This window comes from Lactuca sativa, chromosome 7, assembly GCF_002870075.4.
Source record: "Lactuca sativa cultivar Salinas chromosome 7, Lsat_Salinas_v11, whole genome shotgun sequence".
NCBI lineage: Eukaryota > Viridiplantae > Streptophyta > Magnoliopsida > Asterales > Asteraceae > Lactuca > Lactuca sativa.
The window spans coordinates 54684819-54756907 of NC_056629.2; the positions used below are offsets into that span (position 1 = coordinate 54684819).

The 72089-nt window shown below is 37.7% G+C and overlaps 4 protein-coding genes, 1 non-coding gene and 1 pseudogene across 6 annotated transcripts; 4 read left to right on the forward strand and 2 right to left on the reverse strand.

The window, feature by feature from the left end:
- The first annotated feature begins 5349 nt into the window (after positions 1–5349).
- On the forward strand, positions 5350–11678 carry LOC111883930 (uncharacterized). Its single transcript, XM_023880263.3, has 7 exons — positions 5350–5813; positions 9266–9781; positions 9865–9975; positions 10082–10159; positions 10264–10311; positions 10414–10844; positions 10948–11678. Exons 1-7 carry the CDS (start codon positions 5492–5494, stop codon positions 11560–11562), a joined length of 2121 nt encoding a protein of 706 aa, XP_023736031.2. The 5' UTR covers positions 5350–5491; the 3' UTR covers positions 11563–11678.
- Positions 11679–16656: 4978 nt separating this feature from the next.
- LOC111883796 (uncharacterized) lies at positions 16657–20155 on the forward strand. The gene is made up of 7 exons (XM_023880116.3): positions 16657–17184; positions 17715–18221; positions 18302–18412; positions 18518–18643; positions 18736–18783; positions 18886–19319; positions 19407–20155. Exons 1-7 carry the CDS (start codon positions 16698–16700, stop codon positions 20028–20030), a joined length of 2337 nt encoding a protein of 778 aa, XP_023735884.1. The 5' UTR covers positions 16657–16697; the 3' UTR covers positions 20031–20155.
- A 10693-nt stretch (positions 20156–30848) lies between these two features.
- LOC111883909 (uncharacterized) lies at positions 30849–33965 on the forward strand. The gene is made up of 6 exons (XM_023880239.3): positions 30849–31333; positions 31637–32140; positions 32220–32417; positions 32519–32566; positions 32666–33096; positions 33199–33965. Exons 1-6 carry the CDS (start codon positions 30880–30882, stop codon positions 33829–33831), a joined length of 2268 nt encoding a protein of 755 aa, XP_023736007.1. The 5' UTR covers positions 30849–30879; the 3' UTR covers positions 33832–33965.
- A 1151-nt stretch (positions 33966–35116) lies between these two features.
- On the reverse strand, positions 35117–36566 carry LOC111883935 (F-box/LRR-repeat protein At4g29420-like; annotated as a pseudogene).
- A 10868-nt stretch (positions 36567–47434) lies between these two features.
- Positions 47435–47541, reverse strand: LOC111883938 (small nucleolar RNA R71). The gene has a single exon (XR_002847550.1). It is a non-coding gene; the product is annotated as a small nucleolar RNA R71 (small nucleolar RNA).
- Positions 47542–65541: 18000 nt separating this feature from the next.
- Positions 65542–68927, forward strand: LOC111883915 (ankyrin repeat-containing protein NPR4). 2 transcript variants are annotated; one of them, XM_023880244.2, is made up of 7 exons: positions 65542–66015; positions 66511–67026; positions 67108–67218; positions 67326–67403; positions 67508–67555; positions 67657–68087; positions 68194–68927. In XM_023880244.2, the coding sequence occupies exons 1-7, from the start codon at positions 65553–65555 to the stop codon at positions 68824–68826; spliced, it is 2280 nt and encodes a 759-aa protein (XP_023736012.1). In that variant the 5' UTR covers positions 65542–65552; the 3' UTR covers positions 68827–68927. The 2 variants fall into 2 exon arrangements, with proteins under 2 accessions (XP_023736012.1, XP_042752260.1); XM_042896326.1 differs by lacking the exon at positions 67326–67403.
- The last annotated feature ends 3162 nt before the right edge of the window (positions 68928–72089 follow it).

Here is a 72089-nt window from a genome sequence, read left to right on the forward strand (position 1 = left end):
CAAGGCCTTAATTAAAGGAGTCCATGGGTTGCTTAGGGCTTAAGCATCCAAATTAGGGTTTCCTTGTTAGATAACCCTAATACCCTCACTATAAATAGACCCCTTATGACTCAAAAATGGTGGGAAGCTTTGTTCTAGGGTTTCACACGTTTTTGGGCAGCCTCCATCCTCTCTCCTCTTCATCCTCTTGCTTATGGTGTTTGTGAACCATTAGAGGAGTGACATTTGTGACTCTAGGCTTTCTAAAGTCAATACAAGGAGATTTGGGATTGTTATTACTATATAATAGTCAAGGTAACATCTTAAACCTATTCTTATGTTAATATGATTACTTGTATGCTAGAATTAGGGTTTATAGTCTTGGATAACTTGCATGTACAATAGAGAAACCTAGATCCAAGCATTAGGGTTTGTATGAGCACATAGGATGTTCTTATGGCTAAAACCCATCAATTTTTGTCCAAAGAAAATACATAAAATTAATGGATTAAATATTACTGTTTAAAGTATGTTGCTCTTTCTTCCAAAAGGTGTCGAGAAGATGATCATAAAAATTATTTTAAAATATATCCAAAAATTGTCTAAGACAACATTGCTATTTCTTGCTTAAGGTTTAAAAGTACTTTGTTATTTCTTCCAAATGGTGTGTTGTGTGCATGTGCTCATAAACATATGTTGTACCCTAGAATTTAGAACAAATAGAAATGGTTTGAATCGTATGAATGATTGGAAATCAAAAGATTGACTCTCTAATTTAAGACGTTCCAAGATAATGATCGATTCAACCTAAATCGCTCATGATTTCCGTTCTGATCGCTACGTGCTGAAATGAACTACAAAGTGTGCCAAATTGCTATCGGTAAGAGAATTGAATCACTTTCCAAACACGCCAACCAGATGTCCAATTAGGGCCAATCGGTAATCAATCAGTATTTGGGATCGCTAATTTTGTGTTCGGATAGCTATTTGATACACGATTTGAAAGCCGAACTTGTAATTGGAGGGAATACATCGAACCTTGGAAGAAGGAAATGTGTCGACCTCGATTTCTATTCTATCTGAGACAGAGCCATAATATGTACATATATACACCGCAAATATACATGCCGAATTTCATCAATCATCATCCAATTTCTACTCATCTGTCCTACTCTTTTTCAATTTGTAATCTGTTTTTTTTATTTATTTTTATTTTATATTTCTCGTTCAAACTTTCAATAACTAAGTGGTGTTTCGGTTTCGTTTTGGTCATCAAAAACTTTTCTGGTTGGGAGTTTTGATAATTTATGTCATTTGTAATTTTCTTTCTGTTTTGTAATCAACCGAAAGTTCCTGTAATATTGTTTTTAAATCAAGCAATCAACTCCAAGGTTACTGTTTGTGTTGGATTAATCGGTTAATATAGGAAACTTTCCTTATTATAAGATTTGTTTATATCTTGTTTAAATAAGGTATTTTAGGAAACTTGGCATAGATGTTGTTTTAGTTTTATTGTTTGTTTAGGATTCAATTATGTTTAGCATAAATAGGGTACAAGTTTCAGACGTTTAAAAAAAAGTTTTGTATTCTGGTTTAATTAGAAAAAGCTTAGTACTCGAGCAATTTTCTATTGTTATGTTCTTTCTTCTTTTAGCTGCATACTTGTTTCCTTTTTTTTATAAGTGAAGCTAGTTCCAAACCTAAGTAATCTTACACGTGGTATCATATCAGTTTCGATGAAGCGGATGTGATTCGAGGTTGATCACAAGCAACCCCGGTTTCTCTTAATCGGGCTTGTAAGAGACTAACCAAAAGCGCAGAATAAACGTACAGGAAAACGTCAAAGCGGGTGGCTTTAATTCAGTTCGTTTTGCAGGTGATGAAATACGGTAAAGGTTGTCGTGACCTTGTCTTGTTGTCCGGTGGAAGAGTGCTCTCGGAAAAACATTGATTAAAGAGGTTGAGGTTAAGGAGAAAAGGATGTCGTTGGTTAAAGATGGAGGTTCGATGACATATCAACTTCCGGTTTTGACTCCAACGAATTATCTGGTGTGGGCGGTCAAAGTCAAGTCAATTATGGATGCACACGCATATTGAAGATGGTCGAACCAAAGGCATTAGGTGAAACATCGGATCAAAAGAAGTCAAAACAAGCTCTTGCTTTTTTGTTTCAAGCGATGCCCGAAGACATGGTGTTGCAAATGGCGAGTTACACCAACCCAAAGCAAGTAATGGGTGGGCTAAAAACACCGTATTCGGGTGTGGATCGGGTGAGAATGACTCGGCTTGCAACGTTAAAAAGAGAGCTTGAAAGTTTGCGCATGATGGAGGGTGAAACAGTCGATGATTTTGTGACAAAATTATTCGGTTTCGCTTCAAAAGCAAGGAGTCTTGGTTATGAGCATGAAGAAGTCGATTTGGTGAAAAGGTTACTTGATTCGATACCTAAGTCGTTTCTTCAAATCGTGGCTTCAATAGATCATTGTTTCGAGTTGGATTCAATGTTATTCAATGAAGGGGTTGGTAGATTGAAAGCATACGAGGAGCCTATAAAGAAGAACCGAGAAAGTGGAGGACACTCAAGGTGGGTTATTGTTGGCTAGTGAGGAAAAATCACATGTTTGTAAGCATTGTGGCAATGGACGTTCAAATCGGGATGACTTTGGACGTGACCGGGGAAGAGGTCGGGGGTCCGGAAGAAGTGGATGGTAGTGAACGTGTTTGGGATAAAAGTCACGTTAGATGTTACAAATGTGGTGAGATTGGTCACTATAAAAACGAGTGTCATAAATGAGAAAAGGAAGAAGCGGTTCTAATCGAAGAGGAACTGGGAGTGTTTTGAATGAGTGGCATGATCAAACCGATTAAGGAGGTGATTGTTGGATTAATCGGTTAATAGGAAACTTTCCTTATTATAAGATTTTTTATATCTAGTTTAAATAAGGTATTTTAGGAAACTTGATATAGACGTTGTTTTAGTTTTTGTGTTTGTTTAGGATTTAATTATGTCTAGTATAAATAGGGTACAAGTTTCATATGTTTCAAAAAAAGTTTTGTATTCTCGTTTAATTAGAAAAAGCTTAGTACTCAAACAATTTTCTATTGTTCTGTTCTTTCTTCTTTTAGCTGCATACTTGTTTCCTTTTTGTTTATAAGTGATGCAAGTTCCAAACCTAAGTAATCTTACAGTTTGGTTGGCAACATCTTTATTCCATTCCATTCCATGATGGGATGAGTGATTGCATTACATGATCTTATTACCTAAGTCCTAACTAAAAGTTCCTGATTAATCTTTGCTTTTTAAAATGCATAGGAGCCCAAGTGTGATGGAAATAAAGTTCTTATTTCTCAGCAGGTACATTTTGAACAGAAATTTTAAACCAACTTTTAAACATTAAGCAAGAAAAACCGGCTACTTAGATGTTTAAAACTGTGTACCTATTTCTTGCTTATTGTTTTAAGAATACATTGTTATTTCTTAATTATTGTTTAAAGTTTGTCTAAAATTCAAAAAGCAGCTGTTGGGGCTTGTTACCGGAAATTTGGATAGATAAAATAGGAAAAATTATGTGTCTTTTTCTAGGACAGAAAATAATTCAGGGGTTTTTACGAATATAACAGAGTTAAATATTTTTCATTGATGCAGGTCTTAATCTTCTTGAAGCATATTCCTACTGCATATATGATTAAATATGCATTCACAACTCCACAATAAATTAAAATTTCAGTCAACCAAATTAAGATTTAATTCTTTTTGACCTGTGTCAACAAACCAATATTGGATTTTATTTGAAATTTCTAAGTGGTGAGAGCTTGATCTACATATAGATAACACATATACAAAGATGGGTTCACTCGTTCTTTTATTTTATGTGGTAATAATGAAATGAGGCTCCGGGTACTTATATGTAATCTAATAAATACATTTCTGCATTTCATAGTAAAATCATTTGGTAAGTAACTTTTGTAATTAAATATTCTTTGCTTGAAACTTTTATTATGTGTGGTGATTACTTCTTTTAGAACAATCTTTAAGTGGATGCAATCTTTAAGTGGATTACACATCTTGTGGGGTTAACTTGGGCAGGATGCAATCTTTAAGTGGATTTTGTGGGTACCACAAATCAGCTACATCTTTCTTTTTAAGATGTGTAAGAAGATGGTAGGATAGGAATATTCACCGAAACAAAAAAAGGTTAAGAGTTAGTATTTATACCAGCAGGCAAGTACTGATGCTGTATCAACACCAGGCTAGTTATTTGCAATGATGACACTATTGGAACACCAGATAATGAAAAAAAAAAAAGATATGAAGTTGGTATAAACCAAACTCTAATGGTACTGCATGTACAATTAAAGACTATTTTTAAATATAAAACAAATAAGAACTAGTGTCCATGAAGGGAGGGTGATAAGTCTAATTACAAAAAATTAATGCTTCTCTCCTATTTTAAAACTTAAAATCACTAACCCAAAAGTTATATTGGCACTACCGTTTCATCCCAAAAGTTTGTTGCTGAAACTGTTCTTATGTATAGGTTGGTTTATCAATTTTTTTTTTCTTTAAAAGGGGATTGATTCCTATCAATGTATAGCCATAGATTAATACTGAAAAAGTTCTTATATATAGTTTGGTGTATGAGTATGTGTTGTGATGATTGTCCAGCCTTGTGTGTAACATGGTGAAAGGGAAATGCCTTAAAAAAATGCACATACAGTTACTTACAAAGATGCCAATAAATGATATTTGAAAAATATAACTAATAAGTGGCCTATATTAGTAATTTCTTTTAAGTAGATGAAAGGATGTATCTAAATTTTATCATATATAAAATGAACTAGTTATGTTGGGTTGATCTTGTCTAATATTTTCCATTTAAATAATCAACAATAACCAAAGGGCTTTTCCCTTATGGTTGTCTATTTAAAAAATATGTGAAATTAAGAATAGGTTGGGACTGGTCTTATTTGCACTTTATATATCTGTAAGAACTCAAGTCAACCAAAACATAAAATATGTTCCTCACAATATAAAGAGTTCTTGTTATGATTCTCTTTGCCTATGAATGTAAGGACTAAGAAAATAGACTAGTGATTGAAGGGAAACATATGCAAAGACAGGTTTCACTTGTTTTTTAATTTCTTTTGTATGTATTAAATTTTGATAAATAAGTTAGATAATAAAATTGTTTAGTAAATAACTTTTCCAATTATAATATTCTTTGCTTGAAATTTTACTTTCTGAGGGAATTACTTGGGGAGGATTCAATCCTCAAGTGGCTTTTGTGGGCACCACAAATCCACTCCATGTTTCTATTCAAATAACTAAGAGATGGAAGCAAGAGGACTTAAAAAAACAAAGATGGCAAACTCAAGGTCTAGCTCTAATCCACATGTCACATTGGAAGTTAGAGAAGAAAACCCATACCCATACCCATCATATGTTTGTGCTCCCAATTTTGTTACATTTAAACTAAGTGATAGGGATGAGTATGGTATTTGGAAAACACAGATGCTATGCCTGTTAGAGAGTCATAGTGTGTCAGGTTTCATAGATGGAACACTCGTAAGCCCTGATGAAGCCAGTAGTAGTAGTAGTGTTTCCGGGAAAGAGAAAGTGGTTGATCATCAGACTCATCAGAAGATGTGGAGAAGATCAGATGCCCTAGTGAAAGGTTGGGTTCTTGGTTCCCTCTCTAAAGAAACACTTGGGCAGGTTGTGAATCGTCTAAGAGGAAAACTCCATCAAGATGATTTCAGTGCAAAAGATGTTTGGGATGAACTGCAGACTATTTACGCTCCTGCTGTTATTCCAAAACTGCATGTTGTTCAAGGTACAATCCATGTCTTGTTTATTTGGGTTGGTGATTTAGATAATGTAAATCATACCACTACTTATACTGTAAAATATGTCTATAGCTTTTACTGTATAGTCGCTATAAAGTTGAGTCGACCAAACACTTGTTTAAACAAGATACAAAGTACACAAAATGTATAAAAGTGTACATACAAACTAACAAGGTTTTTTTTTCATCATCCTTTAAAATTCCTAATGTTTAGATTAGATTGTGTTGAACACGACTCTTTTATATGGGAAACAACAAGACTTTTATTAAGACACTTAAGGAGAACTTACACTTTGTGAGACTACTACACACTTTGCTTTCTTTGAGGCTTTCTTGGATACTTGGATGTTGGGATGGTTTGGAGCAAATGAGCTCCACACCTATTTATAGGTGTTTCCACCTCCTTATAGGAAGTTTCTAGATCTACATACATTCATGGCTATTCTAGAACTATCTACCATATTCTATATCTATTACAAGCTTTTATATGTTTCTAGAATGTTCTATATTGTCCTAGATAAGTATAGACATTCTTGTGTCTTCCATAGTGTTCTAAAATGTTCCATAGCCTTCCAGGGTCTTCCATCTCGTTCTAGAGTATTCTAGAATCTTCCGACATCTTCAACACTCCTCCATAGTATTCCATAATGTTCTAGAATCTTCCAGATCATTCTAGAACATTCTAACTTCTTCTAGACAATAACATGATTCTATTGGGCTAGTGATGACCTTCAACACTCCCCCTCAGCACTAGCCCCCATTCTCCGTATCATGTTGAGCTGACATCTAAAACCTTCACTTTTTCCTTTACTCAGCCCTTTGGTGAATAATTCCGCTATTTGTTTATCATTCTTGATCTGTCGCATATTGACTTTTTCCTTGAGAACTTTTTCTCTTCCACATGCTTGGTTTTTTCTTAGTTGTTGTAGTCATTGTTTCGTATATTGTTTTCGTAGTTGACAACGACATTCGTGGTTGCATTTTCTTGCAGCATAATATTGTTCCTGACTTGGTTGAACTGTCTTGTGTAGTTTCTTATGCCTCCCTTTGAGAAACTTGTAAGCATGTGAGTTGTCCCTTTTATAAGCCTTGGAAAATTCCCACAATATTAACATGTTATGACGTGATCCCTTATTGATCTGCTCATCTCGTTTAGATGTTGCTCTGTTGAGAAATTCTACTTTGCTCTTACGAATTAATGTGTTTTTCTTCTTTTTCGCCTTATCCAATTTCTCCATCACATGTTCCATTTTTCGTCTAAGATGAGACTTTTTATGCAACTCTAGTGATGTCATGTTATTATTCTCCTTCGGAACATCCATCTTCCAATGAACGTCTTCCTCCTCCAAGGTTGTCATAAACTTTGTCTCGCTCTTCTTGAGACCTTTGTTGAGTTTCATAGTTGATAGCATTCGGGATCCAATCATATTTCTCTTCAAGGGTAAAATGTGAATTATTGAACCCTTAGTGATACGCATGGTATCATCTCTCTTAAATGACCAGGGTCGTACGTTGTCTAGGAAATCCATTCCTAATACCATACGATAGTCATCCATATGCACCACTGTCAAGTCTATGGTGGCTTCCCATTCTGCTATCTTAAGAGGTACTCCATATGCAACACCAATGATAGGCTTGGATAAAGAGTTGACGAATTTCAACCGGCCTGGATTTTTGGTGTATTTGATGCCCAACTTCTTAGCTTCATCTTTAGCAAGGAAATTATGAGATGCACCTGTATCTACCAATGCCTTGGTGTATCCTCCATTTACCCTGGTCTCCAGGAACATTAACCGTCCTCTTTTAGTCTTATTCTCTTCTATAGCAAATAGTGCCTCAGCATCCCATTCATCCTCTACTTCCTTTTTGGAAGTTACTACATTGCTTTCCACAGACTTTTTCTTTGACCAACAATCCTTGAACATGTGGCCCCACTTTCCATAATTGTTGCAGTTGCCTTCGAACCTCTTCCCCTAAGAACTCTTATTGTTGGTCTTTTGAGATCTCCATGGTTGTGAGGTTCCTTGCTGACTCTTCCCTTTGTCAACATTTTTGTATCCTTCTTTAGAAGGTGGCTTGAAATTCCTCCGACTTTTGCTTGTGTAGAGTGCTTCCTCTTCACTCTTTAGCGTGATGCCTCCTATTTGCTTAGCCATAGCTTCTTGGCTGGCCAACAAATTCTCAAACTCTACAAGTGATGGTTGAACGGGCCATCCTTGTACAACAGTAATGAAGCTTCTATATTCTGGCCTCAGTCCATGGATGATGATCCTTTTCATTCGAGCTTCTGCAATGACGGATTGCGGATCTAGTTCAGTAATCTCCCGACATATCGACTTGACCTTGTGGAAATATTGAGCAATCGTCATGTCACGTTGTGAGATTGATAATAGCTCGTTCTCCAAAAGTTGTAGTCTCGTATCATTCTTCTTTGAGAAAAGCGTCACAAACGTGTCCCAAGCTTCTTTCAGGGTGTTCTCATCCCGAATATGCTCCAACATCTCTTCTTCGATTGTCGTCTTCAAGGCAAACATTGTTTTGTCTGCTTTGATTTTCCATTTGTGCAAAGCACCATTAACGTCTTCCTCTGGTGGTGTAGTTTCGCTTCCACCAACGACCTCCCATAGATCTTGTCCTTGTAAGTAGGACTTCATACATGTTTCCCACGTTTTGTAGTTGTTGTTGAGTTTCTTGATTCCTCCGACGACTTGGAGATCGCCCATCGTGTTGGCAGTACCTCGGTAATACCAAACAAGCTAGTTTCGACACTAAACTTGCAGAGTCACAAACTACTCACGATACAACGAGAATCACTCGTTCTCACTATCAAGAAACCTTTCTATGATACCAGATTGTTGAACACGACTCTTTTATATGGGAAACAACAAGACTTTTATTAAGACACTTAAGGAGAACTTACACTTTGTGAGACTACTACACACTTTGCTTTCTTTGAGGCTTTCTTGGATACTTGGATGTTGGGATGGTTTGGAGCAAATGAGCTCCACACCTATTTATAGGTGTTTCCACCTCCTTATAGGAAGTTTCTAGATCTACATACATTCATGGCTATTCTAGAACTATCTACCATATTCTATATCTATTACAAGCTTTTATATGTTTCTAGAATGCTCTATAATGTCCTAGATAAGTATAGACATTCTTGTGTCTTCCATAGTGTTCTAGAATGTTCCATAGCCTTCCAGGATCTTCCATCTCGTTCTAGAGTATTCTAGAATCTTCCGGCATCTTCAACACTCCTCCATAGTATTCCATAATGTTCTAGAATCTTCCAGATCATTCTAGAACATGCTAACTTCTTCTAGACAATAACATGATTCTATTGGGCTAGTGATGACCTTCAACGGATTGGATCACATCAGAGCACATATTTTGTATCTCGTAGTTTTTCTCTTGATAACAAAATTATGCAAATATAGATACACTAGAAGATAAAGACAGAGCATTGGATCTCCGGAGATTGTGCCATTCTACACAACAAGGAGTTTTGCAGTGGGTCGAAGAAATATTGAGGGAGGGAAGGGTTACAGTGATAGACAAAATCACGAATAATGGCAACACTGTGCTTCATGTAGCATTCGGTAGTTCCACGAAGCTGGAATTCCTAGAGAAATTGCTGGAAAAGATACCGGAGAACACACAACTCATGGATCTAAGAAATTCAGATGGAAGCACGTTGCTTCATGTTGCTGCTATTATTGGCAACACAAAAGCTGTTGGCATATTGGTGGCAAGAAACCCAGAGTTGTTGTTCGCCAAAGACAACAAGGATCTGACACCACTAGCCTTGGCTCTTTCTAATATGCACACAGAAACAGCCCGACATCTGCTGCAACACATCAATAATACTAATGATGATATACAGAAGGATGGTCTGTTTTCTGGCACAACTGGTGATGGCCTTCTAGTTACTGCTATTTCCTCCAAAGAATTCCGTAAGTGTCAACTGGACTCAAATTCCATCAGTAAAAAACCTTCCAAGTTAATTGTTACGGCTGACTTTTGAATATATGTATAGACCTTGCAAGAGATATGTTGGAGCATTACAAATCATTGCATAGTTATGCTGTGCTGATGTCTATAGCTCAAAATTTCCCACGCAAAGTCAAAGTATTTGAAAGATATGCAGGTTTGTTGCTTTTCTATCTTAACTGATTTGTATGTTCCTTTACAATTTCAAATTATTTATAATGCTTCTCTACCAAACTTCCTGCAAACCACTTTTTATATTGAAGGGACTGATAAATTACTTGAGAGAGCAGACAGTTTTCCTCCATGGGTTTTGATGTTGATAATCCTCCCATTCGTTTGTGGTAGGTCATGTGTTTTTCTTTTCTTAAACTTTAAAGTTTCTGGTGGCACATTCTATTATAAATTAACCCCATCATTCTAACAAACATTGTATCGCATAATGCAGTGGCTGACTACGTCATTATGCTTTTCCTGAAAATGCTTATGAAGTTAGGTAAGATGATCAACAAGTACCTCACTGAATTACTAGAAACAAAAAAAGAGAAAAAAAGGGCTATTTCTTTATTTGAGATGCTCATTTGGATCTATGTTGCAGTGTTTCCATTCATTAAAGAGAGACTTCGAATTCATTTACATGCTATGTACCTGTTGAGAGAAGTATGTGACTTGATAAAGCAAACAAATCACTCCAGCTCTTACCATCACTATTATACGAATCCGATTCTTGAAGCCACGAGACAAAATGCATACGAGGTTGTAGAAGAAATTGTGAATTTGTTCCCAAATGCAATTTGGAGTACTAACGAAGATGGGCACAACTTTATTCTGTATTCTGCAATAAATCGTTCAGAAAAGGTTTACAACCTACTTTATCAGATGAGCGAACATAAGAATATATATCGGACACTCGAAGACTCTTCGGGGAATAACCTGTTGCATCTAGCTGCAAGATTGGCACCATCCAACAAATTAAATCTTATATCGGGGGCAGCTTTACAGATACAACGAGAACTACAATGGTTTATGGTATGAACCTCGATGATTCAAAATTGACATAGCTGATATTAAAAGACGTGCCATAAGTATTCATCAACCATGTGTAACATACTAACATATTGTAATCTTGTAGGAAGTGGAAAGATTCATTTGTCCTCTAAGCATCATGCAAAAGAACTCTTTCAATGAAACACCACAAACGGTATTTACTAGAGAACACAAGGAGTTGGTGATTGAAGGAGAAAAATGGATGAAGTCCACTGCGGAGTCCTACACGATCACAGCTGCATTAATCATTACCATTGTGTTTGCAGCAGCAATTACAGTGCCTGGAGGAAGCAATCAAGACACCGGGATACCAGTTTTTACCAATAGCACTGCCTTCACAGTATTTGCAATATCAGATGCCATATCATTGTTCGCAGCTGTTACTTCATTGTTAATGTTTTTGTCGATTCTCACTGCACGTTTCGCTGAACAAGACTTTCTCTTAAAGTTGCCTACAAAGTTAATAATTGGTTTGGCTACATTGTTCATCTCAACCACAACAATGATAATAACTTTTGCTGCAACATTGTACCTCGTGTTTGGCAATAGGAACTCAAGATTTCTTATTCCTATAGCTGTGTTGACATGCCTACCCATTACTTCTTTTGTGACCCTGCAGCTCCCTCTCGTCCTAGACTTGATGAGTGCCACATATGGTCGTAGTATTTTTGGTAAGCAAAGTGATGGTTCTTTTTATTAACTCTTTTTGCCCAATTGAAGAATGATAGAAAAATAGAGGTGGAAAGTGGTACAAATAATGTAGTCATTTGACTTGTAATATGACAGTTATTTGATGAATCATGATGGAGAAATATTGATCGGGTGATTAAATATCAGAATAACTATGAGAATTGCTAAATTGCATGTACCATTTACACTTCCCATCACCATACCACTACCACCACATGAATGTACATAAACAAAAAGTATTCACAAGTAGGATCATCTCATAGCTGAAATACTTATTCTATAATTTTCTTAATCTCAATAACAATACTTCCCTAAGGACCAATGATTAGAGGCATGGAGGATTTAAATAACTTCAATTGCGCTGGACGAGCCAGAAAAAAAAAAGATCTACTATAAGTGTTTTATTTTTAAATAATTATATATACATATATAACATAATAACAAAAAATTAGCCACAAAAAGTTTAGGCCCTGTATAGCTGCCACTTTGCCCCTCCCTCCGCACCCCCATGATTAGAGGATGAAATGTGACACACATGTTTGGTTATATGTGGTTTTGCATCCTTCATCTCAATTAATTTGTAGGTTACAACCCGTGGGAACCACGGGTAATATATTTTAAATTTTTTATTAAATTAATAAGATTTATGATTTTTTAAAATTTTGGATAATTTGTCTCTAACTTTATAATTGTTAATTTAAATTAATTATGCAAATTTTTTTGAACAATGTTCGTAAAAAAACTTATTCGTTATTGCATACCTACACACAAAGTTTAATAAAAAAAATATATTAATTGTAATTATGTCATTTGATTCTATCATATAAATATGACCGAATAGAAAATTTGAGAATCAAATAAAAAATTTGTCTATAATATCGTAAATCTTATCATTCCTAATTTAAATTCAAATTTCTTACCCTACTTCTTATATGGTTCATGTATTAATATTCAGAGAAAACGGTCTGGGTATAGGAAATGGAATAAAAAGATGTTTCTACAAGAAGCATAAACAGAAAGAGGGTGCAATGGAATTCATCAATTAAAGAATATGATCATTCCATTTAGCTATGTGATTAGCACAATTAACCAAGTTGGATAAAATATGGCATGGAATCAAAGAAGGAAATAGACTATACACCTGATTATTTTAATTGAGAGGTATTACTTTTTTCTATACCATGTATATATTTATCAGGTGGATTGCTAATTTATACACATATGAAGCACTAAAGATTTATTCACACAAGCAAATAATCAAACACATGGCATGCAAAAAGATACTCATCCTACCAAACATCAAAATAGAAACACTAACTGATACTAAATTTGCACAAATATCTATATTCATAGATTCTGAAACCACAACCACATATATACTATCAAGTTTCACTTAAAAATGCTATCTTGATTCATATAGTACCCCACACCACAAAAAAAGACATAAAATAGACAAATGAAGTTGATATCACTCTACACACTAAAAAAACATAAGAACAAAGAAAAGATAAAAAAATATATATATACCTTTAAATAAATAACTTATAGCTATGTGATCGGATTATTGATTTTGCCACAAACTCACCCACACATACATAATTAGGTCAAACAGAAAATACCAAATGAAGACTGATGACTCATGAATCGAAAATGGGAGTAATGAATTGGCAACAGAATAGTCTTGAAATCGATGGTGTTGGAGTTGTATTTACAATCCCATAAAAGATCCCATAACAATACAACACCAGATGGGGAAAAGAGGGAATCTTTCACAAAGACTGAAGCTCACCTGGATTTGCTCAACTTAATTTCTGTGGATGTGGTGACTATGTGCTTCTAAAAAGACATAGCAAAGAAGAGAAAGAATGAGAGGCGAGTTGTGTTTATTGATACTTTCAAATGCAAAATTGAGAATTGGCAATAGAAATGATTACCTTTATCAACTGCTAGAATTTTGCTAATCAACCCAAAAATCTTGATATTGAGCCGTGGATTTCTCGATTTGAAATTACCGGAAGGATTATGCATTGAATAAGGGTGGAGGGTATAAAAGTAATTTAACTTTTACTAAGATTGCATCTAAGAATTGCCACATGGCAAAAGGACTTTTTTTTTTTTTTATTATAATAGGGATTTGTATGACAACCCATTTTTTAAAAGTATGATTCTATTTTTTGTCGAAAGAAAATACATAAAATTATTGTATTAAATATTAATGTTTAAAACAACATTGCTATTTCTTGGTTAAGATTTAAAAATACTTTGCTATTTCTTGCAAATGATGTGCATGTGCTCATAAAAATATGGTGTACCCTAGAATTTAGAACATACACAAAAAGGTTTTGAATAGGATTTATTGGAAATCAATAGATTACAAAGACCTTTTTTGCTTTTGTGAGACCCAAATGCTCTCCAAGAGATTGACTCTCTAATTGAATAAGTTCCAAGATAATGACAGACTCACCCTAAATCGCTCCAGAGGCCACGAGTTCCGTTCTGATCACTACAAAAGCGTGCCAAATTGCTATCGGTACGAGAATCGGATCGGTACCTAATAAACGTCCAATTAGGGGCCGATTGGTACAATCTGTATATGGGGTCGTTAATTTTGTGTTCGGATTGCAATTTGATACACGATAACACTGAACTTGTAATTGAAGGCAGTGGCGAATCTAGAACCAAAATTAAAGTGGTTCCTTATATTAATAAAACGGAAAAAAGTATGAAAATATAAGTCTTTTGGCAAAAATAAGGTAGTTCCTTTTATTTTTTTTGTATATAATTGTTGTATTAAAAAAGAAAAAAGGTAGGTCCTAGGACCTACCTTAGCAATGGGTAGCTACGCCCCTGATTGGAGGGAATATATCGACCCTTGGAAAGAGGCCATTTCGACCTCGATTTCTATTCCGTCTTAGACATATCAATAACATGTACCTATATACCACACATATACATGCCGAATTTCATCAATCATCATCCAATTTCTGTTCATCTGTTCTACTCTTTTTCAATTTGTGTTCTGTTTTTCTTTTATTTTATGTTTCTGTTTTGAACTTTCGATTACTAAGTGGTGTTCCTGTTTCTGTTTTGGTCATCAAGAACTTTTCTGGTTGGGAGTTTTGATAATTTATGTTGTTTATAATTTTGTTTCTGTTTTGTAATCAACTGAAAGTTCCTGTAATCCTATTTTTAAATCAAGCAATCAACTCCAAGGTTACTGTTTGGCTGGCAATATCTTTATTCCATTCCATCCATGATGGAATGAGTGATTGCATTACATGATTTTGTTTCCTATGTCGTAACTAAAAGTTCCTGATTAATTTTTTCTTTTTTAAATGCATAGGAGTCGTGAGTGTGATGGAAATAAAGTTCTTGTTTCCCAACAGGTACATTTTGAACAGAAATTTTAAACCAACTTTTAAACACTAAGCAAGAAAAGCCGGCAACTTGGATGTTTAAAACTGTGTTCCTATTTCATGCTTATTGTTTTAAGGGTACATTGCTATTTCTTAATTATTGTTTTAAAGTTGGTTTAAAATTCAAAAAATAGCTGTTGGGGCTAGAATAGATAGGAAAAATTACATGTGTCTTTTTACAGGACAGAAAATAATTCAGGGGTTTTTACGAATATAACAGAGTCAAATTTTTTTCATCGATGCAGGTCCTAATCTTCTTGAAGTATATTACTACTACATATATGATCAAATATGTACTCACTACTCCACAATAAATTAAATTTGAGTCAACCAAATTAAGATTTTATTCTTTGCTTGAAACTTTTATTATATGTGGGGATTACTTCTTTTAGAACAATGCCGGAATCACTTGGGGAGGATGCAAATCAGCTACATCTTTCTTTTAAGATATGTAAGATGGTAGGAATATTGACAGAAAAAAAAAAGTTAATAGTTAGTATTTATACCAGCAGGCAAGTACTGATGCTGTATCTACACCAGGCTAGTAGTTTGCAATGATGACTCTATTGGAATACCAGATAATGAAATAAAAGGATATCAAGTTGGTATAAATTAAATTTAATGGTACTCCATATACAATTAAAGTTTATTCTTAAATAAAAAACACATCAGAACTACTATCCATGGAGGGAGAGTGATAAGTCTAATTGCAAGAAATTAGTGCTTCTCTCCTAAATATTATAAAACTTAAAATCACTAACACAAAACTTATATTGGCACTACAGATTCATCCAAAAAGTTTTGTTGCTGAAACTCTTTGTATGTATAGTTTGGTTATCAATTTTTTTTTTCTCTAAGAGAGGACTTATTCCTATCAGTCTTTAGCCACAGGTTAATACTGAAATGGTTCTTATATATAGTTTGGTGTATGAGAGTTAATGACTGGCCAACATTACATTAAAAATATAATTTCTCTTATACCCTGTTCCCGAGTTCAACTTAACAAGGGAAAAGCAAGGAAATGGGTGGAAATGAGGAGATAGTAAAAGAAATTAGTGTTCCTGAGTTTCAATAAATGAAAGAAGTGGAGGGAAATGGAAATATCACTTTCCCTCCAAACTTTCCTTCCGATTTTGAAGGATTTTGAAAGAAATTGGTGTTCCACTGCTCTCCAACTAGAGAACACAAAAGAAAACTTTCTGTTCTTTTCTTTTCTCTTCTTTTCTCTCCTTACTTTCTTTTGTCTTTTTTTTTTCTTTGCTTAAACTCAGGAACTAGGCATTAAGTAGACGAAAATGTATCTAAATTTTATTATATCTAAAATGAACTAGTTCTTTTCGGTTGATCTATATGTTCCTTATTCTATAAAGAGTTGTTGTTATGATTCCCTTTGCCTATGAATGTATGAAGGACTAAGAAGACAAACCGGTGATGAAAATGGAACGGAAGCATATGCAAAGACGGGTTTCACTTGTTCTTTATTTTTCTTTTGTAATAAATAAGTAACCTTCATGGTACTTGTATTATATTTTAATAAATAATTTTAATAGTAAAATCGTTTAGTAAATAACTTTTGCAATTATAATATTCTTTGCTTGAAAGTTTATTATATGTGGGAATTACTTGATGATGATTCAAAGCACCATAATCCACTCCATGTTTCTATATAAATATCTAAGTGATGGAAGCAGGAGAACCGAAGAAAGGAAAACAAAAAAAAAATACAAAGATGGAAAACTCGAGCTATAGTTCTAATCCACATGTCACCCTAGAAGTTGGAGAAGAATGCCCATACCCATACCCATACCCATGGCATGTTTACACCCCCAGTTTTGTTAGCTTGAAGCTGAGTGGTAAAGATGAGTATATTATGTGGAAAAAACAGATGCTATGTCTATTAGAGAGTCATGATATGTTTGGTTTCATTGATGGGACACTCATAAGCCCTGATGAAGCCCGTAGTAGTAGTAGTGTTTCAGGGAAGGGGAAAGTGGGTGATCGTCAGACATATCACAAGCTGTGGAAAAGATCTGATGCCCTTGTGAAGGGTTGGATTCTTGGTTCTCTCTCTAAAGAAACACTCAGGTACGTTGTCAATTGTCTTGCAGGAAAACGCCATCAAGATGATTTCAGTGCAAAAGATGTTTGGGATGAACTGCAGACTATGTATGCTCCTCATGTACTTCCAGAAGTGCGACATGTTAACGTTGTTGAAGGTACAATCTATCTCTTGCTAATCTATCATTTATTTACCAAAGGGCCTTTGGCCTAGCGGCATCAGGAGTTAACGAATAGGTGCCCCTCAGCAAAAGGTTGAGGGTTCAAGTCTCGTTGTGGACGAAATTTGTAGATTTAGGAGTAGAGTAGTGTTTCCGTGTGTAACCTGTTTTAAAAAAATCTATCATTTATTTGGGTTGGTGATCATTTAGATAAACGAAAGCATACAACTACTTATACAGTAAACTTGGTATATATAGATTTAATTGTATATAATCACTAAAAAGTTGAGTGGCCCACGTGCTTGATTACACAAATTGACAAGGTAAAACGGATACAATGTATACTAATGGATAAAAATGTACAAAAAAACAAGGTTAAGGTTTTTTTTATTTTATTTTATTTTATTTTATTTTATTTTTTTCCATCCTCCTTTAAAATCCCTAGTTTTTAGATCAGATCACATCAGAGCAGATATTTTGTATGTTGTAGTTTATTTTACCTTCATAACGAAATTGGGCAAATATAGATACACTACAAGATCAAGACAGAGCAGACGATATCAAGAGATTGTACGAATATACTGAAGTAGGATATTGGTATGGGGTCGAAGATATATTGAGTGAGGGAAGGGTTACAGTGGTAGACAAAATCACCAATAAAGGCAACACCACGCTCCATGTAGCAGTAGGTACTTCCCAGAAGCTGGAATTCCTAGAGAAATTGTTGGCATGGATACCTGAGAACACAAAACTCATGGATCTAATGAATTCAGATGGAAGCACGCTGCTTCATGTTGCTGCTATTATTGGCAACACTGAAGCTGCTGACATCTTGGTGACAAGAAACCATGAGTTGTTGTTAGCCAAAGACAACAAGGGTCAGACTCCACTAGACTTGGCTTTTTCTCATATGCATACAGAGACAGCCCGACAACTGCTGCAACACATCAAGACTGATATACAGAAGGATGCTCTGTTTTCTGGCACAACAGGGGATGAGCTTCTCGGGACTGTTATTTCTTCTAAAGATTTTTGTAAGTGTCTATTGGATTCAAATTCTACTAGTAAAAAAATAACCACATTATTCATACCGAAAACTTTTGATTATACGTAGGCTTGGCAGCTGATCTAATACGGCATTATAGAAACTTGCATGGTAATACGGCGCTTATGGCAATAGCTGAAAATTTCCCATGTGAACTCAGCGTATTGGCAAAATATATAGGTTAGTTGATTTTGATCTTGATTCTGCACGTTTCCTTACCTTGTCAATAAATTATAATACCTCTTTAATCAACTTCCTGCCTATCACGATACAACTTTTATGTAGTTGGGGCTGATGAGATACGTGATAGACTAAGGCTCTTCGTTGTAAGAACCACTATGGATTGGATTGCCAGATGTCTTCCATCATTGGTTCCATGGGTGAATCCAATGTTCAAGGCATTCTTCTATGGTAGGTTGTGAGTTGATATTATGTTCAGCTTCTAACGTATTGTTTGCACATTCCATAATCCCAGTATTCTAACAATGTATCTAGTAATGCAGTAATTTGCTGGAGTGATATGCTATTCCGGACAATCCTTTACATGTTAGGTAAGATGAATCACTAATTACCATCATTGTATAATATAAATTACACATGAAAAAGAGGTATTATTACTTTATTTGAGATAATCGGTTGGGTCTATGTTGCAGTTTCGCCATTCATTAACAAGAGTGTTAAAAATAATGAGGATGCTATAAAACTGTTGAACTATGTATGCGATTTGATAGTGGATTCAAATCACAGCTCCTCTTACCATCACTACTACACAAAGCCAATTCTTGAAGCCACAAGACTAAATGCACACCAAGTTGTACATATAATTTGGTTTCATTTCCCAAATGCAACTCTGAGTGCCAATGAAGATGGTCACAACATTTTTCAATATGCTGTGATACATCGCTCAGAAAAGGTTTACAATTTCCTATACCAAATGACGGGTCATAGGAAGAATATATATCGGACAATCAAAGACTTTTGTGGTAATAACCTCTTGCATTTGGCTGCAAGATTGGCACCCACAGACAAATTGAATCGTATATCTGGTGCAGCCTTACAAATACAACGTGAACTACAATGGTTTAAGGTAGAAATTTCCATAAAATCGGCACAGCGTACAGATTTTTTAAAAACTACATTTATTAAGCATGGTTGACATATCTTAATCTTGTAGGAAGTTGAAGGATTTGTATATCAGTTAAGCATCACTCAAAAGAACTCTAGTGGTGAAACGCCACAAATGGTATTTACTAGAGAACACAAGGACTTGGTTATTGACGGAGAAAAATGGATGAAGTCCACTGCGGGGTCCTACACAATTACGGCTGCATTAATCATCACCGTTGTGTTTGCGGGAGCTATTACAGTGCCGGGAGGAAGCGATCAAAATGCGGGCATACCAATTTTTACCAATAGCACCGCCTTCAAAATATTTGCAATATCAGATGCCATATCGTTATTTGCAGCTGTTACCTCATTGTTAATGTTTTTGTCGATTCTCACTGCACGTTTCGCTGAACAAGACATTCTCTACAAGTTGCCTACAAAGTTGATAATTGGTTTGGCCACATTGTTCATCTCAACCACAGCCATGATAGTAGCTTTTTCTGCAACGTTATACCTTGTATTTGGGCAAAGCAACTCACGAATTCTTATTCCAATAGCTGTGTTGACATGCCTACCAATCACTTCTTTTGTGACCTTGCAGTTCCCTCTCGTCTTAGACTTGATAAGTGCCACATATGGTAGTAGTATTTTTGGTAAGAAAAGATATTATCGCTTTATTTTACTCGAATGATGGACCAAATAGAAGTGCAAACTGAGAAAATATGTAATTCAGTTTGAACTAGATATGGGTTGGTCCTTAGGTTGTAATTATTGGGACATTTACTATTTATGAAAACTAGCAAGTTAGTATATTAATATGGTGGTTAGATTAGTGGAGCAGGTTGATTTACCTAAGTCTGTTACGTGTATGTTAGCGTAATATGTACAGGTAGTATAAATACTCTTCTAATAGATTAGTTTGGTAATGAGAAAGTATCTTGCATTCCTATTCAATTTTTTTCATTTTTTCAATATGGTATCAGAGTGAATATTCTGCGTTTGTAATTCGTTCTTTTGATTTTGATTTGTTCATATCAAAATTACTTCTATTCTCACTCTATTTTGTCACATCTGGCATTCTAGCTAGGAAATTATGTTCTCATCAACTCTGGTAATACTTGTAATACTTGTAATCTAAGTGAATATCATGTTCAATGCTTAATCAAAACCATTCACTTGAATCAAAACTCAATCATGAAGCCCTAAACATAATTCAATGCACTATATTCACTCTACCTTGGGTTGTAACCCTAAATATCCCAGTTCAAATTCATTATGGACTAGGATCCTCTTATTGAGCCTTTTGAGCCAATAAACTTTCAATTTGTCTATTTTGGACCCAAGGAACCCTAATTTGGGTTCTAATTGGACTAAATTCATGAAACTATAATATTTTGGACCATTTGGGCCTAGAATGATTCATTCTATCTCCATTGGGCCATGATGGGCCGTAAACTACATCCTTGGGCTTCTTTGGGCCGTGAATCCTCATAAAGGGCCCAATGGGCCGAAAAATCTTTATTTGGGCCTCATGAATTAGAAATAAGTCAAAGAGGGCCCAAAATTCTTCCCATTCCTTTTCTCCTAGCCCATTCTCGGCCCACACTCATATATGTATACATATGAATTATAAAAAAAAAACAAGGAAGAAATCTAGCAAAACTTGTATTGTTTGGAGGTAACCTAGGAAAGAACTCTTAAACCACCATGTAATAACCACAAATCAACTCACCCTCTCTCTTTCTTCTTGCCTTCGGCCGAAGAACACACATACACATTCTCACTTTCAAACTCTCCAAAAACTCTCTCAAGCAATCCCCTCATCTCCTAAAATTTTTTCATGATTTGGTGGGTGTTTTCAAGAGTTTTCATTAAGATCTTCACACTCTTGGTAAGTTATCATCTCATACAAGTTGCTACCTTCCATTTTAATGCTAAACACTCTTCCTTACATAACTTCATCTCATGTTCTAACTCCCTAGAACCACCTAAGTTCGAAATCTTCTTCCAAGGAAGCACTCAAGGCCGAAAACCACCTCATCTCCTCTCAAATCTTCATCAAAACCGAATCCAAAACTCAAGGTGAGTTCATACCCCTATTTTTGATTTTTACTTGGTTTTGCGGGAGAATATGCATGACTATGTGTGTTTTCATGAATTATTTGGTGATTATGTGTTGTTTACTTCATAAATCTAAAAATATGTTAAGAACATGATGTTTATTTTATCACTTGGATCTTCATAAAAATCTTGAGAATAGTATGTTTTATCACATATAATACATGTAAACTTGTAGATCTGGGATTTGTACACTTATAATAACAAAAACAAGTGTTGTGTACAAACATAGATAACTTAAACTCAAAAATCAGCTTTTGACAGAAAAGTTTTAGTGTAATCTTAGACTGTTTTGATCACCTTAATGATAATATTTTTGAAAACAGTTTTACATGAAAAAATTTTAGGTTTATACCTTTAAAATGACTGCTCTCACGTTTTCATACGATTTTTCTACAATTTTTGGCAAATTTTACAAAACTGTCTATCATATATGAAATAATCTCGGACCAGTGATGGTGAGCAATTTCACACTTGTTTGAGGCCATTAAAAATTTTGAGAAAAATTGTGAACAAAGTAGACAAATTTTACAAACTTCCAGATTTTACGGATCCAAATTTCACTTACGATGATTTTCTACGAATTTTCCAACAACCGGGTCAGAAAAGTCAAAAACCAGAAAAATGTGTATTTTCACAAAAATCTAGCCAAAAAATGATATTTTTGAAAACAATGGGTTAAAAATGCCATTTTTACCAAAAGCTAGCCATAAATACAAGTTTTGAACAAAATGGGGACTAAAATGTTATTTTTACTAAAACTGGGCCTTAAGTGTAAATTTTTGGCTTAATGGGCCAAGAGTGTCATTTTTACCAAGAGTGGGCCTTTTACATCATTGTAGTAAATAATTGAGCTAAAACTAGCAATACAATAATAAACGGGCTAGGTTTGCCATTTTCATGTTATTGGGCCTTAGTGACCCATTTATATGTTTGATAGGTCCTGGATACTATTTATATGTTTATTGGGCTTGATTGTCCCATTAACATGCGCGACGGACCTTGGATACATTTTGCATGCTATTTGGGCCTGTAAATACCTTACATGTGAAATGGGGCTAAATTGTCCTTTTACATATATTTCGGTCCCATGTTATATAATCTCATTCCTATTGGGCCTTGAAATGACTTACATGTTTAACGATGCCTTAGTGGCTCACTTACATGGTTCATTGGGCCTGAAATGAGTTTTATATGTTTTTCTTCGCATAAATTCGATTAAGGATCTAGTGAGTTTTGTCGGTTGACATCTATTGTGTGTACAATCGTAGCCTGTAGTTATAACCAGAGTCTCTTGGAGGGAGGTGTGAGTTTGTGTATACATCTATACGGGGGTGACGCCCCACACCTGAGCTATTCGCTACAGTTAGACTAGTCCAGTCTAGGGTGACAAACCGTACCTTAAACAAGTCGGCGTTTTTCAGACGTCAAGAGAGGCGAAATTGTCATTATCAAGTATGGTTGTAACGACTCACTTAGAGGAATTACATTAAAATTTACGGGAGACCATTCTCTTTTCTCTTGGGATTAATCAGGAACATACTCGTACTCAACCTCAGGGGTTGGTATGACAGCATTCTCATTTTTAGACAACATCGGGTTGTATGGGGACATTCTCTTTACATTTTCTACATTGTCTTTATACATTCTAATAAACATTAACACACATGCATTAATACAAGATCAGACACAACAAAGTTATACAAATCATTTTCAAAAACATGCTTATGAACTCACCAACATTTTTATGTTGACATTTTTAAATTAACTTGTATTCTCAGGAAACCGTTGAAGCAGGTTGAGCGGAACAAACTAATGGATATTTTGTTTCATCATACTTTGACTATTTTGGCATGTAATATTCAAATACAACACTCGATGTAAAAATGGATGTTGTTATATTGCAAGTGCGATGATGATGATGATGTTATGTTTCAATTATATACTCTGTAATGATACTACAACAATAGAGTCACACTCAAGCCACCGAACGTTTCCGCCATCTGGTTCGGGGTGTGATAGTTTGTATCAGAGCATTCTTTATAGTGAACTAGCATATCTAATCATACAAGATATGCACCTATAAATACAATGGGACTAAACTACTCTGAACATAATAATTAAAATACATACTTATGTGTGCATTTTAGAGTAATAACACAACAAGAGCATTAAAAGTCTTTGGAGGATTTGAACATCGCGATTAAACCCAGACAGTTATGTAGTCGTATTGGGGGTGAATGTAGCCTGATCAACTACATTCATTCAAAATACGACCAACATGTGTTCGAGAGTAATCGTGATGCATAATGAATCAAAAACTTACCATCTAATTATCCCCAAAAGCTTATAGAACCAAACCTAAACAAAATTAAAATACTATAGGAGTATTTGGTGTAATATTTGTTTCTAGTATTTATACACTTTCGTGCAGACACTATGGTCGGGCATCATTAGACAGGAGACCCCTATCTCCCTAGTCAGGGGAATGCAGGGTGGCTTGACCCAGAGGAAGACCTAGAAGAATACTCAAAGAAAGAACCAGATGAGGAACATGAAGTAGAACTTGCAGATGAACCTGTCGAGCCAGTAGTGAACCTTGAAGAGGAAGAGCTCAAGAGCAATGGCGATGATGACTCGGATGTAGAGTCTGAGGTCATCAATCTTCCATACATGGCTAGAGTGCAGGCTTATCGTAAGGGCCCCGATGGCCCCACGCCCTCCATGGGCACACGATGTTAGGGGATAGAGTCGCCAGCAGGGGATATGACCGCTTTACGGTATGAACTGAGGTCTTTTCGATCTTAGTCATGGAGGACCTCTCAGACATGGTACGGCGCACCCGAAACATTGACAACCAAGCTCAGGACACCCCAAATCAAACAGACCAAATGTGGGCTATCGTTGAAAGAGATGAGAGAAAAACACAGGAAGTGATCGGGGACTTCCAAGCAAGACAGTCAGTTTGGGAGACACGATTACGAGACACCGAGCGACAAGTAGCTCATCTCCAAGGTGCATCCACTTCATCAGCACCACCACCAGACACTTTCCTCCACGATTATGATCAGCTTTTCCCCCCACTGCTATCCGTTATGACTCTCTTTCGTGTACTAAGATGGTACACACTAATGAAACAACTATTTGTTCGTCTTATTGCATGAGTTCACTTATATGCACAACCGAACCCCTGAAACCGCTAGATACTCAAGGATCTCAAAACCAAAACAACCTATACACTCTATGGATAGACTTAATATTCATGCCAAATCTACGATTACCTACTACCATAAATACATCATAGGGATGTAGATTGAAACATTGCGAATCATACGACAAAACGCGAAATTTAGAGAGTACGACCAAATATGACCATCGTTACTTATGATCTTGCTTGTCATCATGCAGCAGAAAATGTCATCCCACATAAATAACAAGCACACCCATGAAAAACCAATCTTGTAGATGGACTCTGCTACGTTCCAAGCTGCTGTAACCGCTGTTATGGCACAACTCAACGCAAACAACACCAACATAGGTGGAAACAACGTCGACAACTCCAGCCAAAGAAACGAGCACGGAAACCAACAAATGACAGCTTGTCAAGGAACTCCAAACCCCAAGCTTAAGAGCAGGAAGCAAAAGTCTAGGAGTAAGAGACAAGGACAGCCAACTCAAGGGTCCTCGAAGAAGCAACATGTTGTTGTTGTCCCTACAACCATGACACCTACTACATCAACTCTAGCGAGACCATATGTTGGAATCCTTCCAAAGTGTAAAAAGTGCAATTTCCATCATAAGGAAGCCTGCCAGAAGTCGTATTGTAATAGATGCAACAAGAAAGGACACACCACTCGATACTGCAGATCTCAACCACAACAGAACCAACAGCCAAACTACAACAACAACCACAACAACAATAACATCAACAATAACGCTGGGGTTAATTACACTTGCTACGGATGTGGAGGAACCGGTCATTTCAGACGCAACTGCCCCAAAGCCAACAACCAGGGGGCAAGAGGATCAGGAAGAATCTTGACTTTAGGTCAGAGCGAGACAATTCAAGACCCGACGGTTGTTACTGGTACGTTCCCACTTAACAACACTTTCACTTGCATCTTATTTGATAGTGGATCTAAGCAAAGCTTCATTAGTAACAAATTCTAACACTAACTAAAACAACAACCTCAGAAGCGAAGCGAAGCCTTCACGGTGGAGATGGCTAATGGGAAAAACCCAACCAAAGAGGTTTACGTAGGGTGCACATTAACACTAAACAACCATTTATTTCAAATAGATTTGATGTCATTAAATATTAGGAGTTTTAATGGGATAATCGGCATGGATTGGTTAAGCCCCCACCGTGCTGATATTATATCTTGCAAGAAGGTCGTTTGCCTTCACCTCCCCAATCATGAAAGCCTAATAATCTATGGTGATAAACCTGACGCCAATCTTTGTCTCATTTCGTGCATCAAAGCACATAAGTGCTTGCACTAGAAGAACTATGTGTTCCTCGCTTATGTTGTAGATAAAGCCAAAGAAGAAAATCAACATTAAAGACATCCCAGTGGCATGCGACTTTCCAGATGTATTTCCTGAAGACCTTCCGGGAATACCCCCAGAAAGACATGGTGGATTTCGAATTGACCTCATACCAGGAGCCACATCAATTCCCAATTCACCCTACATGTTAGCTCCTGCCGAAATTTAGGAGTTATCCAGTTAATTAAGAGAATTGTTGAGCAAAGGATTCATCAGACCAAGCTTCTCACCCTAGGGAGCTCCAATCTTGTTCGTCAAGAAGGCGGATCCTTCAGAATGTGCATCGATTTTAGGGAATTGAATAAGCTCACTATCAAAAACCGATACCCACGCCCTCAGACTGACGCCCATTTGACCAGCTTCAAGGAGCTAGTTACCTCTCCAAAATAGATCTAAGATTCGGTTATTATCAGCTCCGAGTCCAAGAAGAGGACATTCCAAAAACATTTTCCGAACTCGATACGGCCATTTCGAATTCGTTGTGATGCCCTTCGGTCTAGCGAATGACCCCACGGTATTCATGGACCCCACTAACCGAGTTTTCCACTCAATCTTAGTCAACCCTTAAATATACTCATCGATAACGTACTCGTCTGCTATCGAAACAAGAACAAACACAACCAATACCTACAACTGGCTTTCGAGACATCAAAGCCGGAGAATACCGCTAACAGAACACTGCATGGAATGGATAAAAATTTTGAAGCCAAACGACGAAGCGTATCACTACATAAGATGGGTCTGAACCCCCAAGATTAAGAGGATTCGGAGACATCATCATGAACAAAGCCTATAAAACGTGATAGCCCATCCATCTAGTGTAATGTCTATGAAATTCAAGCCAATTTAAAACATTTTAAATCATATAAACATTCAGTTATTACAATTTTTTTTCAAATAGTTTAAACATCAGAGTTCCCAGAAATCATAATCAACAATCGAGGAAGTGTACGGTCATAACTTCGCCTTCCCACGGTCATCCGCCGAACCTTAAAGAATAAACTGAAACTATAAGCCCAAAAGCTTAGTGAGTTACCTCTAAAATACCAAGTCCATAAAGTCTTGAAACTTTCCTTATTATAAGATTTGTTTATATATTATTTAAATAAGGTATTTTAGGAAACTTGATATAGACATTGTTTTAGTTTTATTGTTTGTTTAGGATTCAGTTATGTCTAGTATAAATAGGCTACAAGTTTTAGATGTTCAAAAAAAAGTCTTGTATTCTCGTTTAATTAGAAAAAGCTTTCAACCAATTTTCTATTGTTCTGTTCTTTCTTCTTTTAGCTGCATACTTGCTTCCTTTTTGTTTATAAGTGATGCAAGTTCCAAACCTAAGTAATCTTACAGTTTGGTTGGCAACGTCTTTATTCCATTCCATGATGGAATGAGTGATTGCATTAAATGATCTTGTTACCTAAGTCCTAACTAAAAGTTCCTGGTTAATCTTTTCTTTTTATAATGCATAGGAGCCCAAGTGTGATGGAAATAAAGTTGTTATTTCCCAGCAGGTACATTTGAACAGAAATTTTAAACCAACTTTTAAACATTAAGCCAGAAAAACCGGCTACTTGGATGTTTAAAACTGTGTACCTATTTCTTGCTTATTGTTTTAAGAATACATTATTATTTCTTAATTATTGTTTAAAGTTTGTCTAAAATTCAAAAAGCAGCTGTTGGGGCTTGTTACCGGAAATTTGGATAGATAAAATAGGAAAAATTATGTATCTTTTTCCAGGACAGAAAATAATTCAGTGGTTTTTACCAATATAACAGAGTTAAATATTTTTCATTGATGCAGGTCTTAATCTTCTTGAAGCATATTCCTACTGCATATATGATTAAATATGCATTTACAACTCCACAATAATTAAAATTTCAGTCAACCAAATTAAAATTTAATTCTTTTTGACCTGTGTCAACACACCAATATTCGATTTTATTTGAAATTTCTAAGTGGTGAAAGCTTGACCTACATACAGATAACACATATACAAAGTGTATATGGGTTCACTTGTTCTTTTATTTTATTTGGTAATAATAAGTTGAGGCTCCGGGTACTTATATGTAATCTAATAAACACATTTCTGCATTTCATAGTAAAATCATTTGGTAAGTAACTTTTGTAATTAAATATTCTTCGCTTGAAACTTTTATTATGTGTGGTGATTACTTCTTTTAGAACAATGTGGGGTTAACTTGGGCAGGATGCAATCTTTAAGTGGATTTTGTGGGTACCACAAATCAGCTACATCTTTCTTTTTAAGATGTGTAAGAAGATGGTAGGATAGGAATATTCACCGAAACAAAAAAAGGTTAAGAGTTAGTATTTATACCAGCAGGCAAGTACTGATGCTGTATCAACACCAGGCTAGTAGTTTGCAATGATGAAACTATTGGAACACCAGACAATGAAAAAAAAAAGATATGAAGTTGGTATAAACCAAACTTTAATGGTACTCCATGTACAATTAAAGATTATTTTTAAATATAAAACACATAAGAACTAGTGTCCATGAAGGGAGGGTGATAAGTCTAATTACAAGAAATTAATGCTTCTCCCCTATTTTAAAACTTAAAATCACTAACCCAAAAGTTATATTGGAACTACCGTTTTATCCCAAAAGTTTGTTGCTGAAACTGTTCTTATGTATAGTTCGATGTATCAATTTCTTGCAAAAAATGTAACTTTTCTGGTTTGGAGTTTTGATAATTTATGTTGTTTGTAATTTTGTTTCTGTTCTGTAATCAACTGAAAGTTCCTGTAATCCTGTTTTTAAATCAAGTGATCAACTCCAAGGTTACAGTTTGGTTGGCAACATCTTTATTCCATTCCATTCCATGATGAAATGGGTGATTGCATTACATGATCTTGTTTCCAAAGTCCTAACTAAAATTTCCTGATTAATTTTTTCTTTTTAAATGCATAGGAGTCCCAAGTGTGATGGAAATAAAGCTCTTGTTTCTCAACGGGTACATTTTGAACAGAAATTTTACACCAACTTTTAAACACTAAGCAAGAAAAGCGGACAACTTGGATGTTTAAAACTGTGTTCCTAATTCATGCTTATTGTTTTAAGGGTACATTGCTATTTGCTATTTCTTAATTATTGTTTTAAAGTTGGTTTAAAATTCAAAAAATAGCTGTTGGGGCTTACTACTCGACATTTGGATAGAATAGATAGGAAAAATTACATGTGTCTTTTTACAGAACAGAAAATAATTCAGGGGTTTTTACGAATATAACAGAGTTAAATTTTTTTCATCGATGCTGGTCCTAATCTTCTTGAATTATATTACTACTACATATAAGATCAAATATGTACTCACTACTCCACAATAAATTAAATCTCAGTCAACCAAATTAAGATTTTATTCTTTGCTTGAAACTTTTATTATATGTGGGGATTACTTCTTTTAGAACAATGCGGCAATTGCTTGGGGAGGATGCAATCTTTAAGTGGCTTTTGTGGGCACCACAAATCAGCTACATCTTTCTTTTAAGATATGTAAGATGGTAGGAATATCGACAGAAAAAAAAAAAAAAGTTAATAGTTAGTATTTATACCAGCAGGCAAGTACTGATGCTGTATCAACACCAGGCTAGTAGTTTGCAATGATGATTCTGTATGAACACCAGATAATGAAAAAAAAGGATATCAAGTTGGTATAAATTAAACTTTAATGGTACTCCATGTACAATTAAAGTTTATTTTTTAAATATAAAACACATAAGAACTAGTGTCCATGAAGGGAGAGTGATAAGTCTAATTTCAAGAAATTAATGCTTCTCTCCTATTTTAAAACTTAAAATCACTTTATGTTGGCACTACAGTTTCATCCCAAAAGTTTGTTGCTGAAACTGTTCTTATGTATAGTTTGCTATCAATTTTTTTTTCTCTAAGATAGGACTGATTCCTATCAATCTTTAGCCACAGGTTAATACCGAAACAGTTCTTATATATAGTTTGGTGTATGAGTATGTGTTGTGATGCAATATCCAACCTTGTGTGTAACATGGTGAAAGCGAGTCAAAATGCCATAAAAAATGCACAGTTACTTACAAAGATGCCAATAAATGATATTTGAGATAAATAACTAATAACTGGCCAATATTACATAAGAAATATAATTCCTATTAAGTAGATGAAAGTGTATCTAAATTTGTTCTTTTCGGTTGATCTAGTGTCTAATTTTGTCCATTTAAACAATCAACAAAAACCAAACGGCTTCTAGCTCAACGGTATCAGGTGTTGTCTTCCCTTTGAGGTTGAGGGTTCAAATTTCGTCAGGAGCATTGGTGAAATTAGGAATAGTTTAGGATTAGATTAGATTTACTGTTTAAAAAAAATCTACAAAAGAACTATGACCGATTGAAATAGTCTATGCTTTTTTAACAATCAATTCACAAGTTCATACAAAGACTGATCTGATCTGCACCTTATATATGTGTAAGAACTCAAGTCAACCAAACAATAAAATATGTTCCTTACTCTATAAAGAATTCATGATATGATTGCCTTTGCCTATGAACGTATGAAGGACTAAGAAGACAAACCGGTGATGAAAATGGAACGGAAGCATATGCAAAGATGGGTTTCACTTGTTCTTTATTTTTATTTTGTAATAAATAAGTAACCTTCACGGTACTTGTATTATATTTTGATAAATAATTTTAATAGTAAAATCGTTTAGTAAATAACTTTTGCAATTATTTTATTTTCTGCTAGCAACTTTAATTTATTATCTGAGGGAATTACTTGGGGAGGATTCAATCCTAAAGTGGCTTTTGTGGGCACCACAAATCCACTCCATGTTTCTATTTAAGTATCTAAGAGATGGATGACTGAAGAAAGGAAAAAAAAAATACAAAGATGGCAAGCTCAAGCTCAAGCTCTAATCCACATGTCACACTAGAAGTTGGAGAAGAAAACACATACCCATACCCATACCCATCACATGTTTATAATACCCACAGTTTTCTTACCTTGAAGTTGAGTGGAAGGGGTGAGTATGGTGTTTGGAAAACACAGATGATATGTCTCTTAGAGAGTCATGGTATGCTTGGTATCATTGATGGAACACTCGTAAGCCCTGAAAACAGTAGTAGTGAATATAGGCTGTGGAGAAGATCAGATGCCCTGGTGAAGGGTTGGATTCTTGGTTCCCTCTCTAAAGAAACACTTGTGTATATTGTGAATCGTCTCACAGGAGGAAAACGCCATCAAGAAGATTTCAGTGCAAAAGATGTTTGGGATGAACTGCAGAAAGTGTATGCTCCTGTTTTTCCAAAACTACCTCCAGTTGTTGCGCCTCCTGTTGGTGCAGGTACAATCTCTCTTGTTTTCTAATCTATGAATTGTTTATTTGGGTTGATGATTTAGATAAAGTAATATATATATATATATATATATATATATATATATATATATATATATATATATATATATATATATATATATATATATATATATATATATATATATATATATATATATATAAACAAGGTGTTTTTTTTCATCTTACGATTAAAATCCCTAATGTTTAAATTAGATTAGATTAGATCACATCAGTGAACATATTTTGTATCTTGTAGTTTTTTACCTTGATAACAAAATTATGCAAATATAGATACACTACAAGATGAAGACTTAGCAGGGGATCTCCACAGCTTGTACAATAATATTCAACGAGGATATTGGGATTGGGTTGAATATACATTAAATGGGGGAAGGGTTACAGTGATAGACAAAATCACAAATAATGGCAACACCGCCCTCCATGTAGCAGTCGGTACTTCCAAGAAGCGGGAATTCTTAGAGATATTATTGGAAAAGATACCGGAGAACACACAACTTACAGATGTGACAAATTCAGATGGAAGTACACTGCTTCATGTCGCTGCCATTATTGGCAATACTGAAGCTGCAAAGATCTTGGTGGCAAGAAACCCAGAGTTGTTGGCAGAAGACAATGAAGGTCAGACACCACTAGCCTTGGCTCTTTCTAATATGCATACAGAGACAGCCCGACATCTGCTGCAACACATCAATACTGATACACAGAAGGATGCTCTGTTTTCTGGCACAACTGGTGATGGCCTTCTAGTTACAGTTATTTCCTCTAAAGATTTCCGTAAGTATCAAATGGACTCAAATTCCAGTAGTGAAAAACTTACTTAATTGATATGGCTGATTTTGGAATATATATCTAGGCTTTGCTATAGATTTGTTGGAGCATTACAAAACATTGAATAGTGATGCTGTGTTGATGGCTATAGCTCAAAATTTGCCACTTAATGTATTTGAAAAATATAAAGGTTTTCTGTATTTATACGGATCCCTTTGGCATAAAATAACCGAGAGATGTACTCCATGGGCTTCCAAGTTCATAATCAACCCTTTCCTTTACGGTAGGTCATGAGTTTATATTTTCTTAAAACTTTTAAGTAGTTGGTTGCACATTCTATAATTAATCCCATCATTCTAACAAACATTCTATCTTGTAATGCAGTGACTACTATCATCATTATGCTTTTCCTGATTATCCCTTGGATGTTAGGTAAGATGATCAACAAGTACTGTCATTGTATTACTAAAAACAGAAGAGAAAAAAAAAGGTCTACTTTAATTGATATGCTCATTTGGGTCTATGTTGCAGTGTCTCAAATCACTAAAAGGAGATTTCAAATTCACAAAGATGCTATGGTTCTGTTGTCGAATGTATCTGGGTTGATAAAGGAAAATAACAACTCGAGCTCTTACCATCACTATTACACAAATCCGATTCTGGAAGCCACTAGACAAAATGCATACCAAGTTGTAGAAGTAATTGTGTCTCACTTCCCACATGCAATTTGGAGTGCTAACGAAGATGGCCACAACATTATCCAGTATGCTGTGATAAATCGCTCAGAAAAGGTTTACAACCTACTTTTTCAGATGAGCGAACATAGGAATATATATCGAACAGTTAGAGATTCTTATGGGAATAACCTGTTGCATCTAGCTGCAAGATTGGCACCTAACAACAAACTTAATCTTATATCAGGAGCAGCTTTACAAATACAACGTGAACTGCAGTGGTTTAAGGTATGAATCTCGATGATTCAAAATTGACATACCTGATATTAAAAGACCTGCCATAAGTATTTATCAAGCATGTGTAACAATTAATATATTGTAATCTTGTAGGAAGTGGAAAGATTCATCTGTCCTCTAAGTGTAATACAAAGGAACTCTTTCAACGAAACACCACAAACGGTATTTACTAGAGAACACAAGGAGTTAGTGATTGAAGGAGAAAAATGGATGAAGTCCACTGCAGAGTCCTACACGATCACAGCCGCATTAATCATCACCATTGTCTTTGCAGCAGCAATTACAGTGCCAGGAGGAAGCGATCAGAACAAGGGGATACCAATTTTTAACAACAACACCGCCTTCACAGTGTTTGCAATATCAGATGCCATATCATTATTCACATCTGTTACTTCATTGTTAATGTTTTTGTCGATCCTCACTGCACGTTTTGCTGAACAAGACTTTCTCTTCAAGTTGCCTACAAAGTTGATAATTGGTTTGGCTACCTTGTTCATCTCAACCACAGCTATGATAGTAGCATTTGGTGCAACATTGTACCTTGTGTTTGGCCATAGGAACTCAAGGATTCTTATTCCTATAGCTGTGTTGACATGCCTACCAATTACTTCGTTTGTGACCTTGCAGTTTCCTCTCGTCCTAGACTTGATAAGTACCACATATGGTCTTAGTATTTTTGGTAAGAACATAAGGGATTATCGTTTGGATGGAGAAATGTTGATTTGATATATAAAATATTGGGAAATTAGAGATCGAATTGATAGTGGAAGTCAGTGGAATGCATTGTAATATTAGCTAATTCTTGGAATATAATCTAATTATCTCATATAATTGCTTCTTAAGGCTTAATGTTGCTAGTATACGTTTTCTACCCAACTTTTACTCACAACAGTAGCAATGAAATGATCAATATCCATAGTTTATGCTTCTCATATGATTCTCCCATGTTGCAATGTTGCAGGTATCCAGCCTTACAAACCCTCACGATCAATCTATTGTTTTTCTAGTTATCCATGCTTCTCTCTTCCAATAGTTAAATGGGAAAATAAAAAATTCAAATCAAAAACTGATTTAAGATCTTTTTAAATGATTTCTAACTTTACATTGTTTTACAACTTACAACTTCATCTATGAAGTCGCTTAACCCTATGGCATCTCCCTCAAAAAATTCCATATTAATACCTTCTCAAAAAAAAAAAAACATTGTACTTTTTAAAATAAATCTTTGACCCTTTTTACTATGATACTTATCCTTAAAAATGATAGAAAGTGACTTTAACTCTTCAGTAAATAACAATTTCCCAAAAAAATGTTTATCAATTAAATAGAAATGAAAGAACCCCATCAACTCAATGGAACAAATTAGGCCATTCTACCTAAATTAAGTAGAAATAAACAACATTAAGTTGATTAAGTAAAAAGAAAAAAAAAACAACCATATCAATGGAACAAAAAATATGCAACTGCTTGTCTCATCCAAAAAAGTTGAACCATGTGGGGATAAAGACTTAGGGGCTGTTTGTTTTTTGTGTGAAGATCTGCGCAACCACTTTTGTCTGCGCCGCGCAGACAACGCGTAGACATATGCCCTCGCAGATTGTTTGTTTTTTGGAAGTGCGCAGATCAGAAAACGTCTGCGCGAGTTCTTCCTGGCGCAGACATGGGCCACTGTCTTCAAAGGTCTTCAGACCTCATTTTAACATAAACCAAAAAAAAACATGGGCCACCGTGCAGTTTCTTTTTTTCTTTCTTTTTTTGTTAAAAATGTATTTTTAATGTTTATGATATGAAATTAAGTTTAAAAAATCAGTTTATTTTAACATCCTGCAGACGTTAAAAACAAACAGTCTTCTTATTGCAGACCGCAGACATTTGGTCCACCTCTTCTGCCACAGAGGCTTGCAGATGTGGTCCGTAGACTGTAGACATTTTGATTTAAAAAAAACAAACAACACCTTACCCTCAATTTTCCATTTGCCCAAAAGACATAAAAGTCCTAAATAAAACCAAATATCAAACATATGATCATATTTACAAATTACAACATAATTATCTAAATATGACATAAAGACAAGTAATAAATCATTTTATATGTTCCAGAAACCATGAACTGATTATTGCAAAACTACCCATTGGTTATCCAAGAAAACAACCCCACACATTGATCCAACACAGAAGCACCGACAAAAAAGTCAACAAAGGGTCAACCAACAAGAAATATGCACAAAACGTTTTCAACCCAACTGACTTAATACATAAAGAATTCACATTCCGGAAAATCATGAACACCTTCTCAAGGGTAAATTTGGAAAACCCAACTGCCCCTCTCTCCCATTTTCTTGAAATAACTGTTAGATTTTCAACTGTTTTTGTAATTGGGAATTTTAAGAGTAAGGATAGGATGTATTAAGACTCGAGCCAAAGGGTTTTTGAATTCAGGAACTTTTTGATTGTAAATGAGTCAGCATGATCAAGGGCAAGATGGAGGTGAGATAACATTGGAGCTTCGATGTAAAGTGAAGTGGGTTTTATGCATTCGAGTCTTAGTGTGATGAGAGTGGGTGTGATTAGGGTTAAAGATGATGGGGCATTTAATACAGCCCAGTGACAGGTTTTCAGGTTGTGGAGATGGATTTTCGGGAGTTTAAGTACTCCTCCTACACCTACCAAGTTAAGAATTTGAAGATTTGAGAAGGATTTGTTCAACATGTTCAGGTCTTCATCATCTAATCTTATAAATTCAAGCGCTAAAGTTGTTAGCATTGGCATTGGGTTCATGTTTTCTACTGATAGCCATGCGTTCTTCGCCTCTAATTCAAGAAGATTATGACCTGCATCATGAAAATTGAGTGCGTTGATTAACTATCAATCATCTATGGTTGAAAAGAAACACCAGGTGAAATTAAGAACATATAAAGGTATATGAGCTTCCTAATGTCAGATCGTAGAGAACATGAATTAGAATTCTTGCATATATTACGAACTTACAATATGCAGAAACTAGAGGCAACAGGTACGATCGACGCCAACAAGATTGAATCAAAAAGTCAGAAAGCGATTTCAACCTTCCGCAAACCCTAGGTAGCCCCTCTTTAACTAAATCTCCATGGGTGAGGTACAGATCATCGTCCTCATCCTCAACGACGTCGTACGACACATTTCGGAGCGGTTTCTCGGTGCCTATACACACCGAATCGACAACCCTCAAATTCGATACAAGATTGAGGAAAATTGTCTTGGAAGGAGTAACAGATTGGGACGAACTAGAAGAATTCGATAACTTAGACCTTGATTTGATGTAGCTTTCCAATGAGTATTGAAGATTGATTGATTGAAGTTCTGGAGAGACTGTATCGAAATCCTTCCAAGCTAGTCGGCACTCGGCAGCGAGCTATATACGTCGGCCGAGTCGTTGAGTCGACTCATTATATAGAGGCTATACCTTCGGGTAGTTTGTCCATGGAACGAATGAGATACACAAGAAAAGAGAAAACAAAACGGGTTGAAATACCTGTACCTCTTTATTTTACAACATTGTTACAACTAGGGTTGAAAATGGGTCCAAACCCGGACCGAATGGACCCGGACCCGAACCTGGAAAACTCAGAACCGGTTAACGGGATTTTGTAGAAACGGGAACCAGACCGGTATATAGGAACCGGTTCCGGTTCGGTTCCGGGTAAAGTGGGTCTAGAACCGAAAAACCCAGAAACATCAAAGTGGGTAAGTTGGAACCGGATAAAGTGGGTTTAGAACCGAAAAACCGGAAGTTTTTTTGTAATTACTTACTACTTAGTGGGTTGAACTTTCAAAATTTTCATATTGATATCCCGACTTTAGGGGATTGTAACTCATTGAATATAAAACCAAAATTAACAAAATTATAGTCTAAAATCATGTACAAACTCTAAAATAAACTCTGGAAAAAACCGCATGTCAATCTGACTTTAAATGAATGTGATATGCATGTGTTAACATTTTCACATAATACAAAGTACAAAAACAAATAGCTGAAAAGTTGAAAATTTTAGGTTTTGATATCCCGACTTCGGAGGACTGTAAATCATTGAATGTTAAACCAAAAATTACAAAATTATAGTCTAAAATCATGTACAAACTGTAAACTACAAGTTGGAAAAAACCACACGTCAATCCAACTTCAAACGAATTAGATATGCATGTTTTAAAACTTTCACCGAATATAAAAAAACTAAAAAATTAAAACTTCTAGCTTTGATATATCAATTTTGGGGGACTGTAAGGCAATGAATATAAAACTAAATATGGCAAATTTATAGTCTAAAATCATGTACAAACTCTAAACTACATGTTGGAAAAAACCGTATGTCAATCGGAGTTGAAACGAATGAGATATCCATCTTTTAAACGTTTCACAAAAAACCGGTTCCGGCCCTAAAAGTGGTTCCGGTTCCAAAAACCGGTTTCGATTTTTAGACCCGGTTTACCCAGACCCGATGGACCCAAACCCGGATTACCCGGAACCCGGATAAAGCTAATTTTTAAACCCGGAACCGGAACCGGATCTAACAGTTCCGGTTCCAGTCCGATTCTAGTTTCAGTCCGGTTTTCCGGTTCTAAATCTTATCCCTAGTTATAACCAACCCCTGAAATCACAGGTAAAATAATTAAATTTTAAGATATAAGTTTTATTTAGAAATAGAAATTAAAGAAATAACAATATAACTTTACTTTTTTAATGTATAAGATAAAATTTTATTAAATTATAAGATATAAGTTTTGTATATTAACTAAAAGAAATTGATAAATAATTATTATTTTAAATAAAAGTGTTATTCAAAGAAAGAACATTAAAAACCATCTAAACATAAAACTGAATATGATAATAAATAATAATGGATATGTACACATGAAAATTGGCTTTTATTTTAAATGGTAAAAACAGTTTTATGGAACATAAGTTACAAATTATTCATATGAATTAAATTTTATATTTGATGTAATTTAAATAATTATAACATATACCATGTTATAAACTTTTGAAAGGTAGAAAGTTACAGATTTGTTGGCATCCATTTCCATCTTAAGGAAAGAACCTACATAATTCAATTCTAAATTTAATTAATAGAATAGTATGCTAGGTCTCGAATTAGAGTATAACTATAAAACTAAGTATGTGTTTGGTAGGCCTAATATGCATACACAAAATGCCAATTTCAAGTAATAATAAAAGAGGAATATGGAGGAAGAGAGAAACATGATTCTATAGACATAAACCCAACACCAAGTCTTGTCATCAATAACCTCGGGATAATTAATTAAAATTACACCATATGATGCGACTGTATCAGGTTGATTAAAATAGGAAGGAGACACGAATACAGTGACATACATACATACTATTCAAATGCAATATAAAAGGCCATCACAATTTTAACATTTTTGTTTACACTAGATCAAACTCCAATTCAACTCCAACCCCCATTAAGATATTGATATGTGCAAAATTAGTTAATCATTTAGCATACATTTTTATTTATTTTTAACTAATTATGTGTATAATATGGACAAAAGGTACTTCATATTGTTTAAATTTTGTTTTCAGTCCAAAAAACATGCTTGGGAGTGAAAGGGAACAAGGGGAAGCAATTAGAGACCAAAGAATAAAGAATGAGGAACAAAAGCTTACCTACTCAGCGAGTACACGAGCCTACTCGGCGAGTACATGAGAATATTCCAGAAGATAAGTTAAGACTCCTGGTACGAGACGGATAGCTACGATCTACTCGGTGAGTTGGGTCTGCTTGAAACGACCCAAAAATCACGACTAAAAATTTCTTTTAAAACATTACTAAAAATGGATTTATAAACAACGTATCATAAGTCAAACATAACTTTTGAGTATTAAATTCAAAACATAATAGCATTATCAGAGTCAAACACTCCCAGGCTAACTGACTATGGTGTGTGCTCTGCAATCTTCCCGAGCTCCTCTTTTGAAAACCGAGTACCTGAAACCAAAACTGAAAACCGTAAGCACGAAGCTTAGTGAGCTCCCCCAATCTACCACATATCGCACAAAAACATATAAAGAACATATTGGGCCTTGCCCACTGCATCGGACCGAAGTCCGGACTAACGGGGCCTTGCCCCCTACATCGAACCGATGTCCGAAGCTGACATCGGACCGAAGTCCGAAGCTAACTGACTGGGGCCTTGCCCCCTCCATCGGACCGAAGTCCGAAGCTGACATCGGACCGAAGTCCGAAGCTAACTGACTGGAGCCTTGCCCCCTCCATCGGACCGAAGTCCGAAGCTAACTGTCTGGCACCTTGTCCCCTCCATCGGACCGAAGTCCGAAGCTAACTGTCTGGGACCTTGTCCCCTCCATCGGACCGAAGTCCGAAGCTAACTGTCTGGGACCTTGTCCCCTCCATCGGACCGAAATCCGAAGCTAACTGAACACAGCATATCATAACATATCAGCTGGCATAAACTCACATATACTGCATACTACATCGGACCGTAGCCCGGAACACATAACACGTAAATCCTGTTTGAGCCACGAAGGCATCAAACATACTAACTACTGTATCAGATCAACATCCGAAACTACTGCTAGCTAAACGGGCCGGCATTGTGGCCTTAGACCCGTTCCTACTGGAAGGAAACTCACCTGAACTGCTGAGCCCTGCTGATAAACCTCTGGTTGCTACTCGACAATCCCCTGAACCGCTGCTCCTCTAGCTCTCCGAGCTATCAATATACATATAACACTTAGTCTGACAGTCAACTAAGTCAACTCTGGTCAAAGTCAACCTTCCAGGTCAACCCTACTCGCCGAGTCTTCCTAAAGACTCGCCGAGTCTTCCTAAAGACTCGCCGAGTTCATAAGCTCAGGGTCTTTCTTATTCGTGACCCGACTCGCCGAGTCAGTCCATGACTCGCCGAGTCCAACTAGTTCCAAGTCCTGTCCTGCCCAACTCGCTGGGTCACCACCCGACTCACTGATTCGAGTCTCAACTCAAAGGGTTTAGGGTTTCGCGATCTGACTCGCCGAGTCCAAGAACAGACTCGCCGAGTCCAAGACAATCTTCAACCAACTCGTCGAGTTGCTCGTCCAACTCGCCGAGTCCATGCCTAACTTCAACCGACTCGACGAGCTGTTCATCCTACTCGTCGAGTTCCTCCTCATCTTCAAGCTACTCGCCGAGTCCACTCAAAGGACTCGCCGAGTCTATCCAGTCCTCAATCCATGCAGTGGCTTTTCGAGCCAAACAGAACTTCCAACTCATAGATCCATACTTCTAGGGCCTATTCCCCACGTAAAGTGGCAAACTTTACGTGTAGATTGAGAGATCTATGCTCAAAACACACTAAACTAGGGTTTATGGCAAACATGCTTCTTCAATATACCAAGGGCTGATACTTTAGGGGATTCAAGACCAAAACCAACATGGATCTGAGGTAGCAACCTCAGATCTAAACCTCCAACTCGAATTGGTTACATATCATACCAACAATGACCAAAACTCACACATAAGAATAGATCTAGATGCAAAGGGAGTCCAAGCAACAGCTTATTACCTCCAATTGGTCTGAAATGACTCCACAATCCCAGATCTACAGTCCCTTCTTGCACCTCCAAGGTCTTTCTTCCTCCTCCAAGCTTTAGTGCAGTCTTCAAGGCAAGATCTAGCTCAAAAACGGATATGGCGGCTAGGGTTTGGTGTTCTGGGGTAGAGAGGCAGTAAAGGAACCCTAGGAAAGAGAATGAGACGCTTAAATAGGCTCCAAGTCCCGAATTTAGGGTTTTCCTCGATCAGACCCAACTCGTCGAGTCTCCTTGGCCGACTCACCGAGTCGGTCGCTTCCACCACAACCCGGATCCCGCTCGGACTCGCCGAGTCCCTCCATGGACTCGCCGAGTCTCCCTAAACTTGAGGTTTTCTTTCTTTTCTTGGCTTTCCAAACTTTGGGGTGTTACAACTCTCCCCCACTTAAACTAAACTTCGTCCTCGAAGTTTGCTATGATCAACTGCCTGCGAATTGCCTCCAATTCTCTGTCTGGAAAATCTAACACCCTTTTGTCCGTCACTCCAGCCACTCACCATGCCGATCATTACCGTTGGAACATACTGAATCCTTCTCTTTTCCATAATTTCCTCAACGTTACTTCTTCCGACTGAAAATCCTGCTGCCTCCCATCCGCCTACCGGATGCACTGAGACTACTCTGGTCTAACCAATCTCCCGATATCTGAGTTACCGGACTCCCACCGGTCACTACACTTCATCGCAAACTCCTAGTCTCTTCCAGCGACTCCTGAAGATACTTCGACTATCTATAACTTTTCTATCCATTCTGCCGCTCATACTGAAACGATGCTGCTGGAACCAGCTTGCTTTTATCCCACCTGATTACTCATCTCCTACTAACTCGAGCCTTCCCTCCTGAATGAAAAGCTATCTGCCTAGCTATCCTTACAGATCACTTATACTCGGCAAAAGGCTCAACTGATCCTGCTGAGAGGGACTTGCCATTTCCAAATCAACCAACTATATCGTCAGCACTTGCATTCCAACGCAAATACAATACTGACCCAAAACCCTGAAACCTTCCAAACACTGAACTACATACAATACTAAACATGCCTGAAACACTAAACTGCCTGAAACGCTGTACCGACTGAAACGCTGAACGGCCTGAAACACGGAACTGGCTGAAACACTGAGTTGCCTGAAACACTGAACTGACTGAAACATTGAGCTGCCTGAAACACTGAGCTGCCTGACACACTGAACTGGCTGAAACACTGAGCTGCCTGAAACACTGAACTGGTTGAAACACTGAGTTGCCTGAAACACTGAACTGGCTGAAACACAGAGCTGCCTGAAACACTGAGTTGCCTGACACACTGAACTGGCTGAAACACTGAGCTGCCTGAAACACTGAACTGGCTGAAACACTGAGCTCCAACCCAACTGTGGAGTCAAGGGACTCCTCACTTAGTCGCTTCCACGACTTCTGAACGAAATCTTCCTCTAGGACTAGTTTCCACTAGTTATCTTGTCATTGTGGCTTTAGCAACCTTCCGATCCAACCGATCGGGTCCATACGTCACATCCTGACATCATCAATTCCACGACTAACAACATGATGGCTCCCAGACTGACGGTAGCCCGCAACATACCCGAACCCCAACGGTCCACTGCTACTCTGATCTCATAACTGATGTGACGATCTATAGCCCAAATTGCTGACTTAGCCATAACTGATCCATTTGGGAAATCCGAAATCTAACCCGTGGATTCCCATATCCTCACTGCTGCACCCGAACTGGTGGGTACAACTGCTTTCCCGCGTCTAACACACACTCATGCTACCTACCAATCTGATAAAAGGCTGCGACTACGCTCGCGGACTTACAACTCTCTAATACTATCTGGCTGCTAGTGGATGCTACGGCTACCCCCGCAGACTTACAACACCACTACTACTATCTGACTGCTAGTGAATGCTACGGCTACCCCCGCAGACTTACAACACTACTATTGCCATCTGACTGCTAGTGAATGCTACGGCTACCCCCGCAGACTTACAACACTACTACTGCTATCTGACTGCTAGTGAATGCTACGGCTACCCCCGCAGACTTACAACACTACTACTGCTATCTGACTGCTAGTGAATGCTACGGCTACCCCCGCAGACTTACAACACTACTACTATCTCGAGAACATCCTGACTATCCCTAGTCCTGCTAGTGATTCCTCATCCCGATTTCTAAAAAAACAGCCCTTAGTCTTCGAATACTGTATCAACCTTAACATCTTATATCCTTGATATTCTTAGCGCTTCGTCGAGGAATTCTTCGGCTTGGTTCCCAAACCAACCGTCTACTAATCCGGATACAAGAAGCTATTGTTGGGAAGTTTCCAACCTCCCAACTCCTGAATCTACGCAACCTGCATGCTGCCTCAGACACTGGCTACTAATACGAAAACATCTCTTGTTACCCGTTCTCAGGATCTTCATTCCGACTCTCATGCGTCCGACAGGTGGTCCTCCAATCCTGGATTCCCAACCAGCTTCTAACCATCTCGATTACATGAACTAACTGCTGGGAAAAGTTCTCGAACTCCCAATTCTGAACTTCTCAATCCATCCATCACTGTGCTACTACCATTTCTTCTCAGAGGCCGCGCACTCATTCTGAGTCTACGAGACTCTTATCCATGTATCCCCGGAGGGTTCTCCCCCACTTCGATCCTGCTTACCCCATGCTGCTTCACACTCAAAAGAGATCCTGATCTTCACTACCACTCCGGAACATCTACTGGGGAACCCAAGCCCGCCAGGTAGGAATTTAACCAATCCATCCCAATCACTAACCACTCCGAACTAGCGAAACGAACCAAATCTCTCTCAACCATGCTACAGTTACTGCATCCTCCGAAACCTTCTCCATAAGAGCACATCCCCTAACTACCAACCAATTATCCGAGGTATGCAAATGGCATATAACATAATCACAAGCAAGCCACACTAAAATACAACACTTATACCACAAATTGATGCAGAACCATAACAATATAATCATGACATAAGCTGACAGAAAAACAAAAGTTACGTACCTTCATTATTCAGTGCTGCTCGAATCCCTGCTGAAATCTACCGGAAAACTCGGCTTTGAGCCGTAGGCACCCTTGCCCAGCCTCGACAACTGCTGGCGGTACTTGAAGTCCCAAGGGCAGGAGCTGGCACCTGCCCTGCTGGATACAAACTCGGACAGTGGGCCTTCTTGTGGCCCCTCTAACTGCAATGGAAACACATCGGATCAAGTCCCTGGGCGATGGTAACAACACAGTCTCTGCTAAAATGACCAATCTGGCCGCACTTGAAACACCCAGCATCGACACCACTTCTACGCCTACACACACCCATGTGCGTCCTTCCGCACTTCCCACATCGACTGCGGCTCTGATAGTTCCTCGCCCTCAAATCCGAACCCTTGGGCCTCTTTCCCGAACCTGAGGCTACATGAGTCTCATCCGCTTTCCTCTTCCTTTCCGATTCCCTGCCCGCCGACTGGGCAACAGCTGTCTGATCCTGGAGCCTCTCGATCAATCTATCAGTGATCCTCACGACCATGTCGGGCAGATCCTCGCGAATGGCTCGCGAAACTTCCTCAACTATCCAATCATCCAAAGGTCTCTCTTGAAGACAGGATGCCCGGTTCACTCCTGTCCCCTGATGGCAGAAACTAGAAATGGGATCTCCCTCCCTGATGGATCCCTGAACTCCATAAGATTCGGGGCCTAGACGAGCCCCAAACTGCCCTGAAACTATCCCGGCCTTAAAGGCCTCAAGATGATTGTCCATGAGCTCCACAATGGCCTCTCTAACTGAACCGAAAATCACTGGAGTCTAATCAATGATGTTGCGCATAATCTCTGCGGAAATGAAATCCCTCATCTGATCATCAAGCTGCCCGGCTCTGAAGCCCGAGCCAGACCCCTCCTCGACACCTGAACTGCTAACTGGTATCTCGCGCAACGTCACCATGCTGAAAATATAACAAAATCCTGATCAATTTTCATACTACTGCTGAGGGATCTCTCACATACTCTACTAGTTCCTTGGTTTTGCCTCGGCCCCTCTTGAATCGAGTACGGATCCTCTGCTTTCAGTAGTATGGGCCCCTACTACCTTCCACATCTATCCGTACTTTCCTCAAGAGTTACCTCAACTCCACCAAATCCCCTTTCCTCTACTACTAATCTCTGCTGCTCTCATCCCAGGCTTGCCCTAGGGAACTTCTGACTCTACTCAAACCAGTCCTCAGCTGCTGAAGGCCTCATTGTAATGCAAATTAGCCACCACCTGAATACCATCACATGTAATGAGGCTCGGATAATCCTTCGAGTAAAAGTCTCGTCCCTACCACGGTTGGACTCAAACGAGAGCTGCGCAGTAGGGCCAAATCCAACACTTTGAGATTATTCAACCCTACTCACATGTGATGTGACGTATTCACCTAATGGCTAACTCCCACCACTCAGAGTCCCACAAAGCACAAAGCAAGCAGCATTCGGATAAAGGAAACATACTCAGGCAAAACTATTCTCATAACGAGAAACTACACTAGCATACAATGCTAAGCTCGTGCTACCAGGCATAACCTAAACAGGCTATCCTACTGCTGTCTACTCAATACTAGCATGTAATTCTCATAAAGCTGAACACATAAAGCAGGCACATAAGGCATCATCCTAGATCCTTAGTCCTATTCTAGCATGCTGTTCTACTGAAGCTGGAACCGAAACTGAAACTGATAATCATAATATAACTTGTATGGGTAAATTGGGAGTACTTACTTGAGCTCGGCTGATTGCATGCACCACACCCTTTTCTCTTTTCAAAACTCTTTTTGCTTTTTCTAAAAATGGTTTTCTTTTCTCAAAATTCTTTTGTAACTACGATTTTTCTTTTGAAAACTATATACCACTTCCTTAGTTTGAGTTCAGACACACTCAGGAGTGCGCCCGAATCCCTCAAACCAAGGCTCTGATACCAACTTGAAACGACCCAAAAATCACGACTAAAAATTTCTTTTAAAACATTACTAAAATTGGATTTATAAACAACGTATCATAAGTCAAACATAACTTTTGAGTATTAAATTCAAAACATAATAGCATTATCAGAGTCAAACATTCCCAGGCTAACTGACTATGGTGTGTGCTCTGCAATCTTCCCGAGCTCCTCTTTTGAAAACCGAGTACCTGAAACCTAAACTGAAAACCGTAAGCACGAAGCTTAGTGAGCTCCCCCAATCTACCACATATCGCACAAAAACATATAAAGCACATATTGGGCCTTGCCCACTGCATCGGACCGAAGTCCGGACTAACGGGGCCTTGCCCCCTACATCGAACCGAAGTCTAAAGCTGACATCGGACCGAAGTCCGAAGCTAACTGACTGGGGCCTTGCCCCCTCTATCGGACCGAAGTCCGAAGCTGACATCGGACCGAAGTCCGAAGCTAACTGACTGGAGCCTTGCCCCCTCCATCGGACCGAAGTCCGAAGCTGACTGTCTGGGACCTTGTGCCCTCCATCGGACCGAAGTCCGAAGCTAACTGTCTGGGACCTTGTCCCCTCCATCGGACCGAAGTCCGAAGCTAACTGTCTGGGACCTTGTCCCCTCCATCGGACCGAAGTCCGAAGCTAACTGAACACAACATATCATAACATATCAACTGGCATAAACTCACATATATTGCATACTACATCGGGCCGTAGCCCGGAACACATAACACATAAATCTTGTTTGAGCCACGAAGGCATCAAACATACTAACTACTGTATCAGATCAACATCCGAAACTACTGCTAGCTAAACGGGCCGGCATTGTGGCCTTAGACCCGTTCCTACTGGAAGGAAACTCACCTGAACTGCTGAGCCCTGCTGATAAACCTCTGGCTGCTACTCGACAATCCCCTGAACCGCTGCTCCTCTAGCTCTCCGAGCTATCAATATACATATAACACTTAGTCTGACAGTCAACTAAGTCAACTCTGGTCAAAGTCAACCTTCCAGGTCAACCCTACTCGCCGAGTCTTCCTAAAGACTCGCCGAGTTCATAAGCTCAGGGTCTTTCTTATTCGCGACCCGATTCGCCGAGTCAGTCCATGACTCGCCGAGTCCAACTAGTTCCAAGTCATGTCCTGCCCAACTCGCTGAGTCACCACCCGACTCACTGATTCGAGTACACCAAAGAAGTCACCTTTGTCTAACTTGAAGACTGTTTTTGGGAAGAAAAAGAGCAGCAAATCAGGAGCATCGAGCGCCTCTTTAGTAATCGACAAACCGGTTAAGGAAGATATCGAGTACGAGACCGACGAAGAAGAGGAGCCTCCATACGAGCACGAATCTGATTTCGAGGAAGAATTAGCTATCACTATGGCTAACATTGATGAAATCCCCATGGGGGAATGGAAGAAGAGGATGCGCGACGACACTGGCACGGGACTTGTGCAACCCGCAATTCCCGCGACTGCTACTTTCGAGCTCAAGGGTCATATCCTAGCTTTACTTAAAGAAATACCTTTCTATGGAAAAGACCACGAAGACGCCTACAAGCATTTGGATGAAGTCAATGATGTAGCTGATTACTTCAATGTTCCAAATGTGCCTCGTGAAACTCAGCTACTTCGCATGCTTCCAGTGACATTCAAAGGCGCTGCAAAAGACTGGCTCAAATCACTTCCCCTTGGATCAGTCACAACATGGGCCAAGATGAAGGAAGAATTTATTGATCACTTTTGCCCACCTTCCAAGATAGCCAAGTTGAAGAAGGCCATTGCTAACTTTGAACAACAAGCTGGAGAGTCACTATATGAAGCTTGGGAGAGGTACAAGAGCTTATTAAGAAACTGCCCACACCATGACCTAAACAGTCAGCAAGAAGTCTCCATCTTCTATGATGGAGTCAATGTCACAACCAGGCAGCTACTAGACTCGCAAGGCCCGCTTACAAAGAAGCGGCCCCCAGTGATCAAAGAATTGATTGAATAATTCTCTAAACACTCTAGAGAATACCACAACCCTAGACATGATGTTAATAGGGGAGTCGCATATGCATCTACTGAAGACTTATCCGCGGTCATGGCTATGCTAAAGACCATGGATAGGAGGATGGATAGAATGTATCAAACGATCCATGCTATTCGGGTGGGTTGCAAAAACTGCAATGGGCCTCACCTCACAAGAGACTGTGATTTAGATGAAAATGGCAACAAGAAGGTGCAATTTTGTTACTTAAGTGGAGACCGATATGATGAAGACTGGCGCAAACAAAACAGAGAATGGCTCCCTTATGAAGAGTACAAGAAGGCCAAGGAGGAAAAGTTTAAACAAAAAGGGAGATGTTTCTACCAAAAGGAGGAGTCGGTACAAGAGAGAAAGCCAAGCTTGGAAGAAATGCTCACCAAATTTGTAGCTGCTTCAGAAAAAAGACATAGTGATCATGACGCCGCCATTCAAGAAACAAGGACTATGCTAAGGAACCAGCAAGCATCTATCCACAATATAGAAACGCAGCTTGGGCAACTTGCTCAACAAATCAACCAAAGGTCACCGGGCACTTCCTAGCAAAACTGAAAATAATCCACGAGGTGCGCACATAAACATAGTCACAACAAGAAGTGGGAAAATAATCACTCCCCTGGCACCTATTCAGACTGAAGCATCCAAGGAATCACAGAAGGAGGAGGCAGAAAATCAAGCAAAAAAGCAAAATATACAATCTGACAACCCTACTCGCCGAGTACCATGCATGGACTCGACGAGTACCGTCATGAAAATGCCCAAATATGCAAAGTTCCTTAAGGAACTTCTCACTAATAGAAGGAAGATGGAAGAAGTGAAGAAGGTAGTCCTCAATGAAAACTGCTCAGCTGCTATGCTAAATAAGCTACCAAAGAAGAAGGGTGACCCGGGTAGTTTGACTTTACCTTGCCAATTTGGCAACTTGGCTACCATTCATGCCTTATCCGATTCGGGAGCAAGTGTGAATCTAATGCCATATTCATTCTTCAAGAAGCTGGATCTCCCGGAACCAAGGCTAATTCGCATTGCAATTCACGTGGCAAACAAGACGGTTACTTTCCCAAGAGGCATATGCGAAGACTTACTAGTCAAGGTGGACAAATTCGTCTTTCCTGCGGATTTCATCATTCTAGACATGGAGGCGGATCCACAAGTTCCAATCATCCTTGGAAGACCCTTTCTCAACATGGCAAGTACTATAGTAGATATGAGGGACTCGAAGCTCACCTTGCAGGTAGGAGAAGATTCAGTCACTTTTGGGGTAGATCAAGCTATGAAGTATGCAAGGAACAGTGACGACACAACATTCTCAATAGATATGCTTGATGAATTATTGGAGGAATGCATAAGTGAAGACTCCAGCAAGTTCACAACAGATGATGAAGAATTTGATCCAGAAAAAGACTTAATGGAGCTTGAAAGGCTGCTGGAAGAAGCTGAGTTTGAAGAATTGGTAAAGCAAACTGACAGCTCTACTCGCCGAGTAGAGCTGATATATTCGCCGAGTTCCTCCTCAGAAAAGGCAGAATTCGTGAATGCAGCCACAAGCTCGCCGAGTACCCTACCTGCACTCGGCGAGTCCAACAATCAGAATCAAAAATCTGAGCTCAAAACTTTACCAGAACATTTGGAGTATGCTTTCCTTGAAGAGGGCAATCAAAAGCCAGTAATCATAGCCTCTGACCTGTCCAAATCTGAAAAAGAAGAACTAGTGCAAGTGTTGAAGAAGCGAAAGCGGGCCATAGCATGGAGCATCACCGACATCAAGGGAATAAGCCCATATTATTGCTCCCACAAGATCAATCTGGAAGAAGGAGCAAAGCCGGTTGTACAACACCAAAGAAGGTTAAACCCGAATATGCAAGAATTAGTCAAAAAGGAAGTGGTTAAACTCTTAGATGCGGGAATTATCTATTCCATTTCCGACAGTTTGTGGGTGAGTCCGGTCCAAGTGGTGCCCAAGAAAGGAGGGATGACGGTCATAACCAACTAAAAGAACGAGCTAATTTCGATACAAACAGTAACCGTTTGGAGAGTGTGCATCGATTATCGAAAGCTAAACGATGCCACTCGTAAAGACCATTTTCCCTTACCTTTTATTGATCAAATGTTAGAAAGACTATCGGGCCATAGTTACTATTGCTTTTTAGACGGATTCTCGGGTTATTTCCAAATACCCATAGACCCAATGGACCAAGAAAAGACCATATTTACTTGCCCGAGTGGGACTTTTGCTTATAGGCGCATGCCCTTTGGGCTATGCAATGCACCCGCGACTTTTCAAAGGTGTATGACGGCCATATTCCACGATATGGTGGAAAAATTCATGGAAGTTTTTATGGACGACTTCTCTGTCTTTGGATCTTCTTTCCATGATTGTCTCACAAATCTTGACTTAATGCTTGCTAGATGTGAAAAAACCGATTTGGTCCTCAATTGGGAGAAATGTTACTTTATGGTTAAGGAGGGTATAGTGTTAGGCCACAAGGTTTCCAAAATGGGAATTGAAGTGGATCGGGCAAAAATTGACACTATTGCCAAACTACCCCCACCAACTAATGTGAAGGGCGTTAGAAGTTTTCTAGGACACGTGGGTTTTTACCGGCGTTTCATAAAAGATTTTTCCAAAATAACTAGACCTCTGACACAATTACTATTAAAAGACGCACCATTTAATTTTACTAAAGAGTATTTAGAGGCATTTGAATTTTAAAGGAAAAATTAACTAATACCCCGATCATTATTGCACCAAATTGGAGTCTACCTTTGAGATTATGTGTGATGCTAGTGACTTTGCATTAGGAGCTGTCCTTGGTCAAAGGATTGATAAGCACTTTCGACCCATATATTATGCTAGCAAGACTCTAAATCCAGCCCAGGAAAATTACACCACCACGGAAAAAGAATTATTAGCCGTGGTGTATGCTTTTGACAAGTTCTGTCCTTATTTAGTTTTATCTAAAACAGCCGTTTTTACTGACCACTCTGCTATCAAGTATTTATTTGCCAAACAGGATGCCAAGCCAAGACTGATACGATGGGTGCTACTTCTTCAAGAGTTTGACATAGAGATATGAGACAAGAAGGGAATGGAGAATGTAGTAGCTGACCACTTGTCAAGGCTTGAAAACCCGCAATTGCACGAAGATAGAGTTGGCGATGATTTTCCGGACGACTATATTATGGTGACCGTGGGGGAAGAACCATGGTTTGCAAATATAGCTAACTACTTAGCTAGCAATTACATCCCAAAAGATCTCACAAGCCAATAAAAGAAGAAATTCTTTTCCGAGATAAAATATTACTTTTGGGATGAACCATATCTTTTCCGAAGCTACGCGGATGGGATTATACGAAGATGCGTGTTCGGGAATGAAAGCCGGAAAATATTAGAGCATTGTCATAACGGGCCCACGGGAGGACATCATGGAGCACATTACACTGCAAAGAAGATCTTTGACATTGGGTTCTATTGGCCTACAATTTTTAAAGATGCAGCCAAATTTGTCAAGGAGTGTGATGCTTGTCAGAGAGTGGGAAACATTTCATCTCGAAATGAAATGCCACAACATAGTATCCAAGTGTGCGAGGTCTTTGACGTGTGGGGTATCGACTTCATGGGACCATTTCCCATGTCTAAAAGCAATAAATACATATTGGTGGCGGTGGATTATGTATCCAAATGGGCGGAGGCACAAGCGTTACCAACAAATGATGGCCGGGTAGTGGTGCGGTTTTTAAAGAAGCTATTTTCACGATTTGGAGTCCCGAAAGCTCTTATAAGTGATCGAGGCACACATTTTGCCAATGATCAACTAGAGAAGGTGTTAAAGAAATATGGGGTAACCCATAAATTTTCTACATCCTACCATCTACAAACTAGTGGACAAACCAAAGTGACGAATCGAGCTTTAAAGCGAATTTTGGAGAAATCGGTGGGGAGCAACCGCAAAGAATGGTCGGATAAGCTAGACGATGCACTTTGGGCCTTCCGTACAGCTTTCAAAACCTCTATTGGTACTATACGCTATAGGCTTGTTTATGGAAATCAATGTCATTTGCTGGTGGAGATAGAGCATAAATCATTTTGGGATTTAAAGATGTGCAACTTCAACATGGAGGAACTCAAGAGCAACCGGTTAAGGCAAATGAAAGCTCTTGAGGAGCATAGAAATGATGCATACTCTAGTTCGTTGATCTATAAAGAGAAGACCAAGATGTGGCATGACAAGAGGATAAAAGAAAATAAAGAATTTCATGAAGGCCAAAAAGTGTTGCTCTTTAATTCACAACTAAAGTTATTCTCGGGAAAATTCAAGTCAAGATGGGATGGTCCTTTTCTGGTCAAAACGGTGTTTCCACATGGTGCTATAGAGCTATTGTCAAGAGATGGAACACCTTTCAAGGTCAATGGACATCGGGTTAAAAAGTATGAAGGAGTCCCCATGAATGAAGGAATGGAAGAGTTGCTGTTGCTGGAAGGGATTGCAACCACGTAGAAGGGGAGGAGTCCGGCTAATGACTCCTTAAAAAGAAGCGCTTCTCGGGTGGCAACCCAAGTCTCAAGTTTGCATTTTCTTTCCTTTTCTTTCGTTTTATTTTATTTTATCTTTTTCATTCATCTTCTTCTAAGAATATAATTGCTTGAGGGCAAGCAATTCATAGAGTGTGGGGTGGATGGTTAAAATGAGAAAATACATTAATTTTTCAAAAACATTCAAATATTTTTTCAAACTTCAAGGATTACTCGCCGAGTAGGCACGAATACTCGGCAAGTACCTGCCCGAGTAACCCAATAAAACGCATAATGGCAGTTCTACTCGGCGAGTAGGACTTTTCTACTCGGCGAGTAGCCAACTTACACAGATGATATATAATCTGTAAAATAAGGGTTTTCACCCATTTAACCCCTATACTCGTCGTGCACAGCAAAACTCGAGCCCTCTCTGCGATTTCTTCGATTTTTCCACTTAATCTTCGTCTTTCAAAGGAAAAGGTAACATCTTTACACTTAAAACTCATCAAAGGTTCAAGCTTTATCATTGATTTGCTCCTATTTTGCTTAAATTCGGATTTGGGGGTTTCCTCAAATTCTAGGATTTTAATTTAGCCATGAATTAGGTAATGTTAGGAGAAATTTCTTTTAGATTTATGGTTATTTGACCCATTACAACAAACCCCGGTGAAAAATTTTGAGTTTTGGACAGTCCATACATGATCGGCTCAATCTGTTACCGATGTTCATCCTACTCGCCAAGTAGGTCGTGTACTCGGCGAGTAGAGTACTATTCAGACCTGATTCTTTCGTTTTTAATTACTGGGTATTGTTTGTTTGTGTTCCCTTGATGTTGTTATGCAGGTATCATGTCTAGAAAGGGACAATCTTCAAGAAGGGGGAGCCAAAGTGATATCCCGTGGCTCTCATTTCGACAAATCACGTCCAAATCATCCCAAGCTTGAGCCTTAAACAAATTAGAGGCGCTGAAACAGAAGGAGATACATTTGCCCAACGCTGTTGACTGGGATTGGTTGGGAAAAGTGGGTTTGGAGGAGGAGCTTACACCATATTTGGTAAAGGAGTGCAACTTGGGGGATACCACCATCATATGTGATGGTTGGTTGCGGTTATTCCAGCTTCAAGAACCTGTTTATGCTGAATTGTGTTGGGAATTTTTTGCTACCATCTCATTCAGAGGTGGTAGTGAATATTACAACCCTAACATAATTACTTTTTCTCTTGGCGGGGAGCTGCGACAATGCAACATTGCTGAATTTTCTTGGAGGCTGGGGATTTATGATCAGAACACTATGCTGAATGAGGACTTTGAAACTTTTCTGGAGCACTGCTATAAGGAACTTCCCGAGGCAGTGGTGGCCTCTACCTGGTGGAACACAATTGCCAACCGGGTGTATATTCCTTCTACCGCTCAGGAAGGTCATATTCGCTCGCCGATTCATCGTCTTATTCACCGCTTCGTGGCCAGCACGATTAACATGCGGAAGGATTGGGACAAGGTTCCAACCCTTGATGTTTTCTACATGTGGAGTGTTATTACTCCCGATGCTTTTTGCAATCTCCCTTATCGCATCACCAAGTTTCTTGCTGAAGGGGCGGTCTAGGAGAAGATCAACTCCAAGATTAATGGAGGCATGTTTGTCACAAGGCTTGCTAGGTCATTTGGGGTCCTAGATTTGCAAGAAGCTAGGGCACTCACGGTCATTCATCCTCCCCCATTCAACACTGCATTATACAGGAGGGCACGAATAGTGAAGAAGTTTAGTGATTCTTTCTCCATTCCACACGCGGATGAGCCGGCAATCCCCGAGGAGCCGGGAAGGCGGGTAAGGAAACGTAGCGACCGGGTACGTGAAGGCCCACCGGTTATTCCGGTGGAGGAGGACAACGATGGATGGAATCAAATGGAGTATCGGCGCTATTTGGATGACATTGTAAGATGAGTAAATTATAATAATCAATCTTTTGAATACCTTTTCCAACAAATGAACATTGCACCACGCCCCGGCCCCGACTATCCGTACATCATGAGTTGGGAAGAAAGAATGGGGAGAAGAAATGAGGAAGGAGGAAGCGGAGCTGGAGGAGCCGATATGGAAGAAGAAGATTGAAGACTTTATTTTTATGTTTTATGTTTTTATGGTTTTGTTTGAAACAATTGTTAAAACTTGGATGATTTTTGTTTGTTTTAGGATTTTTATTGCTTTCACTTTTAGTTGCTTATTTTTCAGGGATGGAAGGTTAGGAAGCATAACAAAGTGTCAAGGGTCAAGTAAGGAATGAGAGATGTTTAAGGAAAGTACGAAGTCTTGTTCTTAGGATTGAGTCCGTTAGAGTCGAGAGTAATGGAGGGTGTTGCTGCTGAAGGGTTTAGAGAAAGGGTCAGTGAAATTTCCAATTTCAAAACCTGAGTCAAAAGGAACACGAGTTGGATCAGTTTTGGCAATACAGTGCCTACTCGCCGAGTGCACAATTTATACTCGGCGAGTACATGGGTAAAAACACGATAACTGCAATTTGGCAGTCAACTCGCCGAGTAATCGACTATACTCGCTGAGTAGACCTACAATTTTCGAGTTCCAGAGCTGTTTTGAGCACTTTCACTGCAGTATTTATCCACTTTTCGTCAAGACTTGTTACTAGAGATTTCTAAGAAGTTTTTCCCTTGGTATTTTCGAGCTGTCAACCACACGAGATACATGACACCCAAGGCATGGATGAGCTGTTCCCATGTCTACAGTCAAATGAAGATGGAGCTGAAAAGGAGAGTTATCAACCCATCGACTACTACCCCAGGGGAGTTTGTTCCAGTTCTCTCTATAGTTTGCATTTTTATTTGCATGATATGCAATGAGGGCATTGCATAAAATAAGTGTGGGGTAGGGGGTTGGTCACATATTAGTAAATCTAGAATCTTAATTTGTGCTAATTTTGAAAATTTTTGCATACCAAAAATATTACTTAGGATTTAATTTAGAAAATTTTGGTAAAAAAATGATAATTAGGATTCCATGTTTAGAATTGTGTTGATAATTGCATGAAGACCCAAATGTTTAGTTGAGCCTATATACGTTATAATGCATTTGTGTCCTCCCTTATTCTAGTGAAATCATAGGATAAAAACACGACCTTTCTTAGCCCGAGGGATGCAATATGTTTAGCATCGTGTACTTGAAATGTATCCAGGAAAATTGTTATCTTTAGCCAATAAGGGTTGAAGTTGAGCGCCCCTGCTTAAGCATGTAGGGATTTGAGTGAAAAAAAAGAAGTGAGATACATGTAAAAATAGAAAAGAGAGAGAAATTACAAGAAAAGTTTGAAGAATTTTTGGAGCATCAAAGTCAAAAATGAAATTAGAAGATCAAACTTCCAAAAAATTGAAGATACCAAGAACATCAAAGAAGAAAGTGAATTCAAAGAGATCAAAGATCAAATATCAAGAAATGAAGAATTCGAAATAACTCTAGTGTGGTATCATGAATTGTAATTATCTAGATTATGTATGCTTGGGTTGCTCAAACAAAAATACCTTGAGGTTAAGAGGTTTTCTGGGGATGGATTCGGAGGGATGCATAATATGAGCATTGTTCGGGAAAAGTGGGCGAATGTTTATGAGGATTGTGAGTATTTGGAGTATGGGGGTATTTAGGACAATTTTAGACACAAATGTGTGCGTTGCGGTTTTGGCATAATGGCTGGGTTAGATTGGAGTTGTCATATGTGGTTCTAACATGATAAAATTCAGTTTTGCTTGGGGGCAAGCAAAAGTCAAGTGTGGGGTATTTTGATATGTGCAAAATTAGTTAATCATTTAGCATACATTTTTTATTTATTTTTAACTAATTATGTGTATAATATGGACAAAAGGTACTTAATATTGTTTAAATTTTGTTTTCAGTCCAAAAGACATGCTTGGGAGTGAGAGGGAACAAGGGGAAGCAATTAGAGACCAAAGAATAAAGAATGAGGAACAAAAGCTTACCTACTCGGCGAGTACACGAGCCTACTCGGCGAGTACATGAGAATATTCCAGAAGATAAGTCAAGACTCCTGGTACGAGACGGATAACTACGATCTACTCGGCGAGTTGGGTCTGCTACTCGCCGAGTACACCCTATTTTGAGATAATTATAAAAACCGAGCCTTTATCCGATTGGAACACTTTTCTGGCATTTTTGGAGATTCATCTGCTTCAATCTCTTGAAGAATCAAGGCAACTAGGTTAATCATTCCACTTAGCTTTAGGAATTAAGTATGTTTAGCTTAGTTAAATCTGTTTTTGTGTTTGTTTTTACTGCAACTATGAACTAAATACGTTTTTGTTTCTGTTTTGGGAATACCAAGTAACTCATATGGTTTAATTCTTAGTTTTTGATTGATTGTTTATTGGTGATTTATTAAGTTAAGTTTGTTAAAGAACCTTATGCATTAATCACAATTATTTTCTGTTAATTGGAAGATAATTAAGCTGCATGAACATCTCTTAATTGTTAACCTCATATGCCTATGTGAACACTTAATCATATGCTTAGGAATAATGAATATGAAACTAAGATTAACAGGATAATAGGTAGATTAATGTGTGAGCTTGTTTGAGAAACCAACAAACAAGAGGTTAATTGAACCACCAATTTGATTAACTACTACAAATCTTATTTAATCCAAATCATTAATCTAGGGAATTAATTAGTTTAAACACTTGATCACCGCTTGAATTAATTAATTGTCTAAGGGTTAGGAGTAATGAACATGAACCTAACCACTCTAGTTGGTAGCCAATAGCAATTAATCTATCATAAATTCAAAATAACCATAGGAGTGAATTGGTTGGACCTAAAACGGAAACATCTTTATCAAATTTGGTGAATTAGTTGTTTTCTTTAGTTACTTAGTTAATTAAGTGTTTTGCGGTGTGTTTAAGTTTCTAGTCTTGAAAAACTAAAAAAAAAACCTTTTACTTTTATTATTTGTTTAGTTAAAATTAGTCATTAGTTTAATTTTCCGCTCCCTGAGTTCGACACCCTACTTATCCAACTATACCACTAAAAGACAGGTTCACTGCCTTTGTGTGCTAAATTTATTAATAAAAAGTAGGAATAAAACAAGTGCATTCAACACACATCATATATAAATAACCATAATATATTGCCTATGTTCAAATTCAAAAGAGCCCAAGTTTGCAACTATGTAAAAATGGTCGGAGTGGCTAGTCAGCCGAAACCCACAACCGATGTAACATGCTGTGCGAGAAAAATTAACATAATAAAAAACCACCTCTAAATCAACAAAACTAAAAAAACAACAAATGAAGAGACTAACCGATTTTATAAGAACCAATATGTTAGCCTAATAAGATTTTAGGCTTTATCTTGTATTGGGTTTATGTTGGGCCTTTTAGCTAAAAACCCTAATTAGTCATTCTATATATTATTTTTTCCCTTTCATTGTATTTGTACTTCTCTTTGATAATAATATGAAACCCTAGCCGTTATATGTCTTTCACTTGTTAGTTAGCATGGTATCTCTTTCGCTTGTTACTTTTGTATATGTATTTTATCACAAACGAAGTATATTTCAAAGTTGCTTGAACGAACACGACTCACGGATAATCGGACAATTGATATGCCTATAGATTGTAATAAAAAGTATTTTCCAACTGATGGTATCCCCTTATCCTATCCAAACCTTTATCGTACCATTGTAGGGAGATTGGTTTACCTCATTGTCACTAGATCGAATATTGCTCATGCAGTTCATGTGTAACGCCAATTTCCAAGTATTTACATTGATTGGCCTTTCTGTTTATTAACTTTGTATTTTAGTCCCAAACGTCAGGCGTTAGGAATGGAATGCTAGATGTAAGTTTATGGAAGCCAAGCGCTTGCACTCAAAGGACAAACCCTATTTTTTAGGGTTTGCACCCTATTTAAAGTCCATTATAGCCTCAAAAGGTTTCTTATCTCCAGCCTCCGTCCCTTATATCCCTCATTTTGAAACCCTAAGTGTGTGTCAGTGTTTTGAAGCTTTGGAGTAACATTTTGATATCATTTTAGTGTCCTTGGTGGAGAAAGAAGATCTTTGGAGTGTTGGTGTTGCCCTCTAGGCTTTGGATATGGACTCTTAGCACCTTTTGGAAGTATAAAGTTTAGATCTTGATGACTACCTAATTAGATCTGGCTTAAGTGTAGTTTTATGTTCTTTTTGTTCCCAAGAACTTGAATTTTGTGAGTTTGGAATGATCCAAAGGTTTGGGCTATCCATTCATGTATTTTGGAGTGTTTAGAATCATGAAAATGCAAGCTTGGACCTTGATACTCTTCCATGCAAGAGTTTTGGAACTTTAGAGTGTGATTTAAGTTAGATTTGTTGGATTAATGTCTAAGTCCATAACTATAATTGGTATATACTTGACCCGACCCGACATGGTCCATTTGGGTTGCATGGCATCATGCATTTAGATAGACTAAAATGAGATAAATAACACCTAAGGTTTATTAATATATTATAAGTTCTAATATATTAATAAGATTATTTAATTAGTATTGATCAAGAATTAATCTAGAATTAGTTAAGTGATCAAAAGAAGACTAATTAAATATATGGGTTGATTGTGTAAATCATCCATACTTACATAGTGGGCTATTGCTCCATGGATTATCAAGTTGGTCCAAAACCCATAGGATGCTCCATGGTGTACTTGAACCCATGGATCCAAGGAAATGGAAAGTCATTACAATTAGGGTTTACCATAATTGTAACAACTATATAAGCATCCTATTATAGACAAAATCGGCCACTAGTGGAACAAGTGAGGGCAAACCGATTTTTGAAGTGTTCTAATTTCTCTCTAAGTTATTCCAAATGCATTTGATGTTGTGTGAACCATTTGAGGTGTCACACTTGGGGCACTAGGCTCTCAAGCTACATGGAATTAAGCACCAACAAAGAGGTATGTAATTCTACTAGTTTTTATAGTACTTATACTTTATAATATGCTAGTTAGAACAATACCTTGGAAACTTGATATTTGCATGTATAATAGAGAAAACATAGATCCAAGGTATTTAGGGTTGCATGTACACCATAGGAGTGTCAAAATGCTCAAAACCCAACAAGATTTTGGTGTTGGGTTCTTTGTAGCTATGCAAAGTCACAAAGGTTTCAACTTTATGTCTTTAGACATTCGTTTAGCATGGGATCTGAAGTTTGAACATTAGGTTTTAAGCCAATAATACCTTGGTTAAGGATTTGTGGTTAAGCCATTACTTTTTTGAAGAGATGAAACTTTTTAATGTTACTCTCTTTTGCATAGCATAAATCAATGAGTGTCGTGGTTTACGCATCGTAAAAGGGTCTTTTTCTTGTAGTGATAGGAGAATGGTATTCCTAGTAAGGGACTAGGGGGTGGGTGTAATGAAAGAACGATCAATAGACCTAGGAAATAATGTTCAGAGGTTAGAATTGATGGGTTAATGTTTTCAGGAAGTTTCTACTTTGATTAGTTATCGTTGTGATATGAGGTATCCCAGTTGGGAAGAGTAAGGTAGTATTTTTGTTCTCAGGCATGGCAACTGGGCTTCCTTGTTTTGGGCTGAGGTCATAATGTTAAGGTTCATCCTTACAGAGGTATAAGCAATTTCTGCCAAGATGGAGCTTGGATGATAGGTTTGGGAGACAGTCGTTGGTATCGGATGATTCTTTAATCTTAATCAGAATTCAAGAAGTTTGGCAGGATCGTCTAGCAACAGAGAAGTAGTAAGGGATGATTTCGTGGACGAAATCTAATTTAATTGGGGGAGAGTTGTAACGCCATGTTTAGAATCATTTTATAATTCGGGGTCATGACCCGAAGATCGGTTATCAAAAGGTTTAGGTCCTTTCGGAAAGAGCCTTAGACCCCCTTTGAGTATGGATAATGTAGGTTAGATGATCTTGGGGTTTAGTTTGTGTTTTGGAGTCCAAGGGTATATCGGTAAAGTGTGTATTCAGGCCATTTATGGATTTTATGTTTTAATTCGAAAAGCTTTAAGGCAAGGGTGTTTGATAGATGTGTAGAGCTCCTCTTTACCTTTCTGTGGATATAAAGTTGTCGAAATCGGACTTAAACCGAACAAGTTATGGCCTCCAGAAGTTTGGTGTTTTAAAGGCCAAGCCTTGTATGCAGGGAGTACGCGGGAGTACGTTGGGCGTACTAGGGAGTACGTTGGGCGTACTAGGCAGAAGGATCATGTGTACCTTATAGAGCACGCTGAGTGTACAGGGAATATGCGGGGCGTATTCCAGCCAGAAGAAACCCCTAATTTTTATGGTCTTTTCCATATTTAAACAACTTTTCTCACCCTTTGACACTTTATTGTCCACCTCCATACTCCAAAACCCTAACTTCGACCCTTAGCCACCATTTTTGTGCTCTTGATCTCTTGTGAAGAATATTGGTGTTTTCTTATCCATTTTGAAGTGATAGAAGGGTATTGAAGACTCATTGCTTGGAGTGAAGCTTAGAGATCCAGAATTATCACCCCTTTTGCAAGCCATTGCAGGTATAAAGTGCTTAGGTTGACAACTCCTTGTGTAGATCTAGTTTGGGTTGATTTGTGACTTATTTTGGTCCCTTTTGGTTGGTCCTTGTGAGTAAAGGTTATTCTAGGTGTTTAGCCTCTAGATCTGGATGTTTTAGTGGCCCCTAATGCATAAAAATGTCACATTTATGGGTTTTATGCATCTATGCAAAGTTGATGTTTCAATTTATGGAGCTAAGATGCTAGATTTGGACTTTGAGTATTTTTATCCATGAAAAGCTTTAAAGCCTTCTAATTTATGGGTTAGGACCTTAATATGAAGATATCTTGTGGACTGAATAGTAAGTTATGAAGTTATTAAGTCATTTGGCTGCAAGTCTGTGTCTGTATCGATCTCGTATGCAGGGCGTACAAGCTCGGTACGTCGAGCGTACGGTAGTCTGAGCTGAAGAGAATGTGGGTTTGTATTTTTGGGCCATGCTTTAGACTATTAAGATTTGGCCTTTTGTAGGGCCATTAGACTTCTGATTTTATAATTTCTTGTACTTTTGGACTTCCTTGGATTTAGGCCCATGTTGGGTTTTGGGCCCAATTTGGAAGATTACACCATAATGGGATTTAGGTTGCCAAATAGGATTTAGGTCTTTTGAATAGTAGATTGGGCTTTGGTTTTGGGCCATGTAAGACCAAGGGTAAAATGGTCTTTTACCCTGGTTTAGGGCTAGGCAGCTTGGACTCTTGGTCTTGGGTCAAGATCCAATTATTAACTGGGCAATATTTTGCTAATGATATCGCAGGGATCTTCTCGACCAACAGACGAGTTTCATTTGAGTGATTTAGTAGCAATAGGTGAGTCTCCTTACTTATTCTCACCCGTGTGGTAGAATAGCTATATATGTGATGACCAATTGGGTTTAGTTGTTATTATTATGTTATGTTGTTTATATGTGACTGAAACTGTTGATAGTCTCCAGGGTTGCTGAGAACCCAGAGGGCATATTGTTAGCCCATTGGGACTATTGATATTCCCCAGGGCTACTGATAACCCATACTTGTTTATTTATGTTGTGATGTATGTGGTATCTTGAGGAACTCACTAAGCTTTATGCTTACGGTTTTCAGTTTATGTTTCAGGTACTTCTAGTCCGAAAGGGAACATCCTGGGATGATTGCAATGAACATACCACTTCGTTCTGCAGTTTATGATTACTATGATGTTTTATGATGTAGTTGATACACTTTGTTCCACTATGTTTATTGTAATGATGTTATGGGATAATGGTTTTATTAAATGAAAAATCAAAAATTTTAGTCTAAATTTTTGGGACGTTACACCTAACACGGTTGCTCACACTAATCATAACCCTAATTAATAATCAGGGTTTAACCTACAAATAATGGTCCAAAACATAAGTTATCCTACCAAGGACAAAAGGCCATTTTGCCCCTCTACACATGGCCCAACCAACCAAAGCCCAAAACTCTATAGCAACTCAAAGCCTAAAATGGCCCAAAAGGCTTCCAGAGTGTACGCCTTGTTACGCCCAACAAACAACTTGACCTCGAAAGACTTACGGGGTTGCAACCTCGTACACCCATCGTACCCTGGGTTACACGCAACGTACTCAACATACTTCAAAAACTCTATTAAGGTCTTAATACCTTAACACTTTACATCCAAACTTCATATCCAAAACTAATGAACACCTGGAATCATAAACTTGCAAACTTTATGCATTTACATGGCTACAAGGGGTCCAAAGTCCAACTTTAAGTCTTATTTATTACCAAAACACTTAATAGATCCATCATACATGATTGTGAAGGACCAAGATCCCATTTTTATGAATCATCATGCTCTAAAATGAAAGGAAACTCTCCTCATTAGGTCTGGAGTTGCTCAAACTCTCAAGATCCAAGGTTGTAGGACCATTAATGAACAAATCTTACTATATAGCTAGATCTAAAGAAATATTCATCAATGTCGAAGCTTTATACCTCCAGAAGATGTGAAAGGATGAGTAATTGTTGGATCCAAAGACTTAAGTAAAACACCACAACTCCAAGGGTCTTCCTTCACTATTAAGAACACCAAAATAATACTCTAAGGCTTCAAAACACACACACACACACACTTAAGGTTTCGAAATGGAGGCTAAGAGAGACGGAGGTTGGAGGTAGGAAAGGGTTAGAGTCCATAATGTTCTTTAAATAGGGTCCAAACCCTAAAAATTACGGTTTACCCTCTACAGCATTACGCCTGGCATACCTATGCGTACGCCCAACATACACAAGGGAATCACGATCCTAATTTAAATGCCTACGCCCAGCATAGGGACCAAATTTGTAAACTTTTGAAAGAATTGAGCCACAATTGAAAATACCGTGTTACAAAACCATAGTGACCACTCATGTAATTTACTCTAAATTTTATAAAATTTGCTAAAAGTTAATGTCATTGTAACGCAACCAACTATCTGGTTCTATTTTAAATGGTCCATCATGTTATTTATTTATTTTTATTTTTTGCTTTCTAGAGGCCTTAAGTTCACTTTTTAGGTTTTAAAATACCCTTTTACAAAAAACGAAGCAGTCTCACGGTATAATAGAGCTGGTATATGTCAACATAATATTTTGATTATTTATTAATTTTTTAAATTGAATAAAATATCAAATAATTAATAAACTAAACCTAAATATTAGTGTGCTTCCTCTTGTGGGTTAGTGTTGGATTCTTCAAAAACAGATGCGGAGATGCGGGGATTACAATTGGGAGGATGCAATCTTTATAAAAAAAAATAATAATAATTACGCCCTTCTTATTTCGAAAATAAGAAGCAAACAACTTTAATTTCCCTTATATAAAAATGAATAAGGTTTTGATGCTTAAAAGTCATAATTTTGGTGTTTTGTTGTACCGACTTTGGAGTTACTATAACACATATACATGCTTTTGGTAATATTCAATAGTAATAATCCATTCTAATAAGAAAAATACATTTAAAAAAATTACACCCTTCTTATTTGGGAAGTGATATTTCCACTTAATAATTTGATCCATCCACATGAGGTACAACATCTTTGCAACTATCGTATAAGTACATCTTTGCAACTATCGTATAAGTTGGTAAAACATATATTTCAAGTGGATGAATCATTTTGATAAATCTTCTAAAACGCTATAGTTATCCCTAAATTTGGCACCAAATAATAACTTCTTAAAAATTAGTTTATTCCTAAAATAGCAAACAATTTAAATTTCCTTTATAAAAAAAACTCCTTCATTTTATAGTTACATGTTTTAAATATCTGCATGATTATATTGGATTGATCAACTGCCTAATTTTAAACTAAATTGTTCTAAACCATTAGTAGGACAAAACAAAACAATATTTATTTAGTAGTGTTTGACATGGATATCCGACCAAGTCAAATGAGAATTTGTTAATTTTTAGTCTCAGTTAAAAGGTTGGAACCCGATGAAACATAGCTTCTCCCATCTTCATATTAACAAAATGTCTACTTCAAGTGGAAATGGGAATCCTGCACCCCTCTCACTCCAACAACCAATTCCCTAGGCCCTCTCTTGCTCTTGCTACAGGGCAACCTTCCACTCTGTTCTGATGTATGTCTCCCCAAAACTTGTCCTGATATTGATATTCACTGATCTCATTCTCATCGATATCAATCAATAAAGATAGCATCTAACGACATTGCCAAATAACATTTTAAATTATTATTCTTTGTTTGAAACTTTTATTATATGTGGGGATTACTTTTTTCAGAACAGATGCGGAGATTACTTGGGGAGGATGCAATCTTTGACTGGTTTTTGTGGGCACCACAAATCAGCTACATCTTTCTATTTAAGATAAGTAAGAAGATTGTAGTAAATATTGAAAAACAAAAACAAAATAAATGGATTTAGTATTTACACCAGCAGGCAATTACTGATGCTGTCTACTGTCAATGGAGATATGGTGATGAACCTAAATAAAAGGATTTAATGCTTTCTCCAATTTTAGAACTTATTTTACAAACTTAAAACATATATTTGCACTACAGTTTCATCCCAAAAATTTGCTGCTGAAACAGTTCTTATATATATAATTTAGTGTATGACTATGTTATGTGAAGATTATCCAACCTGGTGCAACATGCTGAAAGGGAGTCCATATGCCATCAAAATGCAGTTATTTACAAAGATACCAACAAATGATATTTTAAATAGATAACTAATTAATGACAGAATCACATTGGAACATATTTTCTTCTATGTAGATGAAAGCATGTATCTAGATTTTATTATATCCGAAATGAGCTAGTTATTTTGGGTTCATCTCGTGTCTAATTTTGTCCATTTAAACAATCAACAAAAGAACTACAACTGATTGAAATAGTCTATGTTTTTTTAACCATTTAATCCACATGTTTATACAAAGACTAATCTTATCTGCACCTTATATATATGTAAAGCATAATACTAATAGTAACATTTATTCGATATTGCATGTTCTCTACAATAAATCTCGAGTCAACCACACAATAAAATAAGTTACTTGCACTCTAAAGAGCTCTTGTTATGATTCCCTTTGCCTACCAATGTATGAAGGGCAGAGAAATACCGGATGGAATTAATCCTAAAGTGGCTTTTGAATATATATAAGATTCTTTGCTTGAAACTTTAATTTATTATCTGAGGGAATTACTTTGGGAGGAATTAATCCTAAAGTGGCTTTTGTGGGCACCACAAATCAATTTATGTTTCTATTTAAATATCTAAGAGATTGAAGTAAGGAGGAAAAAAAACCATACGAAGATGGCAAGCTCAAGCTCTAATCCACATGTCACATTGGAAGTTAAAGAAGAATACCCATACCCATCACATGTTTATACCCCTAGTTTTGTTAGCTTGAAGCTGAATGGTAGGGATGAGTATCGTATATGGAAAACTCAGATGATATGTCTCCTAGAGAGTCATGTTATGCTTGGTTTCATCGATGGTAGATTTGTGCGTCCTGATGAAGCCAGTAGTAGTAGTAATGTTTCCGGGAAGGAGAAAGTGGGTGACCATCAGACGCACCATGGGCTGTGGAGAAAATCAGATGCCCTGGTGAAGGGTTGGATTCTTGGATCTCTCTCTAAAGAAACACTCGGGTATGTTGTCAATCGTCTCACGGGAATAAGCCATCACGATGATTTCAGTGCAAAAGATGTTTGGGATGAACTGCAGACTATGTATGGTCCTCCTGTTTTTCCACAATTGCCTCATGTTGTTACAGGTACAATCTATCTCTTCTTAGCTAATCTACGAATCTTTTGTTTGGGTTGGTGGTTAAGATAAACTAAAGCATAACACTACATATACAGTAAAATATGTATAGCTTTTAATTACTGTATAGTCACTAATAAGTTGAGTCGACCATACATTAATTTGTTTTAACAAACATGGTAAAAGAGATACAAAGTTCTACAAAATGGATAAAAGTGTACATACAAACAAGGTTTTTTTTTCATCCTTCTTTAAAAGCCCTATATTAAACTTGGAACTATCTAATCTTTGTGGTACCAAAGTATATATATATATATATATATATATATATATATATATATATATATATATATATATATATATATATATATATATATATATATATATATATATTGCCAATCTTGTTCCATTACCCTAATGTTTAGATTAGAGATTACATCATCAAGAGAGCATATTTTGTATCATGTATTTTTTTACCTTGATAACAAAATTATTCAAAATATAGATAAACTACAAGATCAAGACATAGCAGGGGCACTCCAAAATTTGTACCATTCTACTCGAAAAGGAGATTGGGATCGGGTCGAAAGAATATTGAGGGAGGGAAGGGTTACAGTGATAGACAAAATCACAAATAATGGCAACACTGCCCTCCATGTAGCAGTTGGTACTTCCAAGAAGCGAGAATTCCTAGAGAAATTGCTGGAAATGATACCGGAGAACACACAACTATTGGATGTAAGAAATTCAGATGGAAGCACACCACTTCATGTTGCTGCTATTATTGGCAACACTGAAGCTGCTGACATCTTGGTAGCAAGAAACCATGAGTCTTTGTTTGCCAAAGACAACAAAGGTCAGACACCACTAGCCTTGGCTCTTTCTAATATGCACACAGAAACAGCCCGACATCTGCTGCAACACATCGATACTGTTACTGATGATATACAAAAGGATGCTCTGTTTTCTGGTACAACTGGTGATGACCTTTTAGTTACTGCTATTTCCTCCAAAGATTTCCGTAAGTGTGGACTGGACTCAAATTTTAGTAGTAAGAAACCTGCCCACTTAACTGATTCGGCTGACTTTGGAATATATGTAGGCTTTGCAAGAAAACTGTTGGAGCATTACAAAACATTGCATAGTGATGCTGTGCTGACAGCTATAGCTCAAAATTTCCCACGCGAAGCCTGCTCATTTGGAAGATACGCAGGTTTTTTTGTTTTTCTATCTTAATTAATCTGCACGTTCTTTTACATTATAAAATTATTTATAACGCTTCTCTACCAAACTTCCTGCACACCACTTTTTATATTGAAGAGACTGGTAAATTACTTGAGAGAACAGAAAGTTGTCCTCCATGGGTTTTGTCATCGATAATGAAACCATTCATTCGCGGTAGGTCATGAGTTTTTCTTTTCTTAAACTTTAAAATTGTTGGTTGCGCATTCTATAATTAATTAAACCCTTCATTCTAACAAACATTGTATCCTGTAACGCAGTGGCTGACTTCATCCTTATCCTTTTTCTATTAATCGCTTTGCTATTAGGTAAGATGATCAACAAGTACCTCATTGTATTACTAAAACAAAAGAGAATAAAAAAAGGTATATCTCTTTGTTTGAGAAGCTCACTTGGGTCTATGTTGTAGTGTCTCCATTCCGTAAAGAGAGATATGAAATTCATTTACATGCTATGTATATGTTGGGGGAAGTATGTCATTTGATACAGCGAACGAATCACTCCAGCTCTTACCATCACTATTACACAAATCCAATTCTTGAAGCCACTAGACAAAATGCAAACGAGGTTGTAGAAGAAATTGTGAATTGGTTCCCAAATGCAATTTGGAGTGCTAACGAAGATGGGCACAACTTTATACTGTATGCTGCAATAAATCGCTCAGAAAAGGTTTACAACCTACTTTATCATATGAGTGAACATAAGAATATATACCGGACACTCGAAGACTCTTCACGGAATAACCTGTTGCATCTAGCTGCAAGATTGGCACCATCCAACAAATTAAATCTTATATCGGGGGCAGCTTTACAGATACAACGTGAACTACAATGGTTTAAGGTATGAATCTCTATATATGATTCAAAATCAGCATACCTGATATTTAAACACCATATGTATTTATCAATCATGTGTAACAATTAATTAACATAATGTAATGTTGTAGGAAATGGAAAAATTCATTTGTCCTCTAAGCATCATAAAAAAGAACTCTTTAAACGAAACACCACAAATGGTATTTACTAGAGAACACAAGGAGTTAGTGATTGAAGGAGAAAAATGGATGAAGTCCACTGCGGAGTCCTACACGATTACAGCTGCATTAATCATCACCATTGTCTTTGCAGCAGCAATTACAGTTCCAGGAGGAAGCGATCAGAACAAGGGGATACCAATTTTTACCAGCAACGCCGCCTTCACAGTATTTGCAATATCAGATGCCATATCATTGTTTGCAGCTGTTACTTCATTGTTAATGTTTTTGTCGATCCTCACTGCACGTTTTGCTGAACAAGACTTTCTCTTCAAGTTGCCTACAAAGTTGATAATTGGTTTGTCCACCTTGTTCATCTCAACCACAGCCATGATAGCAGCTTTTGCTGCAACGTTATACCTTGTATTTGGCCAAAGCAATTCAAGGATTCTTATTCCAATAGCTGTCTTGACATGCCTACCAATTACTTCCTTTGTGACCTTGCAGTTCCCTCTCGTCCTAGACTTGATGAGTGCCACTTATGGTCGTAGTATTTTTGGTAGGAACAAAAGTTATTATGGTTTGTTTGGAGGAATATTGATTTGATTAGAAATTGGGAAATTAAAGATCGAAATTATAGAGCAAGTTGTGGAATGCCTTGTAATATTAGGCTTAATTCTTAATTAGAAAATAATCTAGTTATCTCATCACTATATACACCGTTATACAACTTATACTAACACCCAAACATATAATTGCATCTTAAGTTTTAATGTTGCTAGTATGTGTTTTCTATTTTACTCGCAACCATATTAATGCAATGATCAATATCCACCAGTTTCTGCTGCTGATCTGATTTTCCCATGTCGTGGGTATTGGAGTTAATTCTGATTTGAATTTGAGTTTAATGCAATAAAGAGAATAATCGGTTACCACATTGTGGTTAACCTGGTAGTTAAAGTTTTCAGTTATAGTTTGGTAGTTTTAAAAGCATTTTTAATTCAGATTTTAATGTGTTAGAGTCTATAAATTGCAAACAGTTTGTAGTATGTTTGTTGTGTCAAAAAAGAAGAATTCAGGGAAAAGTTTTATGTGTGCATTCTTGCCCCTGTTTCACACCTGTGCAGTTTTTATTGTGGTCATTTCTAGCCTGATCACCAACACTTGGTATCAGAGCTCTCGGTTCATGCCCAAATATATCCGTTACGAATCCATGTCGTCATCTAGCCAACTTGTTACAAGAGAGAATGGTGGAGTGCCATTTCACTGTCCAATGTTGACTCCCACGAACTACACCACGTGGGCAATCAAAATGGAAGCTATAATGGATGCCCAGGGAGTATGGGAATCCATTGAACCAGCAGAGGGAGAAGCTGTGGATGAGAAGAAGAACAAGTCGGCTCGGGCTTATCTTTTCCAAGCAATACCGGAAGACATCTTGTTACAGGTGGCAAAGAAGAAGACAGCAAAGGAAGTGTGGGATTCTTTAAAAACAAGGTTTCTCGGGGCTGATAGAGTTCAGAAAGCAAGATTGCACACTCTCAAGAGTGAGTTCGAGGCCTTACGGATGAAAGACGGGGAGTCTATAGATGAGTTCGCAGGAAAGCTAGGTGCAATGATCTCGAAGCACAGCAGTCTTGGCACAACCCTTGAAGATAGTGTGCTCGTAAGAAAACTACTTGACTCCGTCCCAGATAACTACCTGCAACTGGTAGCATCCATTGAACAATATTCAGATGTGGATGAGATGCCATTCGAGGAAGCTGTAGGAAGGCTCAAGGCCTATGAGGATCGGCTGAAACTTCGAAGCAATAATACAACCGGGGAAGGAAGTTTGTTGTTCACCAGATCAGAAGGTCAAAACAATCAAAAGGCTTCAAAGGGGGGTTCCTTCTTGAGTGGTAAGGGACGCGGAACATCACATCATGACAGAAGTGGTCGAAGTGGTGGACGAGGTAGAGGAAGTACACGGGGCAGAGGTGGTCGTGGAAGCTTTACAAAGTTTCATGACTCACACAATAATCGTCAAAAAGGAAGGGATAAAAGTCATATAAAATGTTACAATTGTGAAGAATATGGTCACTATGCATCAGAATGCAAAGCTCCAAAGGAAAGAAAAGATGAAGTAAACTTGACTCAAACTCAAAATCGCGATGATGAACCGGAAGCACTTCTGTTGAGTATCCTTGGGGAAGAGTCAAACAACATGGTGTTACTAAATGAAGACAAGGTGTTCCCGGGACAGAAGAGCAGTGGTGAAGACCTTTGGTATTTGGATAATGGTGCCAGTAATCATATGACTGGCATGAGAAGCTTCTTTGCTGAACTCGATGAGAAGGTGACCGGACAGGTGCGTTTTGGTGATGGTTCTAAAGTGAAGATTGAAGGAAAAGGGACAATCTTGTTTAAGTGCAAGAATGGTGATCAAATACTTGTACCAGATGTATATTTCATTCCAGCTTTGCATTGTAACATCCTGAGTCTAGGGCAGATGACAGAAGAAGGATACAAGATTGAGATGTTGCATCAATATCTACGAGTACATGATGTACATGGAAGATTGGTAATGAAGGTACAACGGTCCAAGAACCGGTTGTACAAGATTACCCTAAAAACTTCACAACCGATTTGTATGGCAACTAGTATTGATGACGAGGCTTGGCTATGGCATGCGAGGTTGGGGCACGTAAACTTTCGAGTTATGGAATCAATGGTTGAGAAAGGATTAGTAGAAGGTGTGCCAAAGATAAAACACCCGACACAAGTTTGCGATGGGTGTTTGGTCGCAAAACAAGTCAAACAACCATTCCCAAAAGAAGCAATGTGGCGAGCAAGTAAACCTCTCGAGCTAATTCACGCTGATCTTTGTGGTCCAATAACACCACAAACTTTGGCAGGTAACAGATACTTCATGCTAATGGTCGATGATTTTAGCAGATACATGTGGGTACATATGTTGAAATCAAAAGACGAAGCCTTTGCAACCTTCAAGAAGTTTAAAGCTCAGGTTGAAAATGAGAGTCCATACAAGGTGAAGGTACTCAGGACAGATCGGGGAGGGGAGTTCACCTCCCAAGCTTTCTCAGAATTTTGCAACAAAGAAGGCATCAAAAGGCAATTAACTGCACCGTATTCGCCCCAGCAAAACGGTGTAGTTGAGCGTCGAAATCGGACAGTTCTTGAAGCCACGAGATCATTCTTGAAGACTATGAGTGTGCCTGAAAGATTGTGGGGGGAGGCTGTTCGTCACGCAGTGTATGTTCTAAATCGAATGCCAACGAAAGGTGTAAAGAATATGACACCGTATGAAGGGTGGAAAGGAAAAAAACCAACGCTTCATCATGTCAAAGTGTTTGGTTGCCTTGCACACATGAAGAAGCCATCAAATCAATTAACCAAGCTAAGTGATCGAAGTATCCAAGTGGTGTATCTAGGGGTCGAACCAGGTAGCAAGGCTTATAGATTATTCAACCCTAAAGAGAACAAGATAATGGTGGGCCGAGATGTCATATTTGAAGAGAAAGTTAAGTGGAATTGGGCTGAAGCCCAAAATGGCGAGCAAGGTGAACAACCTGGGTATTTCAGAAGTTTTTTTAATTCACCGACATATGGAGAAGAAGTGTATCAAAACCCGGGTGATGATGAAAATCCTTCTTTCCAATCGCCGGTGGATACTCCTTCAGCGACACCAACAAGCACGAGCACAGGTAATCAAACTAACTCAACCCCTCTTACGTTTGATTTTTCAAACACATCTTTGGAACACAACGAAGGAATAAGCCCTTCCATGTTTGATAATATCCCTGTGCGTGGGTTTCGATCTCTACCTGAGATATATGCTGAAACTCACCCAATTGAAGATGAAGAAG

Bases quoted from the DNA above. Each gene is read 5' to 3' on its own strand.
- LOC111883909 (XM_023880239.3), top strand. From the start codon at position 30,880: ATGGCAAGCTCAAGCTCAAGCTCTAATCCACATGTCACACTAGAAGTT. The intron at 32,418-32,518 runs GTAGGTCATGAG...CTTGTAATGCAG, and splicing joins AATCAACCCTTTCCTTTACG to TGACTACTATCATCATTATG. The intron at 33,097-33,198 runs GTATGAATCTCG...GTAATCTTGTAG, and splicing joins GTGAACTGCAGTGGTTTAAG to GAAGTGGAAAGATTCATCTG.
- LOC111883930 (XM_023880263.3), top strand. From the start codon at position 5,492: ATGCTATGCCTGTTAGAGAGTCATAGTGTGTCAGGTTTCATAGATGGA. The intron at 5,814-9,265 runs GTACAATCCATG...ATGCAAATATAG, and splicing joins AAAACTGCATGTTGTTCAAG to ATACACTAGAAGATAAAGAC. The intron at 9,976-10,081 runs GTTTGTTGCTTT...TTTATATTGAAG, and splicing joins AGTATTTGAAAGATATGCAG to GGACTGATAAATTACTTGAG.
- LOC111883915 (XM_023880244.2), top strand. From the start codon at position 65,553: ATGGCAAGCTCAAGCTCTAATCCACATGTCACATTGGAAGTTAAAGAA. The intron at 67,219-67,325 runs GTTTTTTTGTTT...TTTATATTGAAG, and splicing joins CTCATTTGGAAGATACGCAG to AGACTGGTAAATTACTTGAG. The intron at 67,556-67,656 runs GTAAGATGATCA...TCTATGTTGTAG, and splicing joins ATTAATCGCTTTGCTATTAG to TGTCTCCATTCCGTAAAGAG.
- LOC111883796 (XM_023880116.3), top strand. From the start codon at position 16,698: ATGGAAAACTCGAGCTATAGTTCTAATCCACATGTCACCCTAGAAGTT. The intron at 18,644-18,735 runs GTAGGTTGTGAG...CTAGTAATGCAG, and splicing joins GTTCAAGGCATTCTTCTATG to TAATTTGCTGGAGTGATATG. The intron at 19,320-19,406 runs GTAGAAATTTCC...TTAATCTTGTAG, and splicing joins GTGAACTACAATGGTTTAAG to GAAGTTGAAGGATTTGTATA.